Below are 72,089 nucleotides of genomic sequence, written 5' to 3'. Positions count from 1 at the left end.
TGGTATGAAAATTTTCAGAAGTAAAATCATTTTATGAAAGAAGTTTGAAAAGAATTTGAAAGAGAAAAGAACTTTGAAAAGAACAAGGTGTGTGATGCGTGCAATCAGCCGAGCTCAAGTAAGTTTTCCCCAAGATACCCATACATGTTATGATATGTTATGTTATGATATGATTATGAGAACTGCATGCTAGATTAGGGCTAAGGATCTAGGAAGGATGCCTTATATGCCTATTGTGTGTGCTTGTAGACTTGCATGCTAGTACTGATCAGTCAGTGATAGGATGACCTGTTTAGGTTATGCCTGATTGTATGAGCCTTTGAATTGCATGTACAGATTCCTGATTAGAGGATAGAATGATTTGACTGGAATATGGCGGTTAGATTTTCCATTGTCTGAATGTTGCTTGCTTTGTGTCTTGTGAGACTCTTAGTAATGTGAGCTAGCTATATTCATGAGGTAGCTAGTTGACATTACTGGGAATCTTTCAGCAGCTGAGGACTGGGTGAGTTCGGGAACCTAGGCAAGCCTAGGATACGTTTCAGTGGGTTAGTAATGAGGTTCAGTGAGACTTGGTTGTACCGTTTTGAGGAAGTGACTTGGAGGATTCGAGAGGATTGCTAAGGAAAGTATGGATAGGTGTGGAAGGTAGTATTGGGCCCGTACTACTGAAAGCACAGGATCCATACTCAAATCAGTGAGAGTCTTTGAGAATCTAAGAAGCTTCAGGGAAGAGTTTGTGACCCAGTTTGGGGATAGAGGATGTTCCAGCTGTTGCAGCTTAGCCATTGGCAAGCGAGCTAGTGAGCGTGACAGGGTGTCAGACCCTGAAGGATATGATTTCCAAGAGTTGCAGATGCGACATCGATTTGGAGCACCCTGGAAAGAGAGGGTTGTTCCAGGTGCGTATAGTAGAGGGTCCCGGGAAGAGACCCATGACGTCCGATCATCGGGTGAAAGGCCAGCAGGGCCTGAGTCAGTGCAGCACATACAGGACAGTGCACAAGGGAGTTTGTCGCTCCGAGGGTTTAGGCTACTACAGGGTAGCGGGGTTGGTCATGTCAGCAGAAGGTGATTAGTATTCATCCAGATGTTGCGGGTATGTCATCTTCTATTGCTACTAGATGGATGTTGGGGATACGTATCGCGTTGGAGCTATGAGTGAGTTTGGATAAGTTAGATCTCGGGTCGGTTTCCTGCTAGTGTTTGGGTTATCAAGGATCATATATGCCATCCTGCATGCCAAAAGGTCCTTGATAAACCCACAGAGGGACGCATCTTGCGGAGTGGGTTCCGCGCGTACCGTTATCATTTCGGATCTTTGTCGAGATCTATGCAGGAGTATTATTTAGAGGATACTCGGTCAGGGTTAGAGTGATAGTTCTCCAGCGAAGTCAGCGTTTAGGGGTTCTATCATTGTTTAGGTATGGTCGATAATTGTCTATGGATGAACTTTGGAGTTCAAGGCACTACCCTTGGTAGGACAGAGCTGGTGACATTAAAAGGGTAGTGTCAGTCGGGGGTGTTAGATGCATAAATGGTTGGTCATCGCATGTTCAAGAGAATTGTATTTTCGCATGGGCTATGTTCGGTTAGAGTTCAGTGGTACTGCAAGATTGGAAGTGGGAACGAGGATTCGTCAGCCAGAGTAAAGATTGAGACCTTCAATTGACAGCATGGGAGATGGATTGAGGTGTCAGATTGGACCATATTTCAAGAGTACTCTTCAAGATTTCATAGGATGGGCGATCTTAAGGTTTAATCGGTGATTAAACGCTAGCATTGGTAAGCACAGGTTGTCATCAGTGGGATATTAGAAAGCGAGACGGATTGGGAATCCTTCAATTCTCGCATGCCGTGAAGACTTAGTCGAATCTAAGTGGGGGAGAGAATTTTTATAAAGTTCTCCAACTGTGAGTTCTGGTTGAGCAAGGTGCAATCTCTTGGGCACCTTGTCAACCAGAAGGGTATTCTAGTCGATCCGGCCAAGATAGAGGCTGTGATGTAGTGGGAGATTCCTAGGTCTCCATCTGAGATCCGGAGTTTCCCGGGTCTAGCAGGTTATTACCAGATATTTATACGGGACTTCTACGATATTGAGGTTCCTTTGACCCGACTGACCAAGAAGTCGGTGGCCTTTCTTTGGGGGCCTGAGCAGCAAGCAGCCTTCGAGACTCTCAGACAGCGGTTGTGCGAGGCACCGATTCTCACCCTGCCAGAGGGTGTAGATGATTTCGTGGTTTACTGTGACACTTTGATCACGGGCATGAGTACGGTACTGATACAATGGGGTCACGTGATAGCAGATTTCGGGAACCAGGTTAGAGTTCCGGTTAGGACTGAAGTTCAGTTGTGTGTTAGGCCAAGTGCATGTTCGACCCAGTATGGAAAGTGTTGTAAGACTACGGGGGTAGCCGTAGCATTCACTAGCAGTCAGATAGTTTGGAAAGTGTTGTAAGACTACGGGGGTAGCCGTAGCATTCACTAGCAGTCAGATAGTTTGGAAAGTGTTGTAAGACCACGGGGGTAGCCGTAGCATTCACTAGCAGTCAGATAGTTTGGAAAGTGTTGTAAGACTACGGGGGTAGCCATAGCATTCACTAGTGGTCAGTTATTATGGAAAGTGTTGTAAGACTACGGGGGTCGCCGTAGCATTCACTAGTGGTCAGATAGTATTAGAGTGGTGTAAGTCTGCAGGTGTAGCCGTAGCATTCACTAGCAGCCATATAGTATTAGAGTGTTGTAAGTCTGGGGGTGTAGCCGTAGCATTCACTAGCAGCCAGATAGCGATAGAGTGTTGTAAGTCTGTGGGTGTAGTCGTAGCATTCACTAGGTTGGTAGATAGCATGAGTGCGTTGTTAGGACGCGAAAGGAACAGTAGTACCCACCAGTTCGGGTGCAGCAGTGAGGATATGGAAATCCACGGATTGGATTTCGGGATTACCTAATGGATTCGATCTGGTTGAGCCAACGATACGACATTTGGAACGTCACTACAGTTAGGAAATCAGGGAAGCAATGTTTTGCTTATGTTCGTGTATGATATAAGGCTACCGTTGGTCATGGAGCCATCACTTTTAGCCTTGGGTTTGGTGACGTCAGGATTCAACGCATGGAACCGATCGGTTAGATCATAAAGTTGTTAGAGTCACAGTGGCATGATAACTAGTTGCAACTAGTTCCAGAGAAGAATTTCGTTCAGAAGTCGTGTGAGGCGACTAAGTGGGAGTCCTTTGGTTCCGCAGCCAGGCCGGAACCCGGTATTTCAGATGATTGGTGAACAAATTGAGACCAGTGAGGTCTCGGTAGATTTTGGAAAGCAGCCATGTGTCAACATACTGCTTCAGGCAGTTCAGTGTTCGGGCAGTTTCTGCGTTTGGGCAGTGTTAGTATTTATCACTCACAACAGGATTAGTCGAGCCTTGGCCAAGTATAGGTGATCTGTAGGGATAATTAGGTCTGTGAGCCAGTTGAGGGATAAACGGACTGGGTTCAACGATAATGATTCAGCATGAGTGGTCTGTCAGGGATTCAGACCATCTCAAGGCAGCAGATTCAGACGAAGTGGAAGTGAACTTGTTGCGAGGGATTCGTTCACCTATAGATGTTAGGGCCTTGCGGAGATTGGTCACAGCTACCCTGGGAAGGCTAGGGTGTACCCTGGGATGGTGACCATGTTACTAGAGTGGTTGGTGTTGGATTAATGTCTAAGTCCATAACTATATTTGGTATGTACTTGACCCGACCCGACATGGTCCATTTGGGTTGCACTTCACTGGCACAATTTATATGGATAGTCTTTTGAGAATAGTATATTTATGATTTATATTAATATATTATAAGTTCTAATATATTAATATGGAATCATATTATTTAATTAGTATTGATCAAGAATTAATTTAGAATTAATTAAGTGATCAAAAAGAACTAATTAAATATGGACTCTTATATATATGGAATGGGCCAAGTTCATTTAGGTTGGGCTAAGCTTTCATGGATGGTCCATGGAGCTGTTAACCTATGGATCTTATGTAAATGAAAGGTCATGGGTATTAGGGTTTACATGGATGTAACCCTAATCCTCCATAATATATAAAGGGGTCCTTGGCTCACAAAATTGAAACAAGTGTGTGAAAATAAGAGTGGGCCGATTTTAGTGTGCATACATATTCTCTTAAGTTCTTCCAAGGTGTTTTGGTGATTTGTGATTCCATTTGAGGCTTCCACACTATTGGGGCTAAGCTCTTAAAGCTTGAAGACATCAAGCTACATCAAAAGGTATGTCATCTAACTAGAACTTTGTAGTATAGGTTCTTCATAATATGCTAGTTAGGATGAAACCTTGGAATAGTTAATATTTGCATGTATAATAGAGAAAACATAGATCCAAGGTTTATAGGGTTGCATGTACACCATAGGAGTGTTAGAATGCTCAAAACCCAACAGTGGTATCAGAGCCATGGGTTGTTTTCTGTTATATTGATGCAAATGTTTTATTTTCAAGTTGGAAAAAAAAGGAAAAAAAAACATGACGTTTGTCAAATTTTAAGATAATTACTTGTTTTGTGAAAAACGAATTATTTGTAAAATTTGAATCATTTGTTATATGAGTTGAATTAGGTCAAATTGAGTAAAAGATAAAATGATATGATTTTTTTATTAGTTTTAAAAGTTTGATCTAAATGTTTTAAGGAGTTACATATTTTGTCATAAAATTTTGGAGCTCAAAAGTTTTTTTTAAAGTTGTGATCTTAAGGGTTTTTGAAACTTCTATAAGTTATGGATATGAAAGTTTTTTTAAAAAAAAATTTGATTCAAAGTTTTATGGAGTTACAAAATTTGGTGTTAATGTTTTAAAGAATTCCATAACTTGTTCTTAAGTTATGGAACATGGAAAGTTTCATCATAAAACACCATTAATTCCATAAGTTATGGAATCCAAAGGTTTTCAAGAATGACAAAACTTGCCCTCAAGTTTTGGAATTTGAGAAAAGTTTTTTATGAAAAAAAGAATTGAATTCTAAAACTCTTGGGTTCATAACTTAAACAATTAATTAAATGGTTTTAATTTTGAGTTTAATAATTGGAATTATGATGTTTTGTTGAATAGTTCAAATTAACTCTTATGGACTTTATTAATAGTTAATTAAAGCGTTTAAGTAAAAGAGTATTATTAATCCATATATATATGGTTTGAGTTTAATTAAATTAAAAGTCTAGTTTAATTAATAGATTAAACCACCAAGTATGTTAAATGTCTAAAATACACCCTTATACTATTATAATATTAAAAGTTTAATATATTATATGTATAAGAGCAAGTCGTCTTACCATTAGTAGGCCTCATTCACAAAGCCGGTCTATAAGGGGGGTATAAGGTTACTGCCTATAAAATGGCAGTTTAATGGGTGTCCACTCTCACTCACCGCTTCCTTGACCGGTGGAGGGTCGTTAGCCGAACAGGTAGGACAAAGACTATAATTCTCCCTTCATTATAAGTATAATGATAAATACTAAGTAACTAAACAATTATAAATTCCCAATCTAGTTACTTAGGAAAATGTGAACAAGGTGCTAATCCATGAAATTACACTTTTCACTTTGTTTAAGCTGTTAGTGGAGCATGTGTGGTTAACCGGCACACTAACCTGGACTTAACAAGGTAGGCAAAGGGTAACTTAATGTTTATCATAGTATCGTTGGAGCGTGTGTGGTTAACCGGCACATCGATTGAGGGGTAAATATTAAGGGTACCAAGTATATTTGCATGGTTACTTCACACCTTGTTTTGTGATCCTCGGCATCCCAGTCACAAAACCTGAAGGGCACACTCGAGATTGAAACATGCCATTGAAAAGTTCAATGAATCTCAAAAGAATCTAGGAGTTTCAAAACCAATTAAAACCTAATAATACATTTCGTTTATCTTGGTGGAAATTGGTGAATCGTCATTCACCTACCTTCAAATATTTTATAGCTTGGATTACGGCATCCCTCTTCCAAGTTATAAAATAGTTTGTTGGGTCCTAGCCTTAATATATCATATTGGGTGTTATATTAAGGACTTAAATCAACTTTACGTGAATTTCTCCCATTGCTGATGTCTGGTTTAGACAACAATGATCTTCCCAAACCAAGCTTTCCTAATGAATATGACTTCCCGAGTTTGGCTCATGGAAGTCATACTTCTCTTCCTCCACCTCCTCCAATTATTCTCCCTAACCCACAAGTTCAAGGTCACTCAAGCCCTAATGGCAAGCAAGGTCTATGTGTGATCACATCTTAGAGATGAAGTCACATATTGACAAGTCGGGAGAGTTAGGTGTCAAAGTCTTGAGAAAGTTGGATGTTCAATCACTTTCTAAGTCACATAGTGAGTTCCTTTGGGACCACTATGAAACAGACTATGACATAAACCTTAATGATCATATCTATTTGCTTGGTGCTGCTGAATCAGCAATTATTTGGAACGATAGTAAAGCAAATTTGATTAGAAGATCAACTTTCCAAAAACTTTATGGACAGTGACAATGGTGACACTGGAAATCCAGAAAAAGCATTCTCTTCCCAATGGAAAGGGATTGGCCATAGTCAACCCGGTTGACCAAATGGTAAAGAGAAAGGCGAAGTCTGAGATAGTCCCATTACCAAAGGGTCCATATGTTTATTTTGCCAAAGGAAGGGGCGTTGATTGCAAAGCTGCCAAATTTACCTAAGGATGTTAAAGTCAATAAGTTTGACTCTACATCAGGTAGAGCCCATTATCTAACTCTGTTAAGTTCTATTCTGAGATCCTCATTACATGATGTGACTGGGTCACATGTTGATGTTTTAAGAATCAAAGAATAGAGAGAAATCTTAAAGGAAGTATATGTTGATTCTGATCGCGAAGGTGGATTTCGATCGCATCAGAATTTTGAGCAGTTGCTTAAGAAGTTATGATATATTGCTAAGGAATAGATAACAACAATTTTCCATGTGGATTGTAAGGATAAGTTTTTCCGCAAAGTTTTAAAATAAAAGAAAATTGTTTAATTTTATTTATTTGAAGTATCCTTACAATGGCATTTGTGGAAAATTGTTGCTTATATGATTCCACTGACAGCAATATTGGAAAATGGATTTGATTCTTTCATTTGTGGTAGTGTCTAAATTTACCAAATCAGGAAAGTTCCTCATCACCCAAGTTTCAATTGGACCGAAACTTGAAATCATGCAAGTTGAATAGTATGATGAATGAGAACTTTCAAGCATTGGAAAATCAAGACTAATTACTTGTTCACATGGATGTGTGAGTCAAGTGAAGGACTAAAGGGATCGAGTACACATTCTTGTGCACTGGTCATGTCCACCACAAAGCTCGTTAAGACTATTTGATTTACTAAAGTTTAGTAAATATGGTTATACTTACAAGTTTAAGTATAATTCTGAAACATTGGAAAAGTCTCAATGTATGGCAGAACGAATGGGAAGAATCAAATTAGGCAGAAAGATAAAAGTTTCTCAAATCTGAAAAGATGGGAGAGTACTTTAGTATCATGTTTGTGATCATCTTAATGATTTAGAAATCATATCACAATTAGTCCTCTAAAGGTCATCTTAGTGCATTCTTATGACTAAGAAGAGGAGTCATGAATTGTTGAAATGGTTAGATCAGGAAGATGAGTCATACTTCGTTCCAAAACAATTCTTAGAGTCATACTCCAAGATTGTAACTTGAGTGACATATCTTAAAGAAAGGTTTAAAACACTTGTCAAATGTAAGAGTAAAAGTGTCCTACTCTTGTACATTTGAAATTGGTAAGTTGTGATGTTTTGGATAAAACAAAGACCAACTAAGGCCAATTGTGTGAAGTGTTTGTCTTGATAAAGAATCCGCACTATCTCTTGAATATTTGGAAAGATAGTCTTATATGTCAAGAGGATAGTGGGAGTCTTAAAGATCCTAAAAAGAATTTCAAGAACTAATCAAGAATAAAACCTGAGGTTCTTCACTAGCACATGACTTGAGGTTTATAACCTATCGTTTTGACATATTCTGTGCCCATTCCAGTTAAAGTTGGCTTTGCATAGGAGTTCTGAAAGTTCTCAATTGGTTGCATAACAACTTGGAAGTAATGGCAGGCCCTGTACTGCCAGGTGGCAAGAAGTTAAGATTGCATAAGTTCAGTCCATATGAGTTTGGATTTGTCATTATCCTTGTCTTATGACTATGGTTTTGACGATTCACATGGATAAGAACACATACACCATAAAATCTAAGGGTCATAAGGTTTCTCTCCGATTCATGAAAATGATGGTGAGGAAACACTTCCACCAAGTAGATTTGAAGAAGATGGCAAAAGGTCTAAACAATTGAGACTATGATTACGGCATACCTTTTCATAGTTCTGAAATTGTTTAGACACACATGCATGCTATCTAAGGAAAGGTGTATGATTTTGATAAAGTTTTATCAAAGCATCTCGTATCAGAAATCTGAACTTTAGTAAGAAAGTCAATAAAGTATTGATTTCTAGAAGTCCAGCTGATTTCTGAGTACATGTCAAAGCTAGTGGGAGCATAAGTGTTATGCTAATAATCATCATGTTAGTGGGAGCATGATAATTATTGTTAGTGTTGCAAGTTAGCAATGTTAATTATAGAAAACAAAAGTTTCAATTCGTGAGGCTGCAGGGATTGAAAAAGTTGTTTTGCTATAATTAAGGGAGAGGATATACTTCATTTCAGTTCTAAAGGCTTAGATTGAGACCTTAATCATCTTTAGTCAAGAATATATATATATATATATATATATATATATATATATATATATATATATATATATATATATATATATATATATGAATTTCATGTTGGATTGGTTCAACTTAAGGAAATTCTATATATTGCGATCTCAAAATTTGATTATGATTATGACATCCCTCTTCATAGTCAAATTTTGAAAACATGGCAAATAAAAATATTGTAGCAAAAGACTGGTCTAGAATCATGTCTTTATGTGAGACATCATGAATCGTGTACCATTTGCTTTGGGTACAGGATCGATTGCATGTGCTATAATATTTGTCATTTCTAAATTTTTCCAAATGCACAGAGGCATTAAGAAGGGAAAAGGTCTAGAATTGGATATGACTAAAATGATTAAGCAATTGTCGAGGACAATCTGAGGTTTACCAAAGATTGGTTGCTAAGGGACAGTTGGAAGTATAGTGCTAATTTTGGAAGGACCATATTGACATATTCTGAAAAGAGGCATCTCTTATTCAGAAGTGATAGTCAAAATGAGAATATGGAGTTGTCTCCATAGGTGGAAGTTATCTGTGTAAGATTAGAATACTTAATGCAAGAAGCATGTCCAAAGCAATGTACTTTGAATATGAGACTTAGTTTCCATGGAGTTGATCTCCATTGGAATACCTTATAATGACTGTTGACAAGTCTTTGTGACTTTGTACATATTCATTACAGGAGGGTCAGTGCATATAAGTTTAAAATCTAAACAGATTTCGATAAATGATAGGAATTTGAAATTCTCACATTTTTCGATAAGGATTTGGGAGTGTGAAATTAGAATCATTGAAACTATGTTCAATTGGTTTATTTCACAAAGTAAGGATCATAGACAAACATACAGTGCATACTTGGTGTATGGCAAAGCTATTGTTTAAGAAAAACATAGTGTACATGCTTGGAGCATGGGACAACTAGTATTTTTAATTCAAGTATAAAGTTGATAAAACCGAAACAATGAATAATGAGTAATCAATATGGTGATAAATAAAAGTGTTTATTTATATTCATAGGGTTTGATACCATATTTGATTCATTTATTCTTGTGTTTCACTTTGCATGTTTTGACTTCCAGAATAACTAAGTCGCTCTTCCTGAATGATTAAGTTATTCAAACCATCCACAGTCGGTCATATGTTGGAAGTAGATATGAATCAAGACTGTCATGGGTTGGTCTGTAGAGGTCCAAGTTGGTGGACAAAGTGGTGCTACAACACTCATGAGTGCTCATAAGTTCTGAGTATTGGATTCAACCCACGCTCATTTGAATAACTTCATGGATTTTATCACGAGTGATCATGAGACGATAATATCTTATATTCTTCAAACCTAGAGATATGAGTTGTTACTATGAGTTGGTTGTACATTGATTGCACGAAAACGCATTGGTAACTCGATGTTATAAAATGTGCCTTTGTGTATAATTCAACAAGTAGTAGAACAAGCCATATGAGTCGAAGTTTATCCATTCCTTTTACCTTTGGGATAAAAGCGATATCTGTGGGCCCCTCGATGATTTAGTGATGACACATGTGAGTGCTTAGCCAAGCCAGGACTGATTTGATTTGTTCAATCAGTCAGTCATCATAAATCAAAAATCGAGAAACAACAAATGGACAGAGAGAATGATTATAATCCATGTCTCAGTCCATATGATATCTAGAATGGAGGAATATATGATCCCTTATCTAATGGACAAGTCATTGACAAGGTCAGAGTTCGACAACGGCTTTAAGAGCTACGATTGCCAGTTAGGTTTTGAAGTCATACTCAATAATAGTTTTAGACTTATCCAAGTGGGAGACTGTTGGATTAATGTCTAAGTCCATAACTATATTTGGTATGTACTTGACCCGACCCGGCATGGTCCATTTGGGTTGCACTTCACCGGCACAATTTATATGGATAGTCTTTTGAGAATAGTATATTTATGATTTATATTAATATATTATAAGTTCTAATATATTAATATGGAATCATATTATTTAATTAGTATTGATCAAGAATTAATTTAGAATTAATTAAGTGATCAAAAAGAACTAATTAAATATGGACTCTTATATATATGGAATGGGCCAAGTTCATTTAGGTTGGGCTAAGCTTTCATGGATGGTCCATGGAGCTTTTAACCCATGGATCCTATGTAAATTAAAGGTCATGGGTATTAGGGTTTACATGGATGTAACCCTAATCCTCCATAATATATAAAGGGGTCCTTGGCTCACAAAATTGAAACAAGTGTGTGAAAATAAGAGTGGGCCGATTTTATTGTGCATACATATTCTCTCAAGTTCTTCCAAGGTGTTTTGGTGATTTGTGATTCCATTTGAGGCTTCCACACTATTGGGGCTAAGCTCTTAAAGCTTGAAGACATCAAGCTACATCAAAAGGTATGTCATCTAACTAGAACTTTGTAGTATAGGTGCTTCATAATATGCTAGTTAGGATGAAACCTTGGAATAGTTAATATTTGCATGTATAATAGAGAAAACATAGATCCAAGGTTTATAGGGTTGCATGTACACCATAGGAGTGTTAGAATGCTCAAAACCCAACAGTTGGTTGTGTAAGGAAGAATAAGGAATGATTTCGAGGACGAAATCTAATTTAAGTGGGGGAGAGTTGTAACACCCATTAATTTATTAAATAAATAAATAAAATAATGAAAGAATAGTAGCCCTAAAATAAATAATTATATTTCAAAGGTTGATCTTGAGGAACTAACTGTCAGACTTTAAGAGATTGGGAGTTAAAAGTGTGAGTTCCGGACTCAGTTTATAAATATTTATGAGGGCAGGGGCTCCGTGGTAATTATTTGGATTTAATTTAAAGGAAATGAGGTGAAAGGGGTTGAATATGTCATAATTAAGATATTGGGGGCTGTTTGGTAAATTTTGTACCTAAGTTGTAAAGGATTTTAATGCTAAGGGTTTAAATGGTAATTATCGGATTCATTTTGAAAGGAAATGTTATGGAGAGGGGCCATTCCTGCCATTATGGAGGGAAGTTTGATGAGACACGATATTTAACTGTTGTATTGCTCTCTGTAACCCTAAACCTAACTAATGTTCAGCCGCCACCCTCTCCACCCTCCTTCACCTCCCGCCGCCACCATCTCTCCCATAGTCGTCGTGCACCACCGTGTGGAGGATACAACCCATCGAGTCAAGCACCGATGTCGCCGTTCCTGTTGTTACTGGAGAAGGAGACCAGCGAAGGAGCGTAGTTCAGTAGGAAATGGTCGGAGAAACCCCTGAGATCTGAGTGTGTCTATGAACGAAGGGGGAAATGTCGCGAACAGCCATAACCTCACAGTTAGACCACCTCATCTCGCTTATATGTACTCCTCGAGGTGTTTGACGTTGTGAGTGCCACTGTTGCGACTGGTTTCTTTCCCGACTGCCTTGTGCCGCCACGAGAATAGCGGAGATCAGAGTGTGTTCAGGGTCAAGCCCCCGACGAGTGGGTGTTCTGTAGGCGCGTGTTGCTAACGGGGACTCAAGAAAGCTTGCCACCACCGTGAGGTGGTAGCTGTCTTTGCAAATCAACGATGCTGCCATCCCAAGTCCGCTGTTGTCGCCGACATGAGTGTGTGATCGGGTGTATGGTCCTTTTCTGTTGGCCGGAGTTGTCCAGAAACAACCATGGCCGCCAGCCATGGTGGCTGCCGCCGTTCGCCACCGCCAACCACCATTAGGTTGTTGTGTATATGTGTTGTATTAGTGTGTGGGTGTGATTATTTGGGGTTTTAGCATTGTAAAATGTAACCGGAAAGAAAAATAATGAAAAGAAATTGAAAACCACCACCTTAGGGTGGTGGCTGCCGCCACCGGCCGCCGTGTCGGGTGGCGGTGTGCTTGCCTCGTTGAGTTTGATTCATTTGGGGTGCTTGAAACCCTAATGGGCCTTGTAAGCCCTAATGGGCCCAATGAAGCCTAATGTGCTTAGTGAAAACCCTAATGGGTCAAATGGACCCTAATTGACCCAAATAAAACCCTAATGGGCTTAATGATATTCTAGTGGGCCTAATAGGCCCAATAAAGCCCAAATTGACCTAAAAGCCCAACAAATTGATTAATGGGCTAATATTTGGATTGGAAACCCTAATTTGGGCAATTAACCGGGACATGCGGTAATTATTTAATAACTTGAGATATTAAATAATGACCATTAGCAAAGATTAATCTAAGCAGTACTAGACTTAATGGATTAAGTCCTTAGTGGATTAAGTCCTTAATGGGTTAAGTAGGAAACTTAATCCTAATCATCACTTTATGTGAAACCCGAATTTCACTTGGGCCTCAAGTTGGGCCTTTCTATTGGGCTTTGATGATTGGGATAATAATGGGACATCCAAGAACAAGCAGATGGGCTAAAATAATTTAATGGGCCTAGGGTAAGGCCCATGTAAGGGTTTTGGGCCCAATTTAAAAATTAGGCCATAGATGGGCCATAGTTTGGGCCTTAACGATTATATGATGTTGGGCCTTAGAATAAGACCATGTATAGGCCTGGGCCCAATTTGGAAAATTGGGCCATGTGTTGGGCTTTGATTACTAATTGACTTTTGGGCCTTGGATTGGGCCTTGGGCTTGCATAAAGCCAAGCTTGGGGTAATGTATTAATTATCCAAGTATGTACTCATGGTTATGTAGTGGAACCCAATTATTAATTGGGTGTTATTTTGGTGTTGACAGTTCGGGAATCTGTCAGCCAGCAGCTGGGGTTGAGTCTGCGGGACTTCAGCAGTGTGGGATTGTGTCTACTGGACTTCAGCAGTGTGAGGTGAGTTACCTTCCAGTAGGAGTGGGTCTACGGCCACAATGCCGACCCACTAGTAGGAGTTGTTTGTTAGAAGATTGTCTTTGTGATAATTATCTGGTGTGTTGTTATCTGATATGCTTTGTGTGCTAGGATGCTATGACATATGTGTTAGTAGTGGCAGGGGTGATATAGCCCCTAGTTACCGGTTGAAAGATACCGAAGGGGTAGATAGTACCCATGCATGCCTAGCAGTATGAATATGATATGTTATTATGTGATAGTGGTAGGGGTGAAATAGTCCCCGGTTACCGGTTGAAAGATACCGAAGGGGTAGACAGAACCCATGCATGATATGTTGTAATGTGAGGAGTATGCTTATGATATGTTAATGTGTGATAGTGGTAGGGGTGAAATAGTCCCCGATTACCGGTTGAAAGATACCGAAGGGGAGGTTAGTTCCCGGTTACCGGTTGAAAGATACCGAAGGGGAGGTCAGTTCCCGGTTACCGGTTGAAAGATACCGAAGGGGAGCCCAGCTCCCAATTATGCCAGACAGATACCGCTTGAAAGATACCGAGGGATAGGCATTATGTGGTATGATGGGGGAACTCACTAAGCTTCGTGCTTACGGTTTACAGTTTTGGTTTCAGGTACTCGTTTTCAAAGGAAAGGAGTCGGCTTGATCGCAGCGCATCACACTATGTTTCCCGCACATGAGATCTTTGGGATTACACTCTGATATGGTTTTATGATAAAATGCTTTGATTATTGACACTTTGGTTTTGACATGAGATATGAATATAAATGTTTTATTACTAATGGTTTTATATTATAACTTAATCAAAACGAAATTTTTGGCCTTGAATTTTGGGACGCTACAATCAATCGGTCACGGTGAGTTCAATATAGGGACAATTGTATGTTATGTGTTATATGTTCAATGTGATTTCCTGTATTATTCTGGTATCAGATTTATGCCTTTGGCCATGTAGAGCATGACTCGTATAACTTCTGGTATTGGCTTTGTGCCTTTGGCCATGTAGAGCATGACTCGTATAACTTCTGGTATTGGCATAGGGCTATGTAGGGCTGAAAGCCTGTATATTCTAGCAAAATAATAATCCGAAATTGTATTTTCTGTGCCATTTGGGCTGAAGCTTTATTGATGTATATCAAGTATTGAAATTGTTATGTCTCATTGATTGTAAATCATTGAATCAGATTGTTGGTTGATATGGAAATCCTGTCATATGATACACATATGCCTTTGTCCCTCTTTGCTTCTGTCATATTGATATGTATATGGCATAATGTTATATTGTAACTCTTATTGAACTCACTCCTCTTAATGTTTAAACTATTGCAGGTGATAAGCATCCAGTATAGTCATGTACCGGTAGAAGATGTAGTATAGATAATATTATAATTTTTTTAATTAGTGTATAAATTTCCTGGGAAGTTATGTAATATATATATATATATATATATATATATATATATATATATATATATATAACTTTGTAAGAACTCGTTAGTCGGTTTGTATCCAGTCTTTTGCAATAAAATCATATATGTAAAATATTTTTATGAATATGCATGTAGCATGTTTGGAGTAATATTGTAAAGTTTAGAGAAAGGGGTTCTTTCACAAGCCCCATGGTAATCGGGAGCTCCACACACCCTGAACTCCCTGAATGTCAGTGTGCGCGCCCCTAGCATGGCCGCCATCTCAGTGCGGAATGCACCCAACCTCTCATCATGTATCTCCAAGACGCCCACCTTGACCAAACTAAATATCACAGGAGTCTGGTCTAGAATGTTGTGTGTGATCTCAGACGAGATGAACTCTCTCGTCTGCTCATCCAGCTGCCCGGCTCCATAGCCCGATCCTGATCCCTCACCAGTGCCTGAAGTGCCGACTGGCCTAGTGCGTAGCATCACCATACTGAAAATACACCATAACAAACATCAGTATATTCATCATATCTCGAGGGATCTCACACACTACAAGTTTCCTGGATTCATCTCAGCCTTCCTTGATTTGAGTACGGATCCTCTGCTTTCAGTAGTATGAGCCCATACTACCTTCCACATCTATCCGTACTTTCGTCAAGAACTGCCTCGACTCCACCACGTCCCTTCTACTACTACTACTGTTCTCATGCTAATATCATCCTAGGCTTGCCCTAGGGAAATCACCAACTCACTCCCCACTATCAATTGCATAAGAAGTCCCTGCTATCTCCCCTAACTAGCTCGCGATTACCATTACATATCACTAAGAATAGATAATTCTTCGAATGATCTACACAACAATGTTTGGACTCAAACAAGAGCTGCGAAATAGAGCTAGACCTAACCTTCTAAAATTATTTAATCCTTGCAATATGTAACTTAACATATTCGTTTAATAGTTAGTAAAAGATAACTACGACTCCTAAAAGCACAAAGCAAGCAGCATTCAAGCATCAAGTAAACATAATCAAGCATGTCCTAATCAGGTCATCATATTACTGACTAATCTGTACTAGCATGCAGTTCATAAAGCTGATACACATATAATAGGCACATAAGGCATCCTTCCTAGATCCTTAGTCCTAATCTAGCATGCAGTTCTCATAAACATATCATAACATAAACGTGTATGGGTAATTTGGGAGAACTTACTTGATCTCGGCTGATTGCATGCACCACACCCTTTTCTCTTTTCAAAATTCTTTTCTCTTTTCAAAGTTCTTTTTATAAAAATGATTTTCTTTAGAGAATTTTAATACCAATTCCTTAGTTTGAGTTCAGACACACCCGAGAGAGTGTCTGAATCCCTCAAACCAAGGCTCTGATACCAACTTGAAACATCCCAAAAATATAGTCCAAAAATTTCGTTTAATTTCATTAGTAAAAACCATAAATATCATTCATCATATAAAAATCATAAACCATGTTTCTCAAAAATAACATAACATCTGTCAATGTATCAAAATCATATGTCAAACATCAGAGTAAATCCTCCCAGGCTAAAAACTGTGGTGTGTGTCATACAGTCATCCCGACCTCTTCCCCCTACTGGTGGAAGTACCAGAAGCCAAAACTGAAAACTGTAAGCACAATGCTTAGTGAGTCTCCCCAACTACCACATACCATACACATATCACATAAACATATCTTGGGCCCCGCCCCTGCTACATCGGGTCATCGCCCGGCATCGGGCCCCGCTCGACATCGAACCCTATTCGGCATCGGGCCCCGCCCGGCATCGAGCACATCTTGGAATACATGTGAGCATAATCAAATAATACACATAAACCTAAGCATATAACATTAACATGTAAACATTCCTTGTGCCCCACCCGGCATCGGACCGTAATCCGGAAGCATACAAACATTCCTCGGGAACCGTCCCGGCATCGGATAGAAATCCGAAAACATACAAGTACAAACACATGCAAGAATTACAAAGACATCAAGCATACAAACATTCCTCGGGACCGTCCCGACATCGAATCAAAATCCAAAAAAACATATAAACTTACATCGGGCCCCGCCCGGCATCGGACCATAGTCCGGAACTACTACTATCTAAACGGGTCGGCCTTGGTGCCTTAGACTCGTTCCTACTAGAGGTAAACTCACCTCGCAAAGCTGACTGCTGAAATCTCGAGTGAGGAATCTCTGATGGCTGCTCCAACGACTCCCCGACTATTAATATCATAAAAACACTTAGTCAAAACCTAATAATCCTCCTTAGGGTAAAATGACCATTTTACCCCTGGTCAAAGTCATCGCTTTGGTCAAAATCAACCTTCTGGTTGACCCAACTCGCCGAGTTGCTCCATCAACTCGTCGAGTCCTAGAATCTTGTAATCGTGATCTAACTCGTCGAGTCACCTCCCCGACTCGCCGAGTTCCCTAGCTACTCATAGTCGCGATTTATCGAATCTACTCGTCGAGTCCCTTCACTGACTCGTCGAGTTCTACCTTAAGCTAAAACGGGACAACACAACCCAAATCGTTGAGTTCCTCTATGGACTCAACGATTTCCTCTATCTGTTTGGCAATCTTAACAGATTAAGCCTCTACTCTCCAAATCCAACATCCATACTTCATCTACATACTAGAAATGATCTTTTAAGGGTAAAGTTTCCAGCTTTACCCGTTGATAACCATTCTTAATGGGTTTAGCTAAAACCCTAGTTCTTTGAGGACATAGATCTTTGTCCAAAAGCCTTCTCACTCCAAACCAAAACATGAAAACCCAGATCTAGGTCCTAGATACCAAAAGAACACGTAAAGGCTCATACTTTCCTTCCATGCATGGCCGTTTGGGGCACAAAAGGGTATAACAACGCCTTAGAGCTTGCATAGGGGCTTCAATGGCATAAAGTTTACACATTTATGCCTTAACAACCCTTAATGATCCTAGATTTGAAAGGATCCTTGCTTGGGACGTATAAATCCCAAGGGTTAAGTTTTCTTGAACCAACACCCTCAAAAAGTGGAATAAGAAGATCTAATGAACAAATGATCAAGTTAGAGACTTGATTACCAGAAAGTGAAGGGGATGGAAGGAAGTCTATGGATCTACTATCTTCTCCTTGGACCCTCTAGCTCCTTCTTCTTCTTCAAGCTTCAAGAACACACAAAAGTTACTCAAGAATGGATCACACACTCACAAAATGCTCTAGGGTTCCGAAGATTAGGGTTTGGGACTTGGAGGCTGGAAATGAGGCCAAAAGGTGGGGATTAAGATGCTTAAATAGGGTGCAAAACCCCGAAATTAGGGTTTCAATCTGGCAGACCTACTCGCCGAGTGGAGGGCTCTCGACCCATCGAGTAGATAGCTTAAAACCCGCATCCAAGACTCGTTTCTACTCGACGAGTCTGGGGATTCCAACTCGTCAAGTAGCTCTATTAAAATGAATAATTTTATGAATAAAAGCGTACCAAAACCCAGATGTTACACCGGCCCACCCGAGCCAAAACCCTGAACAGACTAATGAACCTGGGGCCCAGTTTGCCCCGCTTCCTGAACCAGATGACACCTTTCCAAGGTGACACCTTCAGGAGAACCATATCCCCCACCTAGAACTCCAGGTTCGACTGACGCTTATCGGCATAACTCTTTTGACAACTCTGAGCAGTATGGAGCATGCTCCGGACCTGTTGGATCATCTCAATAGTCTTGAGTACCACTTCAGTACTCCCCATGACGGAAGATACGTATCCCAACTCCCACAGATTGGGGTCCTACATTTCCTCTCGTATAGCATCTCGAAGGGAGGTCGGCCTATGCTAGCGTGATAACTGTTGTTATACGAAAATTCCGCTAACGGAAGATACGTATCCCAACTCCCACCAAAATCTAATACACATGCGCGTAGCATATCCTCCAGAGTCTGAATCGTCCTCTCACTCTGCCCATCCCTCTGAGGGTGAAAAGTTGTACTGAAGTGAAGACGAGTACCCATCTTGTCGTGAAACCGCTTCCAGAATCTGGAAGTGAAGCAAACATCTCGGTCAGACACAACCTAAACCGGCACCCCATGACGTGCCACCACTTCGTGGATGTAGATCTCGGCTAGATTCTCAACCGATATACTCTCCTGGATCGGGATAAAATGAGCACTCTTGGTCAACCGATCCACGATGACCCAAATAGAATCCACTCCACGTGTGGTTGTGGGAAGCTTTGTGATGAAATACATAGTGATGTCTTCCCATTTCCACAAAAGAATCTCCAACGACTGCGTCTTGTCGGGAGGTCGCTGGTGCTCGGCCTTGACTTTCCTGCAAGTCAAGCACCGCTCCACAAACCAAGCTATATCCCATTTCATGCAGGGCCACCAATAATCTGGGAGAATATCCCGATGCATCTTCGTCGCCCCGGGATGAATGGAGAATCTCGACTTGTGAGCCTCGTCCATCAGAACATGGCGTACACCGCCCCAGTAAGGAACCCAGACCCTCCGATACAGGGTCAACAACCCACGGCTATCATAGTCGAATGAATCCACCTGCCCTATGATTCGCTCACACGTTCGGCGCTCCTCCTTCATACCCTCAACATGAGCCGCCCGAATCCGCTCCAGCAGCAGATTAATCACGTTCATCCTCAGGCATATATCCCGAATCGGAGCCACGGCCGCCTTGCTGCTGAGAGCATCGGCCACCACATTGGCCTTCCCCAGGTGATAAAGGATCTCACAGTCATAATCCTTCAGCACATCTAACCAACCTCGCTGCCTCATGTTCAGATTTGGCTGATCCATCAAGTACCTCATGCTCTTGTGGTCCGTGTAAATGGTACAACGGACCCCATAGATGTAGTTTCGCCAAATCTTGAGGGCAAAAACAACTGCCCCCCAACTCCAGGTCGTGTGTCGGGTAATTCGCCTCATGAGGATTCAGCTGCCTCAAGGCGTAAGCGATGACACGCCCTCTTTACATCAATACTGCGCCTAAGCCCATGATAGACGCGTCACAGTACACCACGGAATCCTTAACGCCCTCTGGAAAAGTCAATATCGGTGCCTCGCGCAACTTCTGCCTCAAAGTCTTGAAAGCTACCTGTTGCTCAGGCCCCCAGCAGAATGTCACCGACTTCTTGGTCAGTCGGGTCAGTGGAACAGCAATCTTCGAGAAATCCTGGATGAATCTCCGATAATAACCCGCCAGACCAAGAAAACTTTGAATCTCGGATGGAGACCTCGGAACCTCCCAACTCATCACGACCTCTACCTTGGCCGAGTCGACCAGTATGTCGTTCTGGTTGACAAGGTGCCCCAAAAACTGCACCCCCCGCAACCAAAACTCGCATTTGGAGAACTTTACGAAAAGTCTCTCCCTCCACAGTGTCTCCAACACCTCCCTCAAGTGCTCCTCGTGCTGCTCCTAGGTCTTGGAATACACCAAGATGTCATCGATAAAAACTATTACATACCGATCTAACATTGGTCTGCGTATGCGGTTCATGAGGTCTATAAATGCGGCAGGAGTATTGGTGATCCCAAACGGCATCACCACGAACTCATAGTGACCATAGCGAGTCCGAAAGGTTGTCTTTGGCACATCGTCGTCCCTAACTCGCATCTGGTGATAACCTGATCGCAGATTAACCTTGGAGAACCAAGATGCACCCTGAAGCTGGTCAAATAAGTTGTCAATCCTCGGGAGGGGATAAACGGTTCTTCACTGTTACGTTATTCAGGTCCCCGTAATCAATACACATCCGATGTGACCCATCCTTCTTCTTCACAAATAGGATCGGGGCTCCCCATGGTGAACTGATCGGCCTGATAAATCCCTTGTCTAACAGCTCCTGCAGCTGTGTAGACAACTCCTGCATCTCGGGAGGAGCCAACCGATATGGTGCCTTGGCTATCGGAGCCGCACCAGGAACTAGGTCAATCCTGAACTCTAGCTGCCTCTCCGGAGGTACCCAAGGAAAATCCTTCGGGAACACGTCCGGGTACTCCCGTACGATCGGTACATCATGTACGGTCGCCTTACCCTTTCTCCAGGGTATCCATGACGTAGGCGACATAACCTGTGCAAACCTTCTGAAGGTAGTGTCTCACCCTCGCTGCCGAACACAAAGTCGGTCCACCTTGCGGCCTCTCGCCCTGAATCACCAACCCTCCCCCACTTGGGGTCCTAATTCGCACTAGCTGCCGCTCGCAGTCGATCACTGCCCCATTGGGGCTCAACCAGTCCATACCCACGATAACCTTATTCCCTCGCAGGGGAATAGGGACTAAATCCACGGAATACTGCTCATCGAACAATTGCAGTGTACATCCCCGATGAACCTTCGCGACCCAAACAGTCCTATCATCCGCAATCTCTACATCAAGGGGACAGTCCAGCTCCCCTGTAGCTCCAACAAATCGCTTGCTAAGCGCGAGCGATACAAAGGACCAGGTAGCCCCCGAGTCAAATAATACCAGCACTGGGATACCGTTCACATGGAACAATCCTAAAACAAGATACATGCAATATAAATATCAAAACTGACATAAAATAAAAACTAGGGAGAAGAAACATACCAGCCACCACATCTGGTGCAACACGCGCCTCCTCGACGGTCAGTTGGAAGGTTCGGCTCCTCACCACAAGAGCATCTGACTTGCCCTGGCGGCCATCTGTGATCCGCAGGGTCGATAGAGCTGGTGTCGCCACTGGAACTCCTGATACCAATCTCGGGCAGTTGGCCTTTTTATGGCCTCGCTGATTGCAGTGAAAACAAAGCATATTTGATGTCTGAATGGTGGGGGTAGGGGTAGTACAACCCCTGCTAAAGTGCCCCAACTTGCCGCACTTATAGCAGCCCGATCCCCCATACTCTGCAAACTCCCTCATGCGTATTGCCGCATTTCCCACAGCGGCTCCGGCCCTACTAGCCCTTCGACCTCGACTCGAATCCCTTAGGTTTCTTCGCCGAAACCCCAGTCGTCGGCCCAATCTCCACCTTCCTCTTCCTGATGTGCTCTATATCAATCTCCCTCTCTCCTGCCCTGGCTATTATATCATCATAAGTCGGGCACGCCGAATAGCTGACATATTTCCGAATGTCAGCTCTTAACATATCATGGTACTGGATTTTCTTCATCTCCTCATCACCCGCGTACTGGGGCACCAACAAGGCCCTCTCCCTGTACTTGGCGGTAATCTCCGCCACCGTCTCTGTAGTCTGTCTCATATCCAAAAACTCCATGGCCAGCTGTTGGACCTCCACAGCTGGCGCAAACTCCGCTCGAAACCTGGACACAAAATCCGACCAGGTCATCGCCTCAATGACTGGGGCACCCAAAGTATCACCGACTGCCTCCCACCAGTCTCTAGCTCGCTCCCTCAAACACACAGCCACAAATCTGACCTTCGACCCTTCAGGGCAAAAGCTCGTCACCTGTGCAGACTCGATGTCCGCAATCCATCGTCTCGCTACAATGGGGTCCTTTACCCCGCTGAAGTCTAGTTCTCCGCATCCCCTAAAATCCTTGAAGGAGAGCGTACGAGTCCCTGACTGGCCATGTGCCATGTCACTCCTGAATTCCCTAAGGAGATCCTCCATCAGCTCAATGATAACCTCCTTGATCGACCCGAAAATCACCGGGGTCAACTCAAGGATGCCTCTCGTAATCTCAGATGCAATGAACTCGTGCAATCCGTCGTCAACTAGTTCAGATCCCGTACCCAGACCCTGAGCCCCCTGATCCATGACGCATCACCACCATCTGAAACAAACTACACAATCGTCAGGTTCATACATAACATCGAGAGGTCTCACACTCTGCCATTCTTGATTCCCCGCAGCTTTCCAACAGTCAAGTACGGATCCTCTACTTTTAGTAGTACGGGCCCATACTACCTTCCACATCTACCCGTACTTTCCTCCTAGGTCGCCTTGGGTTACCAAAGCCGCGTCATGTCCATGAATACAATTCTCAATCGAATAGCTCTTGTCATTAATCTCATCCTAGGCTTGCCCTAGGGTAATCTCTGACCCACTCTCTGCCATCAGCTACATAAGAAGTCCCTGCTACCTCTCCCTAACTAGCTTGCGAATACCATTACATATTACTAAGACCAGATAATTCTTCAAATGAGAGGTCTCTCCCCACAACGGTTAGACTCAGACGAAAGCTGCAAAATAGGGCTAAACCTAACCTTCTTAAATTATTTAGTCCTTGTAATATGTAACTTAGCATATTTGCTTACTAGTTAGTTAAAGATAACTAGAACTCCTAAACGCACAAAGCAAGCAACATTCGAGCATTGAGTAACCAAAACCAAGCATATCTTAATCAAGCCATCATATCACTGACTAATCAGTACTAGCATGCAGTTCAATAAGTACATATAGTAGGCATACAAGGCATCCTTCCTAGATCCTTATCCCTAATCTAGCATGCAATTCTCATACACATACAGTTGGCACACAAGGCATCCTTCCTATATCCTTAGCCCTAGTCTAGCATGCCATTCTTATAATCATAACATATATCATAACAAACATGTATGCTATCTTGGGGAAACTTACTTGAGCTCGGCCGATTGCACGCATCACACTCCTTGCTCTTTATCCAAAACCCTTATTTTAAATTTTGAAAAATTATTTTTCTTGTAAAAATCTCTCAAACCCTCGATTTGAGTCCATACACCCCCGAAGGTGTGTCTAAATCCCTCAAACCAAGGCTTTGATACCAACTTCTAACATCCCAAAATTCATACCCAAAATTTTCATTTTTAATTAAGTAATTATAAAAACCAGTAGTCTGAAAACATTAATAGTGTCATCCCATATCATAATCAAAACCAATATCCAAAACATGTCATAAGAAAATATCATCAGAGTACAACTCCAAAGATCTCATGTGCGGAAAATCATAGTGTGATGCGTTGCGATCATGTCGGCTCCTTCCCTTTCAAAGTAGAAGTACCTGAAACCAAAACTGAAAACCATAAGCACGAAGCTTAGTGAGTTCCCCCATCATACCACATACCATACAATAAACATACTGCCTAGCATATCCGGGTGCTGGCCTACCCCTTCGGTCTCTTTCAACTGGTACTGCCTAGCATATCAGGGTGCTGGCCTACCCCTTCGGTCTCTTTCAACTGGTAACCACCTAACATATCAGGTGCTGGCCTACCCCTTCGGTCTCTTTTAACCGGTAACTGTCTAGCATATTGGGGTGCTGGCCTACCCCTTCGGTATCTTTCAACTGGTTACGGGGTCTATTTCACCCCTTATCACTACCACATAATATCCTAGCATATAAGCACATAATCACATACTTCCTAGCAGATCTGGGTGTTGGCCTACCCCTTCGGTCTCTTTCGACCGGTTACGGGGTCTACTTCACTACCCCTACCACTACCACGTAATAACATAGCATACAAGCACATAAATCTCAACAGATAGTGGCAAACCAGACAATTATCACAAAGACAATCATCTCTACTATAAACAACTACTGGTGAGCCGACATTGGTGCCTTCGACCCACTTATACCGGGAAGGTAACTCACCTCGAAAATTGGAAGTAGCTGAACAGTCCCCGACTCCGAATATCAATCCAACTCAATCCCCTACACATAAAATATTTCCTTAATTACCCTTTCATACTCATAACACTTTAAGTATCAACTTTGGTCCAAGTCAAAGTCGAAGTCAAAGTCAATGCTCCGAGTTGACTCAACTCGTCGAGTTTTCCCTTCAACTTGCCGAGTTCCCATGAACCACATAATCGTGAAATCGTGATCCAACTCGTCGATTTCTTCCTTTTCAACAGTACAGAACTTTCCTATACAACTCGTCGAGTCCTACAGTGAAATCGTTGAGTTCTTCAGTCTGTTAACCTTTTTAAATGCATTAAGCCCTTATTCTTCAGATCTACACCCTATACTCCAGATCTAGACTGGAAATGCCTCTAGGAGTGTAAGTTTCCAGCTTGACCCATCAATACCCTTCCTAATGAGATTAAGCTCAAACCCTAACCCAAAAAGCCAAATTCTTCATCCAAAGACCACCAAAACTACAAGATAGACCATGAGGTCATAGATCTGGACTCTAGGGACTGAAAGATCACGTAAAGTCCCAGCTGTCTCCACATGCATGACCATTAGAAGCTCCAAAGGCCAAAAACATGGTCTAAAGGTTGCATGGGACTTCCATGGCCATAAAGTTGGCATCTTTATGCCATGAAAACCCCTCAAGACCATAAATCTAAAGTGTTAACTCATTTGGGACGTCCAACTCCCAAGAACCATGATATTTGGGCCAAAACCAAGCAAAATAACCCAAAAAGGAGATCTACTCAACTACAAGGCAATGTTCAAGCTTTATACCAGAAAAGTGTCGTAGATGAGGCAAAATGGCTCACAATCACTCAAAGTAGCTTAGGGTTTCGAGATTTAGGGTTAGGATAGTGGAGGCTGGAAAATGAGGCCAGCATGAAAGGTTTAAGGTGTTTAAATAAGGTGCAAACCCCGAAAATTAGGGTTTCATATTTTCCAGCCTACTCGTCGAGTTGAGGCCTCCCAACTTGTCGAGTAGGTCACTTAGAATACGCGGCCCTTAAGATCTCTACTCGACGAGTTTGGGGCTCCCAACTCGTCGAGTTGCTCTATAAAATAGTATAAATTATAAGTTATGTACATACCAGGAACCAGGTGTTACAACGTGGCTTAGATTTTTTTCCCCAAAAACTCCATCTTTAGCCTAGAGAATAAAAGCTAAACCATACAGGAACACGAGTGTTACAATGAGACCGTGAAATTGAGATTCCTAGATGTTCACGCTTGATTCTTATTCCAAGAATCACTTCTACCTCCCTTACATCCTTCATGGAGAACTGAGATGATAAACATTCTTTGGTCGTGTTAACTTACCTTTGATCAGTACCAAATATTAACATATCACCTACATACAAGAATATGATCACTCCTTTGCTAGACTCATCAAACTTGCTATATACACACTTGTCTAATTTATTCAACTTGAAACCATGAGACAAGACAACATCATCAAATTTTTGATGCCACTATTTTCGTGCTTTCTTTAGCCCATATAATGATTTAAACAACTTGCACCATGCCGTGGCATAGAGTTTTTTCCCTATAAACTCCATATTTAGCCCTAGAGAAATAAAAGTTAAATCATACAGGAACATTGGTGTTACAACTCCCCCCCCCCACTTAAATTAGATTTCGTCCTCGAAATCACTTCTTACTACATTCCAGGCACCCCAAACGATTCTAACACTTCTTACAGAACCCCAATACTAGATGAATGTTACACACGCTGACCCTCTAATATATAAATCGAACCCAACCTTAGTAGGACCCACATACTGACGACGATCGAATCCTTGCCCCGCTAACCGTAACCAACGAAGGATAACAATAACTACTCAGCTCAAGATCCAGAAATCCAATACCTTGTCTGACTTCCCGACATACAAATCCATTCTGAACCACTGCCAATACGACTCCACTTCGCAACCCCAACCAAACGAAAACCCTGCTGACCCTGAATTATCTTGTTGATACCACTGGAAAACAGGACCCACAACCATTCATCACTATTGAATCCTTCTACTTGAGATCAAGGGTGACTCCCAATGCAAGTCTCATCCATTTGCCCACCCGGTACATAACTCATAACCGAAATCTTCTGATCCCACGGTAACCTTCCACTAATCGAGATATCAAATCCCCAATCGAACGTTGAGAGCGACAGTCCTACACCTGGGCCCTCTACCAGGCTCCTACCAAGAGTCTAACAGATAAGGGAAACCCTAGCCTTCACACCACACATATACAACCCACTGACTACAGAGTCATCCCACTCTAAATGTGATCCAATACCTTGCTCCACACAAGTTCCACCGGGTCTCACCGACTCTTTTCATAACCATACGGGCCTCGCCCACGGATCTCACCCAATCTGTACAATCGAACGGTCCTTGCCCACGGGTCTCACCAAATCAAGTGTTGTACAAACCTAACCTCGCCTCGGATCCAACGATCCTCAGATCCAACGATCCTCGTACCAAAACAAAGAGAAATCGTCCAACAATATTGTCCGCCTCAACCCAGGCATGCGTTGATCCTCTTTCAACTCAACGGACACTCCTACCATGGCCTACCTCGTTCTGGTGAATGCTACGACTACATCGCAGAATTACAACACTTCCCCAACAGCCTATCGTCCTTGTGTATGCTACGACTACCCCACAGTCTTACAACACTCCCCTATAGGCCATAAGCTCGACCCTTGGTCTTGCTCTCCATCTACCCTACCATCCCATGATCAAACGTGGGTCAAACCACATTGACTGTATCCCAAATCAGGTGTTCGGGTCATGCTTTGAACCCCAAAGCCTTCATTAGACAAGAACATGCAGAGAGACTCTAACACATATCTGCTATGCATTACCATGAATGTGCCAGCCTATAGTTGAAAGTTTCTGAACCCCCAAAATTTTGTAACCTCTGTCCAAACTGTCACTTGGACTGGCTTCCCTCTCGACTAGGATATGAAACACTCCCTGGTTCCGCACCTGATTCAATACCCAGAAATCCAAACGATTCTCCCTCACTTGGATTATGATACACCCTTCCAACCTGACTAAAACCACTGATAATGAACCTCTCTTTTGCCGAAACTAACGGATCACCAACCCAAAATCTCACGTACCGAAGGATTTATGCATTCTTGACATCTTTAACCGATGCAATTTCGAAATTTATTTGATAATTCTAACGTCTGAATAAACCCACGCGACCGCCATCATCATCCACTTGCTACCACTCCTTCCCTAGTAACGGTAGCGATCGGACTCAAGAGTCCTTCCATGAACAACTGCCATCCATATTGAGCGACATAGACACTTCGGAACTCTGACTTCATTGTCCTAGGAGGGGACAACCAACTTCCACGAGATATTTTCCTTAAAGATTCTGGTACGAGGACTACCCTCACATCATGAGAATATCGACCTGGAGGAAACTCCCTTGCACTCAAATACTAGTCAATCCTTTACATTCCACATCTATCCTGAATTCCAAAAGTCAACAAACTTTCACTACAACTTGCTCTGCCCCGATGTTGGGCTAATCATGCTTGTCCGACTACTGATCTTCCAAGCGATACCCCTGAATTAACTCCACCAGTGGCCCACAACAAACTACCAAACCACCTAAAACCAGCCTAACAAGACAATCCCCACCCATAACTCTCGGCATGCAAAATGGCATATAACGATGCTTGATCATACTAACCAAGCAAATTCAGAGAACCAACCGAAGATAATGTCTTACACATACAAGCACATGATTCAAACACACATACATACAGATAACAAGGCACAAAGAAAATAATAGATAACATACCCGTGATAGCATCTTATGAGACTCTGGCCTCCCCAAAATAAAGTTGCAATTCTCGGCTCCTCGCTGTTGGGGCTTCCATCATGCCCTCACGATTGTTAGTGGTCCTCAAAGTAACTGGAGCAGGTGCACTTACTGCTCCACCTCTCAACATCGGACCAGTCGGCCTTCTTGTGGACCACCTGGTTGCAGTGAAAACACATCGGAACCGATCCATGGGGGAAATCTCTGTTGAAATGACCCATCTAACCACAACTGAAACATCCCCTTCCTGTCTCCCTACAACCACCCTCATGGGCCCTCCCACAATTGGCACAACGGCCCCGACCCTGATGGCCTCCCAACCGTGAATCCTGAGTATTGGGCCTCTTTGCTTGGCTCACTCTGACCTGAATCTACTCTGGCTTCCTCTTCTCGAGGTGCTTCAAATCAATCTCCCACTCACGGGCTCTAGCAATCATATCATTTAGGGTATTACACCCTGACAAGATCACAAAATCCCTGATGTCATCCTTCACCATATCATGATACCTTACCTTCTTCATTTGCTCGTCTGTTGCATACTACAAACCAACAAATCCCTCTCTCGAAACTTGGCAGTGATCTCTGCCACAGTATCAGTCGTATGGAGAAGGTCCTAAAACTCCTTTTCCAACTATTGCACCTGAATAGCTGGTGCAAAATCCGCCCTAAATGGGGTCACAAACTTATCCCAAGTCATCGTCTCAATGGCTTCACCTCCCAAAGTGAAATCTACCTCCTCCCACCAATCTCGAGCTCTGTCTTTCAGAAGACAAGAAGCAAATCTGACCTTCGACTCCTCAAGGTAGAATCTCGTCCGAAAAGCGTACACCATATCCGCTAACCACCTCCTAATAGCAACGGGGTCCTTCTCCCCAAAGAACTCGGGAGATCCACAAGCACGGAACTCGTGGAAGGAAAGAGTGTGAGATCCTACAATAGTCATAATCTTAGTGTAGAACGTGCCCAGATGCTCATCCAAAATCTCCATGATACCCTCCTTGAACGTACCAAATATCACAGGAGTCTGCTCCAAGATACCGTGAGCGATCTCCGACGAGATGAACTCCTGCATCCGCTCATTAATTGGCTCAGTGCCAGCACCGGGGCCTGAACCAGATCCTCCACCATGAGTGCTCATCACCATACTGAAAAGCAACTATAAAATAATCAGAACATACCCAAAGAATCCTCATCCCACATCATTCCTAGATTCTCTGTGACTCTCCTCGATTCGAGTATGGATCCTGTGTTTTCAGTAGTATGGGCCCAATACTACCTGCCACACCTATCCATACTTTCATCAATAATTATCCTGAATCCTCTAAGTCACATTCTCAAACTAATACCCCAAGTACTCGCTAAACAGCGCATCCAAAACCCACTAAAACACTTCCTAGGCTCTTCTAGATTCTCGACCTCACCTTGCCATCAGATGTTGAAGAACTCCCACTAATGTCAGCTAACTACTTCATGAATACAATCACATGCCATAAAGCTTAGATAATCCTTTGATTAGAAGACTCAACCCTACAACGGTTAGACTCAAACGAGAGATACACAATAGAGTCAAATTTGTCACTCTGAGATTATATAACCTTTGCAACATGTGATTTAACATATTCACTTAATAGTTAAGTCACATCACTAAGAGTTCTACAAAGCACAAAGCAAGCAGCATTAATGCAGTAACACTCCAAGCCATAGAACAGACAAATAACATCCCAAGCTCACTTACTACAACCCATGTTAGGAACTTCCACCCTTACTGTCGGTTGCCTTATGCATGCAAATTATATACAATACATGTTCAAATAGACTGTTGAATAAAAGACTCTACCCTAGGACCACAACCAAACAGGAACATGAAATAAGGCCAAATCAGTCATTCTAGGGCTGCATGATCCTAAATGTATACTATTTTAAAGCATACACTTAGCAAATACTGCTACCAATATATATTCCTAATCTAGCATATCATCTAATGCTTCATAGGCTACAATGCATCACATGCATCACATATCGGCTAATCTATCATCCAATTCCTGAAAGTATCCCTAGCCATATCCTAGAATGCAACATTCATATCATATAACATATCAACATGTATGGGTATTCTAGGAATCACTTACTTGAGCTCGGCTGATTGCACACACCATACCCTTTTTTCTTTATAAAAGTTCTTTTAGAAATTTATTTTCTTTTAAAAGATTCCAACTCCTCAATTCGAGTTCACTCACACCCAAGAGTGTGTCCGAATCCCTCAAACCAAGGCTCTGATACCAACTTGTAACGTCCCAAAAATTATAAGGTAAAAATTTCATTTTTATATTCAACCATAAACACCATTTATCCTTTTCAATAATTCAAAATTATATCAGAGTAAAAATAGTTGTCAGAGTACAATCCCAAAATCATAAAGTTGTAGAAATATTGGTGGATGTGTTGCAATCAAGTCGGGTCCTTCCCTTTCGAATCGGAAGTACCTGAAACCATAACCATAAAACTGTAAGCACAAAGCTTAGTGAGCTCCCCAAAATACCACATACCATAGATATCCTTGGGCCTAGCCCTCACATTGGGCCCAACCCACAATAATGGTCCTAGCCCTTCCAAATCAATGCGCCCAGCCCAACATACAAATGCAAGAGTCACAGAGACAGCTAGCATCCTACATAACATATATTATGCCTAGCCCTTCCTGATCCATGGGCCCAACCCAGCACACAAATGAGCCTAGCCCATAATACAATAGGCCTAGCCCAACAAACCATGCAAGAGTCACAAAGACAGATAGCATATAAAAAATCCTAGTGGGCCGGTATAGGTGCCTTTGACCCACAGGTACAGTGAGGAGACTCACCTGAATCACGATGCTAACTGAAACCTCATGCAACGCCGCACCGATCACAACCAAAAACTCTCACCACCAAAATATGGGTGCAAAACACCTCCTAACAATCCACACAAGTCAAACCCTAAGTCTACCTTCTAAAAATACATATTTACCAAAAAGTCAACCCATGCCAAAAGTCAACTGTCAAAGTCAACGGTCAAAGTTGACTTTAGTTGACCGCCACGCTGTGGTCCTCCTTGGCCATGTCGTGGCCTTCACCCAGCCAAACATTCGGGAAAATTCCTAGTCGCCACGCCTTGGCGACCTATGGCCACGTCGTGGGCACTGGGTTTCCAGCAGGTTAATCAATTAAGTTGCTTTCCTCGATTATAAGAGCTCCAAAGCTCAAATCTGGTCCATACTTTGGTCTAAATGGATAAAGTTTCCAACTTTATCCATTAAGACACCCAAAGAGATCAAGATCTCAAACCCTAGGTCCAAATAAAGCCAAAATCCATAATGTCTTAACCATTAAGCCCTTAGTCTTAAGAGTCCTTAACCCCAACTCTTCCAGAAGGTAAACGTGGTGCCAAAGATCCATAAAGTTGATTATTTGATGGACATGCATGCCCTATGCATGTCCTTAACTCAACCTAGGTCAAATGTCAAGATAATGACCTATAACTCAAGCAAGATTGACAAATCAAAACCAAACTTCAGATCCATAAGATATGATGCTCAAGGGACACTATAGAGCAATAAAGTTGCCAACTTTATTCCATCCATTCACTCAAATCTACTCAATGAACCAAAACGGGACCAAAACAACCTAGATCTAAGAGAATAACTCAAAAGGTAGAGACTTGAATCCTTACAAATGGTCCAGAATGTGATGATAATGTTGATTCCTTGTAAGCTCCACCAAAATATCACCTTCTTCTTCTTCTTCTCTTCTTCTTCAAGCCAAGAAAGCTCCGAAAATCTCAAGAATAAAACAAAGGATGGAGGCTAGGGTTTTCTAAGGTGGAAGAGGGTTTGGAGGATGATAATGAACCATAAAATGGGTTTAGAGAGGTTTAAATATGAAGGGAACCCTAAACGAATGATGGGCTTGGGCCAGAACAGCTGCCACGCCGTGGCAACTTTTGGGCACGCCGTGGCGGCTCAATGAAATGCGCGTGCCATTTTTTCAATGCCACGCCGTGGCCATCCTTGCACCACGTCGTGGCATAGAGTTTTTTCCCAAAAACTCCATCTTTATCCCTAGGGAATAAAAGCTAAACCATACAAATACACGCGTGTTACACTGAGACTATGAAATTGAGATTCCTTGATGTTCACTCTTGATTCTTATTCCAAGAATCACTTCTGCCTCCCTTATATCCTTCATGGATAACTGAGATGATAAAAATTATTTGGTCATTTTAACATGCCTTTGATCAGTACCAAAGATTAACATATCATCTACATACAAGAATATGATCACTCCTTTGCTAGACTCATCAAACTTGCTATATACACTTGTTTTATTGATTCAACTTGAAACCATGAGACAAGACAACATCATCAAATTTTTTATGTCACTATTTTGGTGCTTGCTTTAGCCTATATAATGATTTAAACAACTTGCATACCTTAAGCTCATTTCCATGCATAAGAAAACCCTTGGGTTTTTTCGTATACACCTCTTCGTTTAAATCATCATTTAAGAATGTTGTTTTCACATCAATTTGGTGAATCACCAAATTATGAATTGTTGTTAAGGTAATCAACAGTCTAATGGTGGATATACGAGCAACTGGATCATAAGTATCAAAAAAGTCAATGTCAGGTTTTTGTTTAGAACCTTGAATAACCAATAGATCCTTAAACTTGTCAATTGATCCATCAACCTTCATCTTCCTTTTGAATATCCACTTGCAACCCAATGGTTTGCATCCAAGAGGAAGATCAGACAACACCCAAGTATTATTCCCCATGATAGAATCCATCTCATCATTTATTACTTCTTTACAGAAAGCAATATCTTGAGATTTCATTGCTTCATCACATGTTTTAGGATCCTCTTCAACACTAAAACAATACGGATATTGATTTGCAATTTCATCTATAGAACCCTCAACTAGGTAAAGCTGAAAATCTTTACCAAATGATTTAGCCTTCCTTTGTCTTTTGCTTCTTCTAAGTTCAGGTGATTCATTTGAATCAGGTACAAGTTCCTTGGTATTTCACTGGAACTAGAAACCAAGTCCTTTGGTCTAGGTATGGAAAAAACGATTTTCATCAAATATTGCATCCCTAGATTCTATAACGGTGTTAACTGAGATAGACACATTAGGTTCTATAACATAAAACCTATACACCTTGGAATGCTCAACATATCCCAGAAAAATATAATCAATACCGCTTTCACCCAAAGTCTTCATTTTTGGTTCAGTTAGCCTCACAACAGCTCGACAAACCCAAACTTTAAGATATCCTAAGTTTGGTTTCTTTTGTACCAAAGTTCAAAGGGAGTTACTTTGTTCCTTTTGTTTGGAACTCTATTTAGGAGATGACATGCAGTTAGCATAGCTTCTCCCCATAAACCATCACTCAAAGCTGAGTAACACAACATAGAGTTCACAATTTCCTTTAGAACTCTATTTTTCCTTTCAGAAATCCCATTTTGTTGAGGTGTATATGGAGAAGTTATTTCATGTATAATACCAACAGACTGTAAATAACTAGGATTATAATACTCTCCACCATGATCAGTGCGAAGTCTTTTGATTAAATCATTTTGTTGCAAGTCGACTTCAATTTTATAAGTTTTAAATTTATCAAGGGCTTCATCCTCGGAATGTAACAATTATACAAAGCAAAAACAAAAATAATAATCTATAAAAGTAACTATGTATTTCTTATTTCCTAAAGATGGAGTTGAATGCAAATTACATAGATCGCTATAAATTAATTCAAGCATAACATAATTCCTTTTAACATTAGGAAAAGGTTGTCTAGTTATTTTAGTTAGCATACAAGTTTTAGATTTTTCTATGTTAACATGAAAAGATGGTAATAATTCATTTTTATACATTTCAAGCATTCTCTTATAATGTACATGTCCTAAGCGAGCGTGCCATAAAGAAGAATAATCAATACTAGAACAAGCCATGTATATAGAACGTGCAACTTTATTGTTATTTACATTCAAGGTAAACATTCCATTACAATAATATCCAAACCCAACGAATGTACCACACTTAGATAATACATATTTATCAGATTCATAAACTTGTTTATATCCACATCAATTAATTACACCACTAGAAACTAATTTCTTTCTAATCTTAGGAACATGAATAACATTTCTAAGAAGAAGAGTTTTTCCAGAACTAAAACATAAAAACACAGATCCACGAACCACAACAGGTGCTTCATTATGGTCTCCCATGTACATCACCGATCCATCATTAACTACTTCATAATCCTTGAACCAATAGCGATCTTTACACACATGACTCTTCGCCCCCGAGTCTATCCACCATGCATGATCATCATCCTGAACATAGAATGATTCAGTAATTAATATTACATGATATATATATATATATATATATATATATATATATATATATATATATATATATATATATATAACAACAGTAGTAATAATTTCAAAAATAAAATTCTGACCTTATGGTTTTGGACCTTGATCATTAGATCCTTGTCCAAAAGTTCTTGCACCAATTTTGTTCTTCTTCAAGCGACAATCTCACTTCATGTGATCGGGTTTGTTGCAATTCCAACACACAAGTTTTGTTTTCTTGTTTGAACCCTTATGATGGTCATATTTCTTCTTCCTTTTTCCATTTTTATTTTTCTAATGTTTGTCATCTTCCACCATGTTCACTGGAGATCCAAGAACTTCCTTTTCTTTTCCTTTGCCAATTTCTTGAACCCAAAGACCCTCTTCAGTTCTCAAATGACTGCCAAGTTGTACTAGAGACAACCCTTCTTTTTGGTGTTTCAGTGTGTGTTTAAAGTCTTTCCAGGATGGGGGCAATTTGTCAATAACACTTAAGATAGAAATAGATTCATCCATTTTCATTTTGTGTTGTTCAAATTGTCCAAAAATCCTCATGAGTTCATTGTACTGTTTCATGACAGGCCTTGAATCTTCCATCTTGTAATTATCAAAATTACTAACAAGAAATTTCTTACATGAGGCATCCTCTGCCATGTATTTGGATTTAAGGGCATCCCATAGATTTTTTGCAAATTCTTGATTTTGATAGATGTCAAAGAGAAAGTCAGACATACCATTTAGAATGTGCCAACGACATATGTAATCATCATTTTCACATTTGCATCTTCTTCTAGTATGTTCACAGGTTTCATCATCCATTGGTTATGGTGCGGGAATGCTCAAAACGTGAACCACTTTCAGGGTAGTAAGAAGGAAATGCATCTTCTTCTGCCAACGACGAAAATTGGTGCCTTCAAACTTATTCAACTTCCTGAATTTGAATGTCATGTCTTTAACAGATTTTGTCATTGATATTCTTTCAAAGAAAATCACAGATTTTGAATGTTAGAATTTTTGGGTCTTAAGAATATCATTATATTTGGATATTTCTTGGATCGTGATTGCAATCATTTTTCAAAATCTGTGATTTCGACCCTATAGCCTGGGGTACCATGAAATCAGATTTGGGATAATCCAAAGAATATCAATTTCGAAGTCAAGCCACTTCTAAATCAGAAACACATAATATACCTTGTTTTTGTGTTCTTAAGAGATAGAACAAATCAATATATGATTTTTGTGTATGTATGGTCCAACCTTTTTTCTAAAACCAGAGAAAAGTTCTTATACTAGAGAGAAAAGTAGTTAAACGGAAGTTGCCTCCTTTTGGCGCCAAAAATTGTTGGTTATTAAGACATAACCAACTCGTAACATCATCATGATATCACTAAAGGTTTTGTCGGGAAAATGCATGGCAGGAGTCATATTTGACATAGAAATCCATTTAGGTTTCAGGGCGCTTCCCTGAGCCCTGCCAGGGGCGTTGCATGTTAGAGCCCCGTATTCCCGAGTTCACATTTATCACTCCGGGTATGCACCCCGCACCTCCTAGCTCAGTTAGTAAATGGATCTCGGTCTATCTCATTATTAATAATAATTACACCAAAATATGTTGATAACACTAAAATCACCAACACTCTCCTACACTTTTAGAATTAATAAACTTACTACCTGACTAAATCAAATAAACAAAATAAAGGAGAAATACATAGCTGTTAAATAAAAGAAACGTGGGGAAACCAACACCATGCATGTGATCAAGTCGTGAGGGGATCCAGATGAACCAAACTGACCCATTTCTGCTGTTTTTGACCCGAGTCCACTGGGCTTGTATCTGGGCTCCAGTCCGATGCACTGACCATGTCTTCCGGGGCTTGCCTATCAATTGGTGTGTCATATTTTTACACCACATATGTGTCAATTTTCTATTTATCTTTTATGAGACTGACAATAGTGGTTTGTCTTGCTGGAGGGCATAAAATTGGAAGACTATCCCATTTCAATGGGAAAAAAACGTACCCTTCAAAAACAGTATGAACTTCAAGAGCTAGGCATGTTGTCATGTTGACACCACAAGAAATTCAAAACATTCTCCAATCATCAAATATCCTCTTTTCTTTTTCTTAAAAACTGATCATGCACATATCATATATATGAGGTTTTGTGACAGCAAAAACATGATCATGGAGGCTATTCACAGTTTTGTTTGCATACCGACACAACTAAAACAATTCGTGAATATTAGTAGATATAACAAACAGGGTATTTTGTTAAAATCTAAGCTTTTATATATGTAAGCCATGGAACACCATCAACCATGCACGTTCCTAGAAACAGGGTATTTTGTTAACTTGCTTGCACTCCATGTTACTCCTACTCTGTCCCCTGTTAAGTGGCGTATACAGCGGTTAATATAGGATCTAAAAAGAGTCTAATATCAATTGTAGATAATACAATCATTTAACTGAGTTTATTACTGTATTATATAATAGTACGCAGCTGATGCTCACCTGATTTGTCATTGGCAAATGATATAAAGGTTGACCAGAGATAGAGGATCCACCTTGTTGGGAGGAGATTGTTGGAATAATTGTGCCTGAAGGTGTAGTAGAATACACAGACTGAGATGTCTGTGATGGAAACTGTAGCTGTTGAGGATATAGAACAGGTCTTGGTTGGCCCCACGGGAATGATCGTGTGTGCACGTCATTTGGTGGCAACAATGGTCGGAATCCAGAGAAGGAAGTTGGAAATATAGGGTAGTTTACCGGAAAATAAGATCCAAATTGTGGCATTCCATGTTGCATACCAATTAATGGGTTAATTGTAAAGTTGGGATCAGCAAGATTTGGTACTTGAAAACTTGGTTGTCTTGCCATTGTCATGTAAAGACCTTGTGACATATGACTTCCCATAGATTGCACCATCTATTATATAAAGCTCAAATTATAGATATAGAAAAATATAAACAGCAGGTCAAGGAAAATACTAATTAAGTTATTGATATTTAAACCATAGCTTTTTCCTATGCATTGCAAAACTAGTTCTAATAAACATTATATGTGCAACTAAAAGTAAAAGGTGGAAAACCACAGTGACTTCAATTCTAAATTATATATTTTAAATATATTAATTAATTTTATTAGTCCATTTAAATTAATAGTTATACAATATAGAACTATTATTATTACGCTACTTTGATGATGGTTACAAAGATAAGTAGTTATAAAATAAACAACAATTATTATATTAAATATACATTTGTATTTTTTTGTTTTTTTTAAATTGTATGCTTTAATAATGAAGATATGTCTTATAATTTATAAATTAGTTGTTGTATTGTAGTAATAATCATTTTTAGTACTATAAGTTAGATGTTTTAATAATTAAGATATGTATTATAATTTATAAATTAGTTATTGTATTGTATTGATAAGGTCACATTACATTCATCAACTCTGTTACGATGATAAAGAGAAAATACCTGGACTTGCATTTGCAGAAATTTGATATACTCAATGGCATCACCTAGAATACCTGCTTTGTGTCTCTGTAGATGTTGTGAGTTTAGTTCTTAAATAGAAAAGGGAAAAGAAAGAAAACAAAAAACATCCGATCGAAAAAAAAAGAAACAAAGTAAAATGTGACTGTTGCTTGATACCAATGTCATTTTGTCATCACCTTGTTGCAGTTGGGAACAAGTGTCTGGAGTGTTCTTATTCTTTCACTTATTTTATTCCTGCGCCTCTGCACATAAGTGACAAAAAAAATGTCATTATCTTATACATACGTATACTATCACCCCTTTAAAGCACCGTTGTATTGTGCCACGAAATTTTCATCGTCACGGGGATTTTTTAATTGGTAAATGATTTAAAAAAAATAAAAAACTAGGAATTTATTTTTGCTACATGGGAAAATACAATCCAGTCCCTGATTTTAATTGCAAAACCATTTGTTATTAGAATATTTTTATAACAATATTGTTTAGAAGAAACATTTTATTTCATTATCTACTACTAACATTTAGTAGTCATATATATTGTCTAAAATCTCTGCGGCCCATATGGATAAAAGCACTTGACGTAAATCAAGTAAGCTAGTTGAGCCGCATCTACTAGACAAAATGGAAAATAATAAGATTTTTAAAGTTCAACAAGATTACGAACATGTTTGCTAATCATACCTCTCTTTAATATTTATCCATTTTTTTTTGTCTGTAGATGAGGGACATCCCCTGTAACTTTCAACCTTACACTTTAGAAAAACCCCTGTAAGATTTTTTGACATTTAATCATCTTAAAGTAATAAAAAAAGCCCATCACATGACAGAACTAATTAATCCGTCGGAACAACAATAATAAGGTTCTTTGAGTGAGAAATTAGTTGTAGTTGATTCTTTTATAGTATCTCACCTTCTCCGTAATGTTTGTTTTGGTAGCTTCCCTTCGACTTCCAGATTGCTGATAATCACGTTGCTTACTCTTTAGTTCTCTTTCCCTTATGTTTCCCTATAACCGAAAGAAACGAGCAATAGTTGTAACATGAAGTAGGTAGATCGACCTTCAACAAGAGCAGGAGCATTTTAGCTGTACCACTCTGCACTTTAGACTTGCAGTATTCTCGATTTCTCGTTCCTCTACTATTTGTACATGTTTTCACATTGGCAGGCATACTTGATACAGAAACATAGATATCTGAGAGGAACTTAAATGATTGGCCACATTATTATATATGTATGTAGTCTTACTTCAATATCATCAGCCTTGTTCTTTGTGCCACTAGACTGGCCCTGATGGAAGCTGTTGAAATAATCTTCTCTGGTAATTAAAGTACATGATGTTGCTTCCACAGGTGATGGAGAAGGAAGCTCTACTTCTGATAACACTTTGACCACGTCAAAATAGTTGCGGACCTCATGGCTAGTACTTTCTAGAGAGTCATGAAGTGCCTCACTACGCCATAAACTTCCTTCAGTAATCTCGTCTGATGTTCTTGCGGGGGCCTGTTTATTATTATCACCAGTCTGCATGAACAATGAATAATGTATTAATTATGCATCTGATGTGACTAAGTAATGCTTCCATGTCTTTATACTGGTAGTGGCATGGGAGTCTTTTGATACAAGTTGCTAGCTACATCTCAAACTTGTGTCAGAATTTTTTTGAAAACCTGGATACTTCTGGAACTTTAATGAAATACAATCTTTTTTCATGTGTGTGCATGATCTTTTTGAAGGGCTAGCTTTTGTTTTGTTTTTATATTATTGTGATAATTTTTGATCCATTTGTTCACAGAAAGGTAAAACTAAGATGGAAATATGAGTAAATATATGATATATCTATGCATGTTTTGTCTTTCTTGGATTATCAACATTAAAATGTATATCTCGGAGTCTCTAAATCCATGGTATGTGAAAGAAACCCCACCCATGCAAAATGTAGATCGAGATGCCTCCCTGTCTCTAGCCGGCCCAATCCCTCTGTGATTGATTTTGTCTTCTCTTGCAGTTTCTCATCTTTATTTTGCATTCTTTTATTTGGATTCATTCCTAGAAATAAGATTGAAGAAGATAAGTTTTGTAACACCCATTCACCGACGCACATAACCGTGATCATTGGCTGATCCGTATACTACATGCAAGGGGTGTTGGAAATTGAATTTTCAACAAGGGGTGCATGGACCCCACCCCACTTGGAAGTGGATCCTAATCTATATTTTACTAGCAAACTCCCATTAATCTTTTGCTGAAAAACCACTCTTGACTCTTGAGCCATCTATATTGTGTACTAACAAAAACTCAAACAACCCTTTTAATTTTTTCCCATTAAATTAACAATTAGTATATGAAAATATTACAATTTACAGTATGTCAAAGTCACGTTTTGTTTTGATATTTCATGAAATCTTGAAAAATAATGTTGCTTTTTATTTATTTTTTGGGTAAATTGTACAAAAGTCATTATGTTTTTACAAAAATTCAATTTAACCGTTAAGTTTTTTAATTTTATATAATGTTGACTACTTGATTAGTCAACCTAATTATCCGCTGACGTGTTAGTCTTAGGTGACATGACATAATAACATGACACTACTTGTTGACTACTTGATTAGTCATCCGCTGACGTGTTAGTCTTAGGTGACATGACATAATAACATGACACTACTTGTTAATGTCACGTTAACTTTCTATGATGACATGTCAAAATTGAAAAAAAAATTGGCACAAAAGACACTAATTTTAACATTAAGTTTTCATATTTTTTTTTCAAAACATTTCATTTTTTTCCAAATCAAATATCATTTTTTCTAATTTCGTTCTATGTTGACCATTTTTCATTTGAAACGCTATAAATAATTTTTTTTACATTTAAAAAACAAATTTTTTGTATACATACAATTAGTTTTTGCATTTAAACAGTAATGTTATGTATAAATATATATTATTAGAGTTGGCAATGGGTCGATCTGGGTTTGGTTCGAGTTCAGCCCATTTAATAATTGAATTGAAATTTTCAACCCAACCCAATGTTTATTTAAGTGTTCATATTCCCAACCCAATCCAACCTTTTAGATTAATGAGTTATCATCGGGTTGACCTGTTTATATAGTTCTCGGCCCAACCTATTAAATAAATGAGTTAAAATTGGGTTAACACATCTAAAATAGAATAAATTAATTAATTAACAAAATATTATATCACTTGAATTAGTTCCATACGTAAATAAAACTTCATAAATATGACAAAAACACAATCGTAATTCATAAATACAAATAAATTGTTCAAATAACATTAAAAATGTTTAATTTCAAAATGATTTTGGAGAGTGGCTACTGTTATTGGTGTTAAAAAAATGAGAATTAGGATTGAATTTTATAAAACATAAATTTAGGGTTTCGTTTCACCCAGCCAACTCTTCGAGTTTAAATAATTTTATAAAACATAAATTTAAACATAAAGTGTTTAAATAGGGTGCAAAACCATGAATTTAGGGTTTCGTTTCACCCAGCCAACTCTTCGAGTTGATACCTCCCAACTCGTCGAGTTGGTCACCAAAACGCGCGGTCCAAAACATCTCTACTCGACGAGTCTAGGGCTTCCAACTCGTCGACTTGCTCTATAAAAATGAGTAATTTATAAGTTAAATACATACCAGGAACCAGGCGTTACAATTCTCCCCCACATGTCTCAGACTTCGTCCTTGAAGTCCGTTGTATCAAATAATCCTGGATAGTGCTCCCTCTTCTCCTCCTGTGGCTCCCACGTCCACTTTTACCCCTTGCAGTGCAGCCACTGCACCTTCACTAACTGCACAACCTTGTTCCTCAAGGTTTTTGTCTTCCGATCCAGAATTGCCACTGGATTCTCAGCGTAGTTCACATGGTCGGCCACCTGAATATCCCCTAAGGGCACAACTGCAGAGTCATCCACTAAGCACTTCCGCAGCTGGGAGACATGAAAAGTGTTGTGGATCTGACTAAGCTCTTCTGGAAGTTCCAACTGGTATGCCACCTTGCCCACCCGGGTTGTAACCCTGAAAGGTCCGATATACCTGGGGTATAACTTGCCCCGCTTCCTGAAGCGAATGACACCTTTCCAAGGTGACACCTTCAGGAGAACCATATCCCCGACCTGAAACTCTAGGTCCGATCGGCGTCTGTCTGCGTAGCTCTTCTGCTGACTCTCGACCATCTTGAGTCTACTCCTGACCTGCTGGATCATCTCAGTCGTCTTGAGCACCACCTTGGTGCTCCCCATGACTCTCTGAACGATCTCGCCCCAACAGATTGGGGTCCTACATTTCCTCCCGTAGAGCATCTCAAAGGGAGGTCGGTCTACGCTAGCATGATAACTGTTGTTATACGAAAATTCCGCTAACGGAAGATACGTATCCCAACTCCCACCAAAATCTAATACGAATCACGCAGCATGTCCTCTAGAGTCTGAATTTTCCTCTCACTCTGTCCATCCTTCTGCAGGTGGAAAGTTGTACTGAAGTGGAGACGAGTACCTATCTCTTCATGGAACCGCTTCCAAAATCTGGAAGTAAAGCGAACATCTCAGTCTGACACAACCTAAATTAGCACTCCATATCGAGCCACCACCTCGCGGACGTAAATCTCGGCTAGCTTCTCCGCTGATATACTCTCCTGGATCGGGATAAAATGTGCACTTTTGGTCAACCGATCAACGATGATCCAGATAGAATCTACTCCTCGTGCGGTCCTGGGAAGCTTTGTGATGAAATCCATATTGATGTTTTCCCACTTCCACACAGGAATCTCCAACGGCTGCGTCTTGTCGTGAGGTCGCTGATGCTTGGCCTTGACTTTCCTGCAAGTCAAGCACCGCTCCACATACCAAGCTATGTCCCACTTCATGTAGGGCCACCAATAATCAGGGCGAAGATCCCGATACATCTTTGTCCCCCCGGGATGAATGGAGAATCTCGACTTGTGAGCCTCATCCATCAGAACCTGGCGCACACCTGCCAAGTAAGGAACCCAGACCCTCCGATGTAGGGTCAAGAACCCAGGGCTGTCATAATCAAATGAAGCCACCTGTCCTATGATCCGCTCACACTTTCGATGCTACTCCTTCATACCCTCGACTCGAGCCTCCCGAATCCGCTCCAGCAGTAAAGTAGTCACTTTCATCCTCAGGCATATATACCGAATCGGAGTTGCGGCCGCCTTGCGGCTAAGAGCATCGGCCACCACATTGTCCTTCCTCGGGTGATAAAGGATCTCACAGTCATAATCCTTCACCACATCCAACCAACGTCGCTGCCTCATGTTCAGATTTGGCTGATCCATCAAGTACCTCAGGTTGTTGTGGTCCGTGTAGATTGTACAATGGACCCCATAGAGGTAGTGTCGCCAAATCTTGAGGGCAAAAACAACTGCCCTCAACCCCAGGTCGTGTGTCAGGTAATTCACCTCGTGAGGCTTCATCTGCCTCAAGGCATAAGCGATGACGCGCCCTCTCTTCATCGATACTGCGCCTAAGCCCGTGATAGATGCGTCACAATACACTATGAAATCCCCAATGCCCTCTGGCAGAGTCAATATCAGTGCCTCGCACAACTTTTGCCTCAAAGTCTCGAAAGCGGCCTGCTGGTCAGGCCCCCAGCTGAATGTCACCGACTTCTTGGTCAGTCGAGTCAGTGGAACAGCAATCTTGGAGAAATCCTGGATGAATATCCTATAATAACCCGCCAGACCAAGAAAAGTCCGAATCTCGGATGGAGACCTCGGAACCTCCCATCTCATCATGGCCTCTACCTTGGCCGGGTCGACCAGTATACCGTTCTGGCTGACAAGGTGCCCCAAAAACTGCACCTCGCGCAAGCAAAACTCGCATTTGGAGAACTTTTTGAAAAGTCTCTCCCTCCTCAGTGTCTCCAGCTCTGCCCTCAGGTGCTCCTCGTGTTGCTCCTGAGTCTTGGAATACACCAATATGTCATCGATAAAAACTATCACAGACCGATCCAGCATTGGTCTGCACACGCGGTTCATGAGATCCATGAACGCGGCAGGAGCATTGGTGAGCCCGAACGGTATCACCACAAACTCATAGTCACCATAGCGAGTCCGAAAGGTTGTCTTGTGCACATCGTCATCCCTGACTCACATCTGGTGGTAGCCTGACCGCAGACAAATCTTGGAGAACCAAGATGCTCCCTGAAGCTGGTCAAATAAGTCATCAATCCTCAGGAATAATGGTTCTTCACCGTTACCTTATTCAGCTCCCGGTAATCTATACACATTCGATGTGACACGTCCTTCTTCTTCACAAACAGGATCGGGGCTCCCCATGGCGAACTGCTCAGCCTGATAAATCCCTTGTCTAACAGCTCATGTAGTTGTGTAGAAAACTCCTCCATCTCGGGAGGAGCCAACCGATATGGTACCTTGGCTATCGGAGCCGCACCAGGAACTAGGTCAATCCTGAACTCTACCTGCCTCTCCAGAGGTACCCTAGGAAAATCCTATGGGAACACGTCCGGGTACTCCAATATGATCGGTACATCGTATACGGTCGCCTTACCCTTCTCCCGGGTATCCATGACATAGGCGACATAACATGCGCAACCCTGCTGAAGGTAGCGTCTCACCATCGCTGCCGAACACAAAGTCGGTCCACCTTGTAGCCTTTCGCCCTGAATCACCAACCCTCCCCCACTTGGGGTCCTAACTCGCACTAGCTGCCGCTTGCAGTCGATCACTGACCCATTGCGGATCAACCAGTCCATACCCACGATGACCTTATTCCCTCGCATGGGAATAGGGACCAAATCCACGAAATATTATTCATCGAACAACTGCAGTGTACATCCCCGATGAACCCTCGCGACCTGAACGGTCCTATCGTCCACAATATCTACATCAAGGGGACAGTCCAGCTCCCGTGGAGCTCCAACAAATCGCTTGCTAAGCGCGAGCGATACAAAGGATCGGGTATCCCCGAGTCAAATAATACATGCACTGGGATACCGTTCACATGGAACGATCCTAAAACAAGATACATGGAATATAAATATCAAAACTGACATATAATAAAGACTATGGAGAAGAAACATACCAGTCACCACATCTGGTGCAACACGCGCCTCCTCGGCAGTCAGTTGGAAGGCTCGACTCCTCACCACAGGAGCACCTGACTTGCCCTGGCGGCCATCTGTGATCCGCAGGGTCGATGGAGCTGGTGTCGCCACTGGCACTCCTGATACCAATCTCGGGCAGTTGTCCTTTTTATGGACTCACTGATTACAGTGAAAACAAAGCATGTCTGATGTCTGAATGGTGGGGGTAGGGGCAGTACAATCCTTGCTAAAGTGCCCCAACTTGCCGCACTTATAGCATCCCGATCCCCCTACTTTGCAAACTCCCTCATGCGTCTTGCCGCATTTCCCACAGCGGCTCCCGCCCTGCTGGCTCTTCGACCTCGAGTCGAATCCTTTGGGTTTCTTCACCGAAACCCCAGTCGTCTGTCCAGTCTCCGCCTTCCTCTTCCTGATGTCCTTTATATCAATATCCCTCTCTCTTACCCCTGGCAATCATATCATCTAAAGTCGGGCACGCCGAATAGCTGACTTATTTTCGAATGTCAACTCTCAACATATCATGGTACCGGGTTTTCTTCATCTCCTCATCACCCACGTACTGGGGCACCAACAAGGCCTTCTCCCTGAACTTGGCAGTAATCTCCGCCACCGTCTCAGTAGTCTGTCTTATATCCAAAATCTCCATGGCCAACTGTTGAACCTCCACAGATGGCGCAAACTCTACCCGAAACCTGGACATAAAATCCGACCTGGTCATGGGCTCAATGGCTGGGGCTCCCAAAGTATCACCGAATGCCTCCCACCAGTCTCTAGCTCGCTCCCTCAAACACCGAGCAGCAAATCTGACCTTCGACCCCTCAGGGTAGAAGCTCGTCACATGTTCAGTCTCAATGTCGTCGATCCGTCGCCTAGCCACAATGGGGTCTTTCACCCCGCAGAAGTATGGTGCTCCACATCCCCTGAAATCCTTAAAGGATAGCGTACGATTCCCCGACTGGCCAGGTGCCATGTCACTCCTGAATTCCCTAAGGCGATCCTCCATCAGCTCAATGATACCCTCCTTGATCGACCCAAAAATCATCGGGGTCGACTCAAGGATGCCTCTCGTAATCTCGAATGCAATGAACTCGCACAATCCATCATCAACTAGCTCGGAACCCGTACCCGAACCAGACCCAGACCCAGACCCTAAGCCCCCTGCTCCATGACGTGTCACCACCATATGCAACAAACCACACAATCGTCAGGGTCATACATAATCATCGAGACGACTCATACTCTGCCACCCCCAGTTCTCCGTAGCTCTCCAAGAGTCAAGTACGAATCCTATGCTTTTAGTAGTACGGGCCCATACTACCTTCCACATCTATCCGTACTTTCCTCCTAGGTCACCTTGGGTTACCAAAGATGCTTCCTATCCATGAATACAATTCTCAATCAGATAGATGATGTCACTAATCTCTTCCTAGGCTTACCCTAGGGTAATCTCCGACCCATTCTCCGCCATCAGCTGCGTCAGAAGTCCCTGCTATCTCTCCGTAACTAGCTCGCAAATACCATTACATATTACTAAGACCAGATAATTCTTTGAATGAGAGGTCCTACCCTACAACGATTGGACTCAGACGAGAGCTGCGAAATAAGGCTAGACCTAACCTTCTGAAATTATTTAGTCCTCGTAATATGTAACTTAACGCATTCGTTTACTAGTTAATTAAAGATGACTAGAACTCCTAACAGCACAAAGCAAGCAACATTCTAGCATTGAGTAACCAAAACCAGGCATATCCTAAACATGCTATCATATCACTGACTAATCAGTACTAGCATGCAGTTCAATAAGCACATATAGTAGGCATACAAGGCATCCTTCCTAGATCCTTAGCCCTAATCTAGCATGCAGTTCACTTAGTCACACTTCATATCATAATATAACATGTATGGATATCTTGGGGAAAACTTGCCGATTGCATGCATCACACTCATTATTCTCTATCTAAAACCCTTATTTTAAATTTTAGAAAAATTATTATTCTTGTAAAAATCTCTCAAACCCTCGATTTAAGTCCAGACACCACCGAAGGTGTGTCTGAATCCCTCAAACCAAGGCTCTGATACCAACTTGTAACATCCCAAAATTCATGACCAAAAATTTCATTTTTAATTACGTAATTATAAAAACCAATAGTCTGAAAACGTCAATAGTGTCATCCCATATCATAATCAAAAACCAATATCTCAATATTCAAAACATGTCATTAGAAAACAACATCATAGTATAATCTCCCAAAGACTTCGTCTGCAGAAAATCATAGTGTGATGCGTTGCGATCATGTCGGCTCCTTCCCTTTCGAAGTAGAAGTACCTGAAACCAAAACTGAAAACCGTAAGCATGAAGCTTAGTGAGTTCCTCCATCATACCACATACCATACAATAAACCTATTTCCTAGCATATCTGGGTGCAGACCTACCCCTTCGGTCTCTTTCAACCGGTTACCACCGAGCATATCTGGGTGCCGGCCTACCCTTCGGTCTCTTTCAACCGGTTACCGCCTATCATACCTGGGTGTTGGCCTACCCCTTCAGTGTCTTTCAACCAGATACTGCCTAGCATATCTGGGTGATGGCCTACCTCTTCGGTCTCTTTCAACCGGTTACGGGGGCTATTTCACCCTTACCACTACCACATAATATCCTAGCATATAAGCACATAAATCATATACTGCCTAGCATATCTGGGTGCTGGCCTACCCTTTCGGTCTCTTTCGACCGGTTACGGGGTCTACTTCACCCCTACCACTACCATGTAATAACATAGCATTCAAGCACATAATGTTGGGTTTTGGTATACTACAACATCCTATGGTACACATACAACCCTAAATGCCTGGGATCTATGTTTTCTCTAATTATACATGTAATGGTACTTCCAAAGCAGTAAGCCTAAAACTAGCATGCAAATGACATAAACTATATGAAATACTAGTTAGGATGACATACCTTGTATGTAGCTTGAAATCTTGTTGTATTTTGTTAAGAGCTTAGCACCAAAAGTATGAATGCCTCAAATGGCTCACAACTCACCTAGGAAAAAGGTGGCTCTTGAGAGAGAATTACATGCACCCAAAATTGTCCATATCTCCCTAAGAAAAGATGCACACGTTTTTGGTCATGAAGCAACATATTTATATGGTGGATTCCAAGGGTCATGGGTTTAACCCAAATCCATACCCATGGGTTTTATGATCCATGGTTCATGTGTCCCAACTGTTTATGTGTCCATACACAAACTTGGTCCAACATGGATCATAAGCCCAATACATATAAATATAACTAATTACCATAATTAGTCCCCATAGATTTAATTAGTCTCTTTTGATCACTAAATTAATTCCAAATTAATTCTTGATCAATACTAATTAAAACATATGATTTCATATTAATATATTAGAACTTATAATATATTAATAAATCATATATAACCTTCTCTCAAGAGTCCATCCTAACAAATTGTCCTGGTGTTATGCAACCTAAATGGACCATGCTAATCTCGAGTCGAGTACATACCAATAATAGTTATGGGCTTAGACATCTAATCCAACAGTCTCCCACTTGGATAAGTCTAAAACTATTATTGCAAATACGACTCCAAAATCCCAACTAGCAATCGTAACTCTTAAAAGCCGCTGTCGAACTCTGATGTAGTCAATGACGTGTCCATTAGATAAGGGATCATATATTCCTCCATTCTAGATATTATATGTACTGAGACATGGATTATAATCATTTTCTCTGTCCATCTGTTGTTTCCCTATTTCTGATTTATGACGACCGACTGATTGAACAAATCAAATCAGTCCAGGCCCGGCCGAGCACTTAAGGTTGTCATCACCAAATCATTGAGGGGCCCACAAATATCGCTTTTATCCCTCCAAGGGTAAAAGGAATGGATAAACTTCGACTTATATGCTTGCTCTATCTACTCATCAAATCACACACAATAATGTGTTTTATAACACCAAGTTACTGGTGCGTTTTCACATTATCAATGTGCAACCGACTTGTAGACTGCAACTCATATCTCTCCGTTTGAAGAATAAAAGATATTATCATCTCATGATCACTCGTGATAAAATCCATGAAGTGATTGAAATGAGTGTGAGTTTAATCCAATACTCGAATCTTATTCTAGGAGCACTCATGAATACTGCAGCTATGTCTAAAACACCTAGACAAACTACAGACCCATTCATGACAGTCTTGCCTCAATACCTACTTCCAAAGTATGATCGACTGTGGATGGTTTTGAATAACCTAGTTATTCAGGAAGTCAAAACATACAAAGTGAAACACAAGAATAATACTAATCCTATATGGCCCCAAAAAACTGTTGAGTCATATTGATTACTCATTATTCATTGTATAATGTTTCGAATAATCAACTTAATACTTGAATTAAAACAATAGTTGTCTCATGCTCCAAGCATGCACACTATGTTTACCTATGGTCCTTTCTTTGTGGAATAGATCAATTGAAAACATTTCAATGATGCTCATTTCACAATTCCAAATCCTTATGACAAATGTAAGAATCCAAGATTCTTTGCCATTTACTAAAATTTGTTAGATTCTAAACTTATATGAAATGATCCTCTTGTAATGACTGTGCACAAAAGTCAAAAAGACTTGGCAACAAACATTACAAAGTATTCCAATGGAGAGCAATTCCATGGAAACGAAGTCTCACATTCAAAGTACATTCCTTTGAACATCCTTCTTGCATTAAGTTTTCTAATCTTAAACAGACTTAATGAATAACTTCCACCTATGGAAACATTTCCATATTCCCATTTTGACTATCACTTCTCAACAAGAGTTGCCTCTTTTCAGAATATGTCAATATGTTCCTTCCACAATTAACATTATACTTCCAACTGTCCATGAGTAACCAATCTTTGGTAAGCCTCAGATTGTCCTCGACAATTGCTTAATCATTTTAGTCATATACAGTTCTGTTCCTTTTTCCCTCTTAATGCCCTAGGCATTTGGAAAAATTAGAACAGACGAATATTTCAGCACATATAATCGATCCTATATCCGAAGCATATGGACCACGATTCATGATGTCTCACATAAATACATGACACTTGACCAGTCTTTTGCTATAATTTTTTCTATTTTCCATGTTCTCATAATTTGGACTATGAAGAGGGATGCTGTAATCATAATCGAATTTTGAGAACGCAATTAGCATTTCCATATATCGAATTTCCTTATGTTGAACCATTCCAACATAACATTCATATATATACTTGACTAAATTTGATTAAAATCTCAATTTAAGCTTTTAGAATTGGAATGAAGTATAATTTCCTCTCCCTTAATTATAGCAAAACAACTTTTCAAACCTTGCAACTTTGCAAATTGAAACTTTTGTTTTCTATAATTAACATTGCTAACTTGCAACATTTAACATAATAATCATGCTCCTACTAACATGATAATTATATTCTTATCAGCATAACACTTATGCTCCCACTAGCTTTGACATGTACCCAAAAATCAGCTGGACTTCTAGAAATCAATACTTTATTGACTTTCTTACCAAAGTTCAGATTTCTGATACTAGATTCTTTGATAAGACTTTATCAAAATCATACACCTTTCCTTTGATAGCTCACATGTGTGTCTAAACAATGATGAAGAGGGATGTCGTAATCATAATGTTTAGACCTTTTTTCCCTTCTCACAATTCGAATTATGAAGAGGGATGTCGTAATCATAATCGAATTTTAGAATGCAAATATCACAACCGCTATCTTCTTAAAATATACTTAGTGAAAGCGTTTCCTCGCCATCATTTTCATGAATCGAAGAGAAACCTTATGACACTTAGATTTTATAGTGTATGTGTTCCTATCCATTGGGAATTTGTCATAACCATAATCATAAGACAAGGTTAGTGACAAATCCAAACTCATATGGACTGAACTTGTTCAATCTTAACTTTTTGCCACCTGGAAGCACAAGGGTCTACCATTGCTTCCAAGTAGTTATGAAAACAACTGAGAACTCATAGAACTCACATGCATAGTCAACTTTAACTGAATGGGAACATAAATAAGAATACGTCAACACGATAGGCTATAAACCTCAAGTCGTATGCGAGTGATAAATAATACCCTTGATTAGTTCTTGAAACTTTTCAAGATCTTTAAGACTCCCACTGACCTCTTGACATATAAGATTCTCTTGTCAAGAACCATTCCTTGACAAAGCAAATATTCAAGAGTTAGTGCGGATTCTTATCAAGACAAACACTTCACACAATTGGCCTTAGTTGGTCTTTGTTTCATCCAAACCATCACAACTCACCAATTTCAAATGTACAAGAGTCGAAAACATTTTACTCTACATTTGATAAGTGTTTTAAACCTTTCTTAAGATTATGTCACTCGAGTTACAATCTTGGAGTATTACTCTAAGACTCAATTTTGGAACGAAGTATGATTCATCTTTTGATTTAACCATTTCAACAGTTCACGATTCCTCTTCTTAGTAAAAAAAATGCACTAAGATGTCCTTAGAGGATTAAATTTGTGATATGGTTTATCCTAAACATTAAGATGATCATAAAACATGATACTGAAGTACTCTCCCATCTTTTCAAATTGGAGAAACTTTTATCTTTCTGCCTAATTTGATTCTTCTCATTCGTCCTGCCATACATTGAAACTTTTCCAATGTTTCAGAATTATACTTAAACTTGTAAGCACAACCATATTTACTAAAATTCAGTAAATCATGACGAATAGCCTTATCGTTCTTTGTGGTGGACCTGATCAGCGCACAACCAAGTGTACCCGATCTCCTAGTCCTTCACTTGACTCCCATATACATGTGAACAAGGAATTAGTCTTAATTTCCCAAAGATGAAAATTCTCATTCATCATACAATACAGGTTGCATGATTCCAAGTTTCTATCCAACTGAAACTTGGGTGTGATGGGTTTTGAGCATTCTAACACTCCTAAGTGTACATGCAACCCTAGAAAATCTTGGATCTATGTTTGTCTAAAATACATGCAAAATACTTTTTCCAATGTTCATAATCCTATCTAGCATACATGGGGAACTTTAAACATAAAGATGGCTAGAATTACATACCTTGTTGTTGTTTTGATTCCTTGAAAACCTTGACAGCCTAGCACCCCAAGTGTGATGCCTCAAATGTTTCACACAACACCAAATGCTCTTGGAATAAACTTTGAGAGAATTATCTAACACTTGAAATCGGCCTTGCCCTCTTGTCTCACTAGTGTAGCCGATTTTGGTTGCTATAGGCATGCTTATATAGTATGTTGCATTAGGGTTACACCATGTAAACCCTAATGTAACATGGCTCTTCATTTCCATGATCCATGGGTTTGTAACTCCCATGGAGCATCCATGGAGCATCCTATGGACCTTAGTCCAACTAGATAATCCATGGAGTATCTAGCCCACTATACAAGTATGGATGATTTACACAATCAACCCATATATTTAATTAGTCTCCTTTTGATCACTTAATTAATTCTACATCAATTCTTGATCAATACTAATTAATATATTAGAACTTATAATATATTAATAAACCACAAGTGTTATTTCTCTTATTTAGTCTATCCAAATGCATGATGCCATGCAACCGAAATGGACCATGCCGGGTCGGGTCAAGTACATACCAGAAATAGTTATGGACTTAGACACCTTATCCAACAGTCTCCCACTTGGATAAGTCTAATAACTATAACTGCAAGTATGACTTCAGGAACCGATCAGCAATCGTAGCTCTTTTCAAGGTCTCTCGGAACTGAGAAGATGATGATACGCCATTTAAGATAAGTGATCATATAATCCTCTGTTCTAGATATCAGACGGATAAATACAAGGAACAATGTCTTGCTTATTGTCCAGCAGTTTGTTTCTCGATTTCATATTTTTTTGACATAGAACTTAATTGAACACATCAACTTAGTTCTGACCGGGCCTGGTACATAGGTCAAAACAAAATCATCGAGGGGCCCATATATCGCTTCTAAACCAAGAAGGAACAGATAAACTTCGACTCATATGCTTGTTATACTACTTGTTACATCACACACAAAGGCACGTTTTATAACATCGAGTTACCAATGCATTTTTGCACGATCAATGCATAACCAACTCATAGAAAACAAGTCATATCTCTAGGTTTGAAGACTTATATGATATTACCGTCTCGCGATCACTCGAGATAAATTCCATGAAGTGATACCAGCGAGCGTGGGTTGAATCCAATACTCCGAACTTATGAGCACTCATGAGTGTTGAGGCCATGTCCAACATCTTAGACCTCTACAACAAACTCATGACAATCTTAATTCATATCTACTTCCAACATATGACTGACTGTGGATAATTTGAATAATATGTAAAACACAACATAAATATTCTGGAAGTCAAAACATGCAAAAGAAATAATAGTAAACGATTGACAGAAGATAGCAACACTTTACTCATAAATAAACACAACTTTTATTCATCATCAAATGTCAATTACACTTTACAAATTTCAAAACTATCTAACTACTAAAACTAATATCATCCTTCAGCCCTATGCTCCTTGCATGCTGGAGATGCTTAGCCCTACTCAGTCCCTTCGTGAGGGGATCTGCCGGGTTCTCATCCGATGATACCCTCTTTGCCACGAGGATTCATTCTTCTATTCGATGTCTGATGAAATGGTATTTTCTGTCAATGTGTCTGGATCTCCCGTGATCCCTTGGTTCATTGGCTAAGGCAACTGCACTTTCACTATCACAGAAAATTTCCATAGGCTCCTTTATAGCTGTTACTACTCCAAGGTCTCCAATGAAGTTCTTTAGCCATATTGCCTCCTTTGCTGCCTCGCTTGCCGCTATATACTCTGATTCGCAAGTTGAATCAGCTACTGTCTCCTGCTTGGAACTTTTCCAAGAAATTGCTCCTCCGTTTAAGGTAAAGACCCAGCCCGACTGAGAGCGGAAATTATCCCTATCAGTCTGGAAGCTAGCATCACTATACCCTACAACTCTCAACTCATCACTCCCACCAAGGGTAAGGACCCAGTCCTTAGTCCTCCGCAGGTACTTGAGAATGTTCTTTACCACCGTCTAGTGAGCTTACCAGGGTTCCCCTGATACCTGCTAACCATGCTCAAAGCAAAGGATACATTAGGACGAGTGCATGTCATAACATACATGATCGAGCCTACTGCAGAAGCATAAGGTACTCGACTCATTTCTGCTATCTCAACCTCAGTACTCGGGCTCTGAGTCTTACTCAATCTAGCGTTACTCTGGATGGGTAACTCTCCTTTCTTAGAATCTTGCATGCTGAACCTCTTCAGCACCTTATCCAAGTAGGTACTTTGACTAAGTCCAATTAGTCTTTTACTCCGGTCTCTCAGAATCCTTATCCTTAGAATCTTGCATGCTGAACCTCTTCAGTTTATTTACACGAATGCATAGGGTCCTAAGGTTGCTATTGAACTAATCAGATTATAAGTATCATTCCATTACATTTTCACGATTATAAACATATACAGAGTGACAAACCCACAAAGGGGTGACAACTTGCACACTGTTACCAAAAAGGAGCTAACTGATATTACAACCCCTGTCAAGCGTATAAGATGATAGAAAAAAGGAAGGGGCAAGATCGATCTATATTGTTATTAAGAAATACAGGTGTACCCATAAAAAACATACGTAAGGAATCATATAAGATGATCTACGGAAAAACAAAACAAAAGAAAAACGATGTTATAATTCTTTATGGTCTTTTTTAACATTTGAAAGTCGATGGTTGATATTGTTTTAAAAAAAAACCATGTGGCTGTAAATAAAGGTCTAAACGATTTTGGTCCATTGCTTACTTTTTGTTTTTGATAGCTAAAGAAGATGATCAGTGAAGAACATAAAAGCGGAAAAAAAACATACCTGCTATCACAAGGCCTGGAAGCACCGAACAGTGGAAGCAGAGGAAACACAAGAAAGGACGTATAGATGAATAGTGAAATTACCCTTTTGCGTGGGCAAGTTATGCCTATGTAATGGGGGAGTGGTTTTGACGGGAGTGGATATAGGGAATTCTGTTTTCCCGGGAGTGAGATACGGAAATTTTTTTTTTTTGAATATTTTGGAAGATTTGTTTTGTCGGGTGTTGAGATAGGAAATTCAAAAGTATATACTCTGTATTATTTTTTCACTAATGTACAATAAATGAGAGAATATATATAAGGGATAAAAGTAATTTGCGTGGGCTAGATATACATGGAAAGGATTTCACATATATAAGGAATATGTCAACTGGTCAAATCTTAGGTGTAGGGTAATTTCGTCCATTTTGGAAAATAAAAGATTATTGTGGGATAGTTGACTTTTATTAGAGTAGTTGCATTTTTCTTGTTTTGGGAGATTGGAAATATGATATACTGGGATTGATAAAGAGGAAATGGAATTTTATGTTTTGGGTTCTCTTTAATCAACTTCCATCGACTTTTGAAGCAGGTGCAATTTAGTCAAATTATGAATGGAAAAAATGTTTTTTGTCTGTTTATATCATGTTCCTTTCCTATTTTGTTAATGAAGAAATAAGAAATAACTATAGGTATTTTGTTAATGTTTGTATTAACTGATTGGATCGAGTCAAAAATGGGTTTTATATCAATTTCATTTGGGATTTAATGGACTATAGGGCAATTTTGGAATTTTCTGCACTGGTGGATTTTTGAGTTCTATATTGTTGATTTTTTCAAATCTTTATTGTTGGTTGAGATTAAAAAAAATTGTTTGTTATAATCAGGTTTCAAAAGAAAATTGATAAACATTATTAACAAAAAGTAACAAAAAAGTCAAAAAAATATATATATTTAAAGAATATGTAAAAATAGTTAAAAAAAACTGAAAGTTTTTGAAAAATATAAAATTTTGAAATTATACCTATTCATGAATGTCATAACCAGATTAATCTTGGGTTCTCTTTAATCAACTTTCATTCCATCTAATTATATCTCCTGTTTACTGCACCAATCAGTCAAAAATGGGTTTTATACCAATTTCACTTGGGATTTAATGGACTAGGGGCAATTTGGACAAAATTTCAAAAGGAAAAGCTTATTGGTATGTTGTTATTCATATTCCTGGATCATGAATGATAATAAGAAGAGAAGGATCTTTAAAATGCTGCTGATTGGATTGAATTGGAATTTAAATGCTGGTGTAATTCTTTGTTTAAGATTACAGGGCAATTTTGGAATTTTCTGCACTGGTGTATTTTCGAGTTCTATATTGGTGATTTTTTTGGTTACTTTAAAAGGAATTAATGGGAATTCATTTGGCAATTTCCCTTTTAAAATTACTAAGCATTTATGTTTTATCATAATTTTCTTAAGGATTTAGCTTTTGAAGTGGTTTTTGTCAATCCAAAAATTATTTTTGAAAATGTTCATCAAATTTAACGATATGCTTCAATTGTGAACTAAGAAGAGCTATAAGGAAAAAGAAAGGGCAAATATGTAAAAAGTTAAGGTATGAATACAATAATCAAGATTTTTGACTTAACATGTTAAGTCATTTTACTATAAACCTACTGAACAAAAACGGCCAAATAAGATTTAGATTTGTTAAAATCTTTTTTTTATAATATAGTCACATGTCTACTATTAAGGTTTAAAAACATTATTATTATTATTATTATTATTACTATTATTATTATTATTATTATTATTATTATTATTATTATTTAAATTGTAAACAAAATTATATTTGTATAGCAATTTCCAATTTAGTTTAAGCAAAATTCAATTCAAATTTGGGTCCGGGGCGTGGGTGTATCGGATCTAGGTAAACCGGATATTTTACCCGGAATTGAGTAAAATAATTGGACTTGTTAATCGGGCCAGAACCAGGTTTAAGAAAGACCTGATATTGATAGAGTTTTTGTTATGGTACGTTCAGTCAACCTATTAGCCATCGGATACCCACAAAAAATATCTCAAAGAAATCTTCACTATGATCAACGAAGATGACTTTTTGTTCCTAAAAACCAATACACTGCCATTAATTCAACATAAGATTTTTAGGAACTAGAATAAGAACATGGATTGAAGTAAACGATAGCAAATCATCAGCCTCTTATGAACAAACCCATAATCGGTTCTAATTACCTATTTTCAGTTCCAGCTGGTTCCATACCCACTTTACCCGGTCTGATACCCATAACAGAACCGGAAGAGGCTCCCCTATACTCGTCCGATTTCGGGATTTTTTAGGTCCTATCCCAATCAGGTCGGCTTCGGATCCAGTTTCATCCCTACAAACGGTAGTTAGTTTTAAATACGTCATTCATGTTAGTCGAAATTAGGTCATCTGATCATCCGTGATCGTTTAATGGGTTTGTACTTTTTTAGAATACCTCAAACACTTAAAAACTTTATTGGAAAATTTAGTACAATAATAGTTATGGGTTTTTATGTAATATTGAATAAGTAAAACTTTGATTCTGTAGCAAACATTGTATCAAGTTGGGTACAAACATTGATCTATAGAAAAAGTTCATAGAAAACTAGCTATGGATTTTTATTCTGTAGCAAATTTGTAGCTAGATAACTATGGCCTTCAGTTCTGTAGCAAGTTTGTAGTAAATTAGCTATAGATTATGATTCCGTAGCAAATTCTGTAGCAAAATAACTACAGACTATCATTCGTAGTAACTTCTGTAGCGAAATAGCTACATATTATGATTTCGTAGCAAATTTCGTTACAATCTACCTACGACTTCTGATTTTGTAGCAAAATTCCGTAGTTATTCAACTATTACCTACGGAATGCAATTCTGTAGCAAATTTTGTAGCAAAATTACTACGGATAACCATTTCGTAGCATATTCCATAGCAAAATAGCTACAGATTATACCTCCGTAGCAGATTTCCGTAGTTATTTAGCATTTTTCTAGTAGTGTTCCCAAGCTAGGACTTCACTTCCTGCAAGGTTGGGATGTCATTTCCTATGATTAGTATGTCATCCACATACAGTACCAAAAAGCTAACTATACTCCCACTAGCCTTGACATATACACAAGATGCATCTTCACTCCTCGAAAAGCCAAACTCTTTGACTTTCTCATCGAAGCAAAGATTCCATCTGCGAGGTGCTTGTTTCAATCCATAGATGGATTTCTCAAGCTTACACACTCTATTAGGGTTCTCTGTACTGACAAAACCCTCAGGATGACTCATGTAAACATCTTCAGCCAACTTTCCATTAAGGAAAGCGGTTTTGACATCCATTTGCCATATTTCATAGTCATGAAATGCAGCAATGGCTAACAATACCCTAATAGACTTAATCTTGGCTACTGGTGAAAAGGTCTCATCATAATCAACTCCTGGAGTTTGAGAAAAGCCCTTTGCAACCAGTCGCGCCTTATAAGTGTGTACATTACCATCCATGTCGGTCTTCTTCTTGAAGATCCATTTGCACCCAACTATCTTACGACCTGGTACATTGTCAACCAAGTTCCAAACTTGATTGTCATACATGGACTGTATCTCGCTGTCCATTGCCTCTTTCCATTTAGCAGACTCGGGGCCTGCCATGGCTTCCGCATAGCTGTTAGGTTCATCCGGACTTACCAGTGTCTCATCACCGATAAGTGTCTCACCTTCCGTAGTAATATGGAAACCATAGTAGTGCTCAGGTGCATTCCTAACCCTTGTGGAACGCCTCAGAGGTACAGACTTATCAATTGGATCAACATGAGTTTCCTCCTCAAGTTGAGTGCTAGGGTTTGAGGTTCCTTCACCACTTGACTCTTGAATTTCTTCAAGGTCAATTTGCCTCCCACTGTTTCCTTGGCTTATGAACTCTCTCTCTCTCTCTCTCTCTCTCTCTCTCTCTCTCTCTCTCTCTCGAAAGACACCCCTCCTTGCCACAAAGACCACATTCTCACTAGGTCTGTAGAAGAGGTTACCAAAGGATTTCTGTGGGTAGCCGATGAAAATACACCTCTCACTTCGAGGTTCGAGCTTATCGTGAGTCTCGCGTCTCACGAAAGCTTCTCAACCCCAAATCTTGATGTGGGCTAGATTAGGAACTTTTCCAGTCCACATCTCGTGAGGTGTTTTGAAAACCTTCTTTGTAGGGACCAGATGAAGGATATGGGCGGCAATCTCTAAGGCATACCCTCATAATGAGATTGGTAGCGAAGCTCGACTCATCATGGAACGAACCATGTCCAACAAGGTTCGATTATGCCTCTCAGCTACACCATTCAACTGTGGTGTCCTGGGAGGTGTCAATTGTGAGACAATCCCACATTCCTTAAGATAGTCGAGGAACTCTGTACTAAGATACTCACCACCACGATCGGATCGAAGCATCTTAATGTTCCTGCCCAATTAATTCTCTACTTCCTGTTTAAACTCTTTAAACCTATCGAAAGTCTCTGACTTATGCTTAATTAAGTAGACATATCCATATCTACTATAATTATCTGTAAAAGTCACATAATAACGATTAGCATCCCTAGTGGCAGTTTTGAAGGGTACACACACATCCGTGTGCACTAGATCCAACAAACCTTCACCCCTAGCACAGGAACCTATGAAGGGTGACTTCATCATTTTTCCAAGTAAGCATGATTCAAAACTATCATCTGACTTTAGGTCAAATGACTCCAAGACTCCATCCTTTTGGAGTTGGCTTGTGCGTTTCTTCCTTACATGTCCAAGACGACAATGCCATAATGATGCTTTATCCAAGTTATTATTATCATTAGTAGAATCAATACACAACACATTATTTCCTAAATTATCTACAACAGACACAACTTCATACACACCATCACAAGGTAATGCTTTAAAATAAAACACATTATTAAAGAAAGCATTTATTCCACCAACTTCATTATCAAAAGAAAAGGTAAACCCTTGTTTGTACAAAGCATGAAAGAAAATAACATTTCTTGCCATTTCAGGCGAATAACAACATTTATTCAAATTTAAAGTAAACCCACTACTTAGCAACAAAGTATAAACTCCAATCTTGAATAGTATGATGAATGAGAACTTTCAAGCATTGGAAAATCAAGACTAATTACTTGTTCACATGGATGTGTGAGTCAAGTGAAGGACTAAAGGGATCGAGTACACATTCTTGTGCACTGGTCATGTCCACCACAAAGCTCGTTAAGACTATTTGATTTACTAAAGTTTAGTAAATATGGTTATACTTACAAGTTTAAGTATAATTCTGAAACATTGGAAAAGTCTCAATGTATGGCAGAACGAATGGGAAGAATCAAATTAGGCAGAAAGATAAAAGTTTCTCAAATCTGAAAAGATGGGAGAGTACTTTAGTATCATGTTTGTGATCATCTTAATGATTTAGAAATCATATCACAATTAGTCCTCTAAAGGTCATCTTAGTGCATTCTTATGACTAAGAAGAGGAGTCATGAATTGTTGAAATGGTTAGATCAGGAAGATAAGTCATACTTCGTTCCAAAACAATTCTTAGAGTCATACTCCAAGATTGTAACTTGAGTGACATATCTTAAAGAAAGGTTTAAAACACTTGTCAAATGTAAGAGTAAAAGTGTCAAACTCTTGTACATTTGAAATTGGTAAGTTGTGATGTTTTGGATAAAACAAAGACCAACTAAGGCCAATTGTGTGAAGTGTTTGTCTTGTTAAAGAATCCGCACTATCTCTTGAATATTTGGCAAGATAGTCTTATATGTCAAGAGGATAGTGGGAGTCTTAAAGATCCTAAAAAGATTTTCAAGAACTAATCAAGAATAAAACCTGAGGTTCTTCACTAGCACACGACTTGAGGTTTATAACCTATCGTGTTGACATATTCTGTGCCCATTCCAGTTAAAGTTGGCATTGCATAGGAGTTCTGAAAGTTCTCAATTGGTTGCATAACAACTTGGAAGCAATGGCAGGCCCTATACTGCCAGGTGGCAAGAAGTTAAGATTGCATAAGTTCAGGCCATATGAGTTTGGATTTGTCATTATCCTTGTCTTGTGATTATGGTTTTGACGATTCACATGGATAAGAACACATACACCATAAAATCTAAGGGTCATAAGGTTTCTCTCCGACTCATGAAAATGATGGTGAGGAAACACTTCCACCAAGTAGATTTGAAGCAGATGGCAAAAGGTCTAAACAATTGAGACTATGATTACGACATTCCTTTTCATAGTTCTGAAATTGTTTAGACACACATGCATGCTATCTAAGGAAAGGTGTATGCTTTTAATAAAGTTTTATCAAAGCATCTCGTATCAGAAATCTGAACTTTGGTAGGAAAGTCAATAAAAGTGTTTATTTATATTCATAGGGTTTGATACCATATTTGATTCATTTATTCTTCTGTTTCACTTTGCATGTTTTGACTTCCAGAATAACTAAGTCGCTCTTCCTGAATGATTAAGTTATTCAAACCATCCACAGTCGGTCATATGTTGGAAGTAGATATGAATCAAGACTGTCATGGGTTGGTTTGTAGAGGTCCAAGTTGGTGGACAAAGTGGTGCTACAACACTCATGAGTGCTCATAAGTTCTGAGTATTGGATTCAACCCGCGCTCATTTGAATCACTTCATGGATTTTATCACGAGTGATCATGAGACGATAATATCTTATATTCTTCAAACCTAGAGATATGAGTTGTTACTATGAGTTGGTTATACATTGATTGCACGAAAACACATTTGGTAACTCGATGTTATAAAACGTGCCTTTGTGTATGATTCAACAAGTAGTAGAACAAGCCATATGAGTCGAAGTTTATCCATTCCTTTTACCTTCGGGATAAAAGCGATATCTGTGGGCCCCTCGATGATTTAGCGATGACACATGTGAGTGCTTGGCCAAGCCAGGACTGATTTGATTTGTTCAATCAGTCAGTCATCATAAATCGAAAATCGGGAAACAACAAATGGACAGAGAGAATGATTATAATCCATGTCTCAGTCCATATGATATCTAGAATGGAGGAATATATGATCCCTTATCTAATGGACAAGTCATTGACAAGGTCAGAGTTCGACAGCGGCTTTAAGAGCTACGATTGCCAGTTAGGTTTTGAAGTCATATTCAATAATAGTTTTAGACTTATCCAAGTGGGAGACTGTTGGATTAATGTCTAAGTCCATAACTATATTTGGTATGTACTTGACCCGACCCGACATGGTCCATTTGGGTTGCACTTCACCGGCACAATTTATATGGATAGTCTTTTGAGAATAGTATATTTATGATTTATATTAATATATTATAAGTTCTAATATATTAATATGGAATCATATTATTTAATTAGTATTGATCAAGAATTAATTTAGAATTAATTAAGTGATCAAAAAGAACTAATTAAATATGGACTCTTATATATATGGAATGGGCCAAGTTCATTTAGGTTGGGATAAGCTTTCATGGATGGTCCATGGAGCTTTTAACCCATGGATCCTATGTAAATGAAAGGTCATGGGTTTTAGGGTTTACATGGATGTAACCCGAATCCTCCATAATATATAAAGGGGTCCTTGGCTCACAAAATTGGCACAAGTGTGTGAAAATAAGAGTGGGCCGATTTTAGTGTGCATACATATTCTCTCAAGTTCTTCCAAGGTGTTTTGGTGATTTGTGATTCCATTTGAGGCTTCCACACTATTGGGGCTAAGCTCTTAAAGCTTGAAGACATCAAGCTACATCAAAAGGTATGTCATCTAACTAGAACTTTGTAGTATAGGTGCTTCATAATATGCTAGTTAGGATGAAACCTTGGAATAGTTAATATTTGCATGTATAATAGAGAAAACATAGATCCAACGAATTATTTGTAAAATTTGAATCATTTGTTATATGAGTTGAATTAGGTCAAATTTAGTAAAAGATAAAATGATATGATTATTTTATTAGTTTTAAAAGTTTGATCTAAATGTTTTAAGGAGTTACATATTTTGTCATAAAATTTTGGAGCTCAAAAGTTTTTTTTTTTTAAGTTGTGATCTTAAGGGTTTTTGAAACTTCCATAAGTTATGGATATGAAAGTTTTTTTTTAAAAAAAAAAAAATTTGATTCAAAGTTTTTATGGAGTTACAAAATTTGGTATTAATGTTTTAAAGAATTCCATAACTTGTTCTTAAGTTATGGAACATGGAAAGTTTCATCATAAAACACCATTAATTCCATAAGTTATTGAATCCAAAGGTTTTCAAGAATTACAAAACTTGCCCTCAAGTTTTGGAATTTGAGAAAAGTTTTTTATGAAAAAAAAGAATTGAATTCTAAAACTCTTGGGTTCATAACTTAAACAATTAATTAAATGGTTTTAATTTTGAGTTTAATAATTGGAATTATGATGTTTTGTTGAATAGTTCAAATTAACTCTTATGGACTTTATTAATAGTTAATTAAAGCATTTAATTAAAAGAGTATTGTTAAATCCATAAATATATGGTTTGAGTTTAATTAAATTAAAAGTCTAGTTTAATTAATAGATTAAACCACCAAGTATTTTAAATGTCTAAAATACACCCTTATACTATTATAATATTAAAAGTTTAATATATTATATGTATAAGAGCAAGTCGTCTTACCATTAGTAGGCTTCATTCACGAAGCCGGTCTATAAGGGGGGTATAAGGTTACTGCCTATAAAATGGCAGTTTAATGGGTGTCCACTCTCACTCACCGCTTCCTTGACCGGTGGAGGGTCGTTAGCCGAACAGGTAGGACAAGGACTATAATTCTCCCTTCATTATAAGTATAATGATAAATACTAAGTAACTAAACACTTATAAATTCCCAATCTTAGTTATTTAGCAAAATGTGAATAAGGTGCTAATCCATGAAATTACACTTTGCACTTTGTTTAAGCTGTTAGTGGAGCGTGTGTGGTTAACCGGCACACTAACCTGGACTTAACAAGGTAGGCAAAGGGTAAATTAATGTTTATCATAGTATCGTTCGGGGGTGGAGGACGTCATGTTTAGTATCACGAGATATGTATATGGTAAGCAAGTAAAGACCAACCATTTCATTTCGAAAGAAAGTGTTTACCATGTGTGTGTTCACAAAACATAAAATTCATAAACAAATAACAAAACAAGACTTGAAGCTATAATGCTCCATCTTCTGAATTCCCAGCACGAGCACCTGTCTAATAGTCTCCTGAGAATACAAGTTATTTGAAAGAGTTGATCAGCAATTAAGCTGGTGAGTTCATAAGATTTTAGTGATGTGAGTAAGTTGTAAAGTGTTGTTGAAAATGTATATGTAAAAATGGTGTAAGTTGTAAGTTCTGTTTTGAAAAGTTCGCTTGTTCCTCTAGAAAATCATATATTTTCCTACTTTGATGGAAGTTTAAGTAAAATGACACTACAACCTATTCTATGGGTATTAAGTGGGTAAAAGTTATATAAGACTCAGAGTAAACAAACAATCGATTGTTTGTTAGATCGTCGTCATATATAACCCTGGTGTATTCACACATCCCATTGTTTGTTAGATCGTCGTCATATATAACCCTGGTGTATTCACTTGCTACTCATGGAGTTAGTTGTGATGGTTCCTTTGTATCTAATGAAAAGTTCTTTAAGAAAACCCTTATTTCTTATAATAAAAAGGTGACCATAGTGACTACTTTTATAATAGCTTAGTTTATACTGATATACATAATCTAATATCGGATAGAAAGTTAACTGAGTGAATCTGCCCTAAGCCCACAACCAAACAAGGAACAGGAAGTAAGGCGGAAAGCACACATCCAACTACCTACTGGGTATTAGTTTTATATATAAACATGATGTATAAACTAAGGTATTATAGAGTTACTCACCTAAGGTCTTTTAAATTGTACTCGTTTAATAAAATGAATTAAACCCTTTACCGGAAAGTTTCTAGTTTTGTGTACCAAAAGTACTGAAAGTATGTTTTGTACTAGAAAAACTGTGCTTTGACTCTGTGTCTTATAACCTGACCCATACCTGGTACCCTTATGATGACTTGATGTATACCAAGCATACATATATATAGAATCGGGTAGAAAATAGATTGGGTGAATTCGTTCCAAGCCCACAACCAAACAAGGAACAGGAAGTGAAGCGGAGAGCACACATCCTATTACCTGTCGGACCCTATTAGTATATATATATATATATATATATATATATATATATATATATATATATATATATATATATATATATATATATATCCTGTAGTGTATACATTAAGGAATCATAAGGCTAGCATTATGGTCGTACCTTTTAATCGTATCCTTCTACCAAGGCATCTTCTGTTATGTGCTAGACTCGACTGTTCCATTTGTCGTTTGTAAGAATGTATATTTACCCTAGTTTATAACTATCTTGACTCGAAAATAGTTTGGTTTGGACTTTCAAGTGGTATCGTCACTTTATGAAAGAAAGGGAAGTGTAAGTACACCGTTGTCGTTTATAATGAGATGCGGATGTACTAATAACCTAAAAACATATTTGTTTTATTACGGTTATAATGTGAAGGCTAGAACCCTTACTATACGCTCTCCCTGTCAGGAGATTAGGGGAACTAAACACGACCTCTACAAATTCTTGCAAGCCATGTAATTCACATTAAAGTATATGATCATGTATACCCAATATAACTATCACCTTTTGTTTAAAACAATGAGTTAGTGATTCATTGGTATAATTAGATCCTGTATGTGTGTTCTCATGCTATAGCAACCTAACTTGTTTGTTTTGTACTGTATCTTGTACGTTTTGTTTGTTTCTGGTAATTGTGTGTTCTCTCTGTATGGTATTGTTTGATTCTCTTCACTATCTGTTATGTATGGTATTGACTCTTTGTGTGCTTCATTGTACTAGAAGTAATAAATAGCATTCTCCTAAACTATACCTATTATAGCTTACTAATGTTCTACTTGGACTGTTACTGGAAAGACTCGTTTATCTACTAAGTTATGTTTGTACTTTAAAAACAAAGTTTTGTATAACTAGAAAGTAACATAACTTTAAAAGAGTTTTGAAATGTTTTGACGACTTATAAATGGCATAAGTAACATTTTGAAAGATGTTTATAACAAACATTTACACAATTATCATTGTGTTCAACTTGTATCCCCCCTTAAAACAGTTAAAATATTCATTACGGGGTATGAACTCACCTGATGTGGGTGATTCAAACGGGTATGCGTGTAAGGATTAGAAGTTCCACGAATGAAGTCCCGAGACACAATAGGTCCTAAATGACATATAAGGACACATACTGACATGAATATAGTGTTCATAGACATCTATATGAAAGGAAACACGTTCTGGGACTTAGGAAACACCTTCTGGGACTTAGGAAACACCTTGTTCAAGTGTTATAAGTACTAAGGATTGCATCTAAGGGTTGTAGGGCCTTGCATTTGAGTTTAGGGTCCAAGGGTAAACTCTTTTGGAGTTTACGGTTTGGGGACCAACTCCCTTGGAGTTTACGGTCGTAAACCCATGAGTTTACGGCCGTAAACTCATGGTAACTCCACCATTTTGTGTTTTAAAGTCCTAAAAGTCATAATGAAGCATTCCTACTTCAAGTCTAAGCCTTAGGAAGTGATTGTGGCATCATTTCACCCCTTTAGGGAGTTTACGACCCATGGACCATTTCTCCATGTGTTTACGGCCGTAAACTCTAATGGTTCAAGGTCTTTTTGATGTTTAAGGTCCTAAGCACTTCAAGGATAGGTTCTGGGTCACTTGCCTTGCATCCTATAGGGTTTATGGCCTTAATGGCCACCAAAATGGGGTTTACGGTCTTGGGAGTTTACGGCCGTAAACTCCCTTTGATCTTGTGTTCCTTGTGTTTTCTAGATGATTAAGAAGTGTAACAAGCCTTATAACAAGCCAAGGTAAGAGTCCTTACTATATAGAAGCTTGAAAGGGTGTTAAAAGTCCAAGAACACTAGTGTGTGTTCTTGGTGTTCTTGGTGAAACTAAGAACACTTGAAGATCTACACAAATGGAATGATTTCACAGATGAAATCATGTAAGATCACTATATTAAGTAAGAGATCAACTAAACAAGAAAGAAAGCACTTACTTTCTTGAAGATTTTGAAGAAACTTTGGATGATACTTGAGAGAGAAATGGTTCTAGACTTGAAAGTGTGAAAAAAACTAAAAATTAACTAAGTGCCACTTATATAGTCATTGGGGTTTACGGCCCTAATACCATTTGGGCTATAAACTCCAAACTCTTGAAGTTTTGGGACCTTATTTTTGCACAATAAACCCTATGGCATCCTCTCTCCCGTTATCTCTTGAAGTACTAACTTTTAAAACACTCAAACTGATTCTAAACAGTTTGAAAGTTAGCAGAAACAGTTCTGACTTCTATTGAGGTGAATGGTTGTACAGAATAGAAATTTCGGGTTGTCACATCATCCCCCCGTTAGAAAGAATTTTGTCCCGAAATTAGCTTTCTTAGCATTACTACTGGGGTTGCACTCTTCAGATTGGCAGAATACCCCCTCGTAGACTTGGCAACTTTGCCCTTCTGTTCATGATAGGATTCGTACTTGGTCCATCTATCATTACCTCGTGTATACAATTCGTATATAATTAGGGTTAGTAAGACGGTCGGATGTGCGACTCTGCCCCATGTCCACAACCAAACAAGGAACAGGAGATAGGGCGGAAACACACATACTAAATCTGCGTAATCATAATCATATACCACCCTCGCGTATACACTAAACAGTGATAGGTGGGCTGTATTCGTCCTTAGCCTCTGTGCTCGAACTTGGTCTGCTGGACGAGTGGTATTTCGTGACGGTCTGCGGACGTTTGACGATAAGGCTTCGGAGGACAAAGTACTCTTCGCACGAGTACTTCGGGGTTTAGAATACGAAAGATAAAGTCGAGGTTTAGGTCGGACTTTCGATACGAAGGACGAAAATTTCGAGAACTTGCCGATCGAGGCGATAGAAACATATGAACTTAGTATGGTGAGGACCACGCCAACTCTTGACGAACGAAAGAAACGAACTCTTTACCGAACTAAGTTTTGGTCAAATGAAAGAAACGTCTGATATACGACGATGTATCCCTTGTATGATCGATACTGTACTCCTAGTATGTTCGACATTGTACTCTTTGTAACTGTTCCTGTGTTTCCTGTTTTCTCTTTGAAGTTAACACTCCTACGTATTGTATCGCTACGTGCGCATACATACGAATAAAAGTGCTTTACTAACTGGTGGGGATACTTTATATCATAATCCTCGTTGGTACCACTACCATCGCCTGCCATATACAAGTTATGAATATTTAAGATGAACCAGGCAATCAACTGAGTAACTCTGCCTCAAATCCCCCAACCAATTAAGGGATGGGGACCTAAGCGGAGTCACTCACTCTTAGTCTGCAACATCTTAGTTGTGCACAACCTTGATGTATATGGTAAGCCATAATAGCTTCTCTAAATGGATCTTTTAGTTCTCTTGAATACTGTGACCTATTTCAACCTGTGAGTTGTTATAGTTACTTTTAAGTGTTATCCCCAAATTTTTAATCTTATATGAATATAAATTAATTTTTAAAAGTAATTACTATTTCGAAAACGTACCACTACTCGTCGACGACTCCGGGGTAGATTCTCCTGCGGTGATCATCAGAATACGTCTGTCCACGCTTGAGTTCCTTTATATCGGGCAGTCCCTCTGAAAATGTCCAGTCTCACCACAGCCATATCAGGCTTGGTTTTCTTCAGCTCCGAGGACTTGGGAGATCGGTTGAGCTGGTGCCTTGCAGAAACGGACTGTGTGTCCCTTTCTGTGGCAGTTCAGACAGTGCATTTCTCGGCATACTCCGGTGTGGTGAAAGTTGCACTTTCCACACTTCGGAAGGTTTCTAGCATATCGACTGACAGGTGCTGAAGCAGTAGGCATTGTAGCGGCATACATAGTACTCGGTCGTTGCTCTTGCGGGGTGTCTTGTGTTGTTCGCTTCTTCTTCCTCTTGTTCCCCGACTTCTGATTGTAGTCCTCGTCCCTCGATGGCTCGGGAACAGGGACTTTTACACCATGGTGGACTCCATGGTCGATGAGTTGCTGTGCCAGGCGTTTAGCACTATCGAACGTGGCTGGGTTAGAAGACAACACATTTCCTTGGGTCGGAGCAGTCAGACCTCAAATGTATCTTTCTATCTTCTTGCTCTCCTAGGTAATCATCCCGGGGCATAGAGCTGCTAATTCGCTGAACCGGTCAGTGTAGGTCACTATGTCTGAGCCGACCATAGTGAGATCCCACAGCTCTTGCTCCAGTTTTTGAATTTTGCCTAACGGGCAGTATTCCTCTCGCATGAACTCTTTTAGGTTTTCCCAACCTATTGAGTTAGCCACTGATAGGGTCAGTGACTTAGCGTGGCTGTTCCACTATGTTAGGGCCTTGCCAGAGAAGGTGCAGGCAGCAAACTTCACTTTGCTTCCTTCTAGGCATGAACAGATTTCGAAGATCGACTCTCTTTTATCGAACCATTGCATGAGGGCAATGACTCCTTTAGTCCCATTAAAGGAAAATGGCTGGCAATTGGTGAAGTCCTTGTAGGAGAACTCTCTCGGGCGTACGATGACCTCACCTCGAGTAGAATCAGTAGGCGTTTCACCTCCACTGGTACTGATCGAGTGATATTGAGCCATGGCTGTTGCCACAGCCGCGGCCATTGCAGCGTTTATAGCTGCCATATCTATTTGCGAATGAGGCGGCGTTGGAGTTATCAGAGTAGTGCGTCTGTTAGATCTACGAGGAGGCATCTTTGCTAAAAGAATACAAATATGAGACGAAATAAGTCTAAAGCAATGGACACAAGCCGAAAGCTGAAAAGACAAGGTTATCCTAGTTCTGGGTGTATCGGGTCCTGATTTCCACAGGGTTCTAGAAACAATTCATAAATGAGTCTATACCTAATAAACTCTATGAATTTGAAATAACTATCCTCGAATGAATATCTGTTTCCTGAATAACTGTTACCAGCTGCATGTAAGAAAATAATCTCAATATATAATGTGAGCAGTGTTTCCACTCGCTCATTAAATTAGCCAGATTATTATTTATTAGTGTGACGTGTAAGACGTTTTGGTTACTTCAGCTGATCCCTGTTTGCAAACTTCTCGTGAACTTGTTCTTGTTCCTCCTGGACTCTTCTGTTGTCTACTATGAGGAAGTGGTTACATCTATCTGGGCTTGTCGTGCGAGAATAAAAGTGACTAAAGAATCTATGATCTTTAAGGTAACTTTTTGGGGTGATCCTTACCGAGTCCTCCTATAATTGTACAAGGCACACAAGTTTGTATATATTTGAAGATTAAATAGACCTTCGAATAAGTGATCCTACCCCAACACTACACCCTTAAGAGGAATAGATAGTGAAGCGTAGACCACAGATTCTAAGTCTATAAGATCTTGATTATATATAAAACTTTAGGAATATACCTTGCAAGATTATAGACCTATCCGCAAGGGTCTTCTAAGTTCTCACATAGTTATTTATCTGGACTAAAATACTCCTATAGTATTCTAACTCTGAATGTACTTGTTCTGGTGTTCTTGTAAGTTTTAACACTGTTGCAACACCACATCATTCCCAAACACATGTCGGTCACATCTCGAATGAATATAGTTGATCAGGCTATATTGATCCTAGTTATGATTACATAGCTGTTCAGGTTGACGACAGTGCCCAACCTTTAAATACTTTAGTTCTGTTCTCCTCGTGATACTAGTTCTATTATGTACATGTATAAGCAAGTAGGTATATTTTTATAACCTATAGTTATATTCTAAAAATATATCATTATCCAGAGCACTTAAGCCCCTTTGTATTTATAGTTGTATATCTTTTATTGGCTGATATACTTAGTTCACTATAAACAATGCTCTGATACCAATCTGTCACACCCCAAAACCGGAATGGCGGAATCGTTCGGGGGTGGAGGACGTCATGTTTAGTATCACGAGATATGTATATGGTAAGCAAGTAAAGAACAACCATTTCATTTCGAAAGAAAGTGTTTACCATGTGTGTGTTCACAAAACATAGAATTCATAAACAAATAACAAAACAAGACTTGAAGCTATAATGCTCCATCTTCTAAATTCCCAGCACGAGCACCTGTCTAATAGTCTCCTGAGAATACAAGTTATTTGAAAGAGTTGATCAGCAATTAAGCTGGTGAGTTCATAAGATTTTAGTGATGTGAGTAAGTTGTAAAGTGTTGTTGAAAATGTATATGTAAAAATGGTGTAAGTTGTAAGTTCTGTTTTGAAAAGTTCGCTTGTTCCTCTAGAAAATCATATATTTTCCTACTTTGATGGAAGTTTAAGTAAAATGACACTACAACCTATTCTATGGGTATTAAGTGGGTACAAGTTATATAAGACTCAGAGTAAACAAACAATCGATTGTTTGTTAGATCGTCGTCATATATAACCCTGGTGTATTCACACATCCCATTGTTTGTTAGATCGTCGTCATATATAACCCTGGTGTATTCACTTGCTACTCATGGAGTTAGTTGTGATG

At 39.4% G+C, this 72,089-nt stretch overlaps 1 protein-coding gene across 1 annotated transcript; it reads right to left on the bottom strand.

Moving 5' to 3' along the window:
* Nucleotides 1–32,617: 32,617 nt before the first annotated feature.
* On the bottom strand, nt 32,618–35,695 carry LOC145163967 (uncharacterized). The gene is made up of 4 exons (XM_079082702.1): nt 35,201–35,695; nt 34,610–34,849; nt 32,940–33,437; nt 32,618–32,701 (listed from the first exon to the last, which is right to left on the bottom strand). The coding sequence occupies exons 1-4, from the start codon at nt 35,693–35,695 to the stop codon at nt 32,618–32,620; spliced, it is 1,317 nt and encodes a 438-aa protein (XP_078938828.1).
* Nucleotides 35,696–72,089: the final 36,394 nt, after the last annotated feature.

Source organism: Lactuca virosa, chromosome 3 (genome assembly GCF_052849685.1).
Source record: "Lactuca virosa cultivar CGN04683 chromosome 3, Lactuca_virosa_CGN04683_v6, whole genome shotgun sequence".
Classification (NCBI taxonomy): domain Eukaryota; kingdom Viridiplantae; phylum Streptophyta; class Magnoliopsida; order Asterales; family Asteraceae; genus Lactuca; species Lactuca virosa.
This window is presented reverse-complemented; position numbering and strand designations above follow the sequence as displayed.

What these genes read in the sequence shown, in the direction of transcription:
- LOC145163967 (XM_079082702.1), bottom strand. Translation starts at nt 35,695, where the DNA reads ATGGATGATGAAACCTGTGAACATACTAGAAGAAGATGCAAATGTGAA. An exon ending in AGGAAGTTCTTGGATCTCCA is followed by an intron (nt 34,850 to 35,200) that starts GTGAACATGGTG and finishes TTCTATGTTCAG; the next exon opens with GATGATGATCATGCATGGTG. An exon ending in AGAAATTAGTTTCTAGTGGT is followed by an intron (nt 33,438 to 34,609) that starts GTAATTAATTGA and finishes AAAGATTTTCAG; the next exon opens with CTTTACCTAGTTGAGGGTTC.